This window comes from Aegilops tauschii, chromosome 5 (genome assembly GCF_002575655.3).
Source record: "Aegilops tauschii subsp. strangulata cultivar AL8/78 chromosome 5, Aet v6.0, whole genome shotgun sequence".
NCBI lineage: Eukaryota > Viridiplantae > Streptophyta > Magnoliopsida > Poales > Poaceae > Aegilops > Aegilops tauschii.
In genome coordinates, this window is record NC_053039.3 from 135,414,902 (window position 1) to 135,486,817 (window position 71,916).

Sequence of the window (71,916 nt, forward strand, 5' to 3'; positions counted from 1 at the left end):
TTGTGGTCTATGTATTCACACATGTATTACGATTTCCGGACAATACAATTATAGCATGAATAATAGACAATTACCATGAACAAAGAAATATAATAATAACCATTTATTATTGCCTCTAGGGCATATTTCCAACAGTATCCAGATCCCGCTGTTGGTTATTGACCGGAGAACGTCTCGGTCATGTCTGCATGGTTCCCGAACCCGTAGGGTCTACACACTTAAGGTTCGATGACGCTAGGGTTATAGGGAAAGTATGTACGTGGTTACCGAATGTTGTTCGGAGTCCCGTATGAGATCCTGGACGTCACGAGGAGTTCCGGAATGGTCCGGAGGTAAAGATTTATATATAGGAAGTATGGTTTTGGCCACCGGAAGTGTTCCGGGCATCACCGGTAGTGTACCGGGACCACCGGAGGGGTCCGGGGGTCCACCGGGAGGGGCCACGGGGCCCCGGAGGCATACATGGGCCAAGTGTGAGAAGGGACCAGCCCCTAGGTGGGCTGGGTCGCCTTCCCACCAAGGCCCATGCGCCTGGAGAGAAGAGGGGGCAAACCCTAGGGCAGATGGGCCCTAAAGGCCCATGCCTGGTGCGCCTCCCTCTCCCCCCCACTTGGCCGCCACCCTAGATGGGTTTTGGGGCTGCCGCACCCCTTGGGGTGGAAACCCTAGAGGGGGCGCAGCCCCCTCCCTCTCCCCTATATATAGTTGAGGTATTGGGGGCTGCAAACACATGAGTTTTCCTCTCCCTGGCGCAACCCTACCTCCTCCTCCTCCTCTCCCGCGGTGCTTGGCGAAGCCCTGCGGGATTGCCACGCTCCTCCACCACCACCACGCCGTCGTGCTGCTGCTGGATGGAGTCTTCCCCAACCTCTCCCTCTCTCCTTGTTGGATCAAGGCGTGGGAGACGTCACCGGGCTGCACGTGTGTTGAACGCGGAGGCACCGTTCTTCGGTGCTTAGATCGGAATCAACCGCGATCTGAATCGCTACGAGTACGACTCCCTCATCCGCGTTCTTGCAACGCTTCCGCATCGCGATCTACAATGGTATGCAGATGCACTCCCCTTCCCCTCGTTGCTAGATTACTCCATAGATTGATCTTGGTGATGCGTAGAAAATTTTGAATTTCTGCTACGTTCCCCAACAGTGGCATCATGAGCTAGGTCTATGCGTAGTTTCTATGCACGAGTAGAACACAAAGCAGTTGTGGGCGTAGATGTTGCCAATTCTTCTTGCCGCTACTAGTCTTATCTTGTTTCGGCGGCATTGTGGGATGAAGCGGCCCGGACCGACCTTACACGTACGCTTACGTGAGACAGGTTCCACCGACTGACATGCACTAGTTGCATAAGGTGGCTAGCGGGTGTCTGTCTCTCCCACTTTAGTCGGAACGGATTCGATGAAAAGGGTCCTTATGAAGGGTAAATAGAAATTGGCATATCACGTTGTGGTTTTACGTAGGTAAGAAACGTTCTTGCTAGAAACCTATACAAGCCACGTAAAAACTTGCAACAACAATTAGAGGACGTCTAACTTGTTTTTGCAGCATGTGCTATGTGATGTGATATGGCCAGAAGATGTGATGAATGATATATGTGATGTATGAGATTGATCATATTATTGTAATAGGAATCACGACTTGCATGTCGATGAGTATGACAACCGACAGGAGCCATAGGAGTTGTCTTTATTTTTTGTATGACCTGCGTGTCATTGAATAACGCCATGTAAATTACTTTACTTTATTGCTAAGCGCGTTAGCCATAGAAGTAGAAGTAATCGTTGGCGTGACAACTTCATGAAGACACAATGATGGAGATCATGATGATGGAGATCATGGTGTCATGCCGGTGACAAAGATGATCATGGTGCCCCGAAGATGGAGATCAAAGGAGCAAAATGATATTGGCCATATCATGTCACTATTTGATTGCATGTGATGTTTATCATGTTTTGCATCTTATTTGCTTAGAACGACGGTAGTAAGTAAGATGATCCCTCACTAAAATTTCAAGAGATGTGTTCCCCCTAACTGTGCACCGTTGCGAAGGTTCGTTGTTTCGAAGCACCACGTGATGATCGGGTGTGATAGATTCTAACGTTCGAATACAACGGGTGTTGACGAGCCTAGCATGTACAGACATGGCCTCGGAACACATGCGAAACACTTAGGTTGACTTGACGAGCCTAGCATGTACAGACATGGCCTCGGAACACAAGAGATCGAAAGATCGAACATGAGTCGTATAGTAGATACGATCAACATGGAGATGTTCACCGATGATGACTAGTCCGTCTCACGTGATGATCGGACACGGCCTAGTTTGACTCGGATCATGTATCACTTAGATGACTAGAGGGATGTCTATCTGAGTGGGATTTCAATAATCAGATGAACTTCATTATCATGAACATAGTCAAAAGGTCTTTACAAATTATGTCATTGCGCTTTAGTTCTACTGTTTAAGATACGTTCCTAGAGAAAATTTTAGTTGAAAGTTGGTAGAAGCAATTATGCGGACTGGGTCCGTAAACTGAGGATTGTCCTTATTGCTGCACAGAAGGCTTATGTCCTTAATGCACCGCTCGGTGTGCTGAACCTCAGCGTCGTCTGTAGATGTTGCGAAACATCTGACATACACGTTTTGATGACTACGTGATAGTTCAGTGAGTAATGCTAACGGTTTAGAATTGTGGCACGAGAGACGTTTTTGAAACGTCGCAGAACATATGAGATGTTCCGAAGACTGAAATTGGGATTTCATACTAGTGCCCACGTTAAGAGGTATGAGACCTTTGACAAGTTTCTTAAGCCTGCAAACTAAGGGAGAAAAGCTCAATCGTTGAGCATGTGCTCAGATTGTCTGAGTACCACAATCGCTTGAATCGAGTGGGAGTTAATCTCCCAGATGAGATAGTGATAGTTCTCCATAGTCACTGCCACCAAGCTAGTGGAGCTTCGTGATGAACTATAACATATCAGGGATAGTTATGATGATCCTTGAGCTATTCGCGATGTTTGACACCGCGAGAGTAGAAATCAAGAAGGAGCATCAATTGTTGATGGTTAGTAAAACCACTAGTTTAAGAAGGGCAAGGGCAAAAGGGATACTTCATGAAACAGCAAGTCGTTTGCTGCTCTAGTGAAGAATCCCAAGGTTGAACCCATACCCGAGACTAAGTGCTTCTGTAATGAGAGGAAAGGTCACTGAAGCAGTACTACCCTAGATATTTGGTAGATGAGAAGGCAGGCAAGGTCGACAGAAGTATATTGGATATACATTATATGAATGTGTACTTTACTAGTTCTCCTAGCAGCACCAGGGTATTAGATACCGGTTCGGTTGCTAAGTGTTAGTAACTCGAAATAAAAGCTGCGGAATAAACGGAGACTAGCTAAAGGTGAGATGACGATATGTGTTGGAAGTGTTTCCAAGGTTGATGTGATCAAGCATCGCATGCTCCCTCTACCATCGAGATTTGGTGTTTGCGTTGAGCATGATTGGATTATGTTTATCGCAATACGGTTATTCATTTAAGGAGAATAATGGTTACTCTGTTTATTTGAATAATACCTTCAATAGTCTTGCACCTAAAATGAATCTCGATCGTAGTGATACACATGTTCATGCCAAAAGATATAAGATAGTAATGATAGTACCACATACTTGTGGCACTGCCACTTGAGTCATATTGGTATAAAACACATGAAGAAAGCTCCATGTAGATGGATCTTTGGACTCACTCGTTTTTGAAAAGATTGAGACATGCGAACCATGCCTATTGGTATATATGCATGAAGAAAATCCATGCAGATGGATCGTTTGGACTCACTTGATTTTGAATCACTTGAGACATGCAAATCATACCACGTGGGCAAGATGACTGAAAGGCCTCGTTTTCAGTAAGATGGAACAAGAGAGCAACTTATTGGAAGTAATACATTTTGATGTATGCAGTCCAATGAGTGCTGAGGCATGCAGTGGATATCGTTATGTTCTTACTTCACAGATGATTTGAGTAGATGCTGAGTGTATTTACTTGATGAAACACAAGTCTGAATTATTGAAAGGTTCAAGTAATTTCAGAGTGAAGTTGAAGATCGTCGTGACAAGAGGATAAAATGTCTGTGATATGATCATAGAGATGAGTATCTGAGTTACGAGTTTGGCACACAATTGAGACATTGTGGAACGTGTTTCACAATTAATACCGCCTGGAACACCATAGTGTGATGGTGTGTCCGGACATCATAGCTGCACCCTATTGGATATGGTGCATACCATGATGTTTCTTATCGAATTACCACTATCGTTTATGGGTTAGGCATTAGAGACAACCGCATTCACTTTAAATAGGGCACCACGCAATTCCGTTGAGACGACACCGTTTAGAGAAACCTAAGTTGTCGTTTCTTAAAAGTTTGGGGCTGCGATGCTTATGTGAAAAAGTTTCAGGCTGATAAGCTCGAACCCAAAGCGGATAAATGCATCTTCATAGAATACCCAAAACAGTTGGGCATACCTCCTATTTCAGATCTGGAAGCAAAAGTAATTGCCTCTAGAGACAGGTCCTTTCTCGAGGAAAAGTTTCTCTCGAAAGAATTGAGTGGGAGGATGGTGGAGACTTGATAAGGTTATTGAACCGTCACTTCAACTAGTGTGTAGGAGGGCACAGGAAGTTGTTCCTATGGCACCTACACCAATTGAAGTGGAAGCTTATGATGGTGATCATGAAACTTCGGATCAAGTCACTACCAAACCTCGTAGGACGACGAGGATGCGTAATACTTCAGAGTAGTACGTGATCCTGTCTTGGAAGTCATGTTGCTAGACAACAATGAACCTACGAGCTATGGAGAAGCGATGGTGGGCCCATATTCCGACAAATGGTTAGAAGCCATGAAATCCGAGATAAATGGATCTTCAAGAAGAAGACGAACGTGGACGGTAAGGTTACCGTCTATGAAGCTCGACTTGTGGCAAAGAGTATTTTCACAAGTTCAAGGAGTTGACTACGATGAGATTTTCTCATCCGTAGCGATGCTTAAGTCCGTCGGAATCATGTTAGCATTAGCTGCATTTATGAAATCTGGCAGATGGATGTCAAAACAAGTTTCCTTACCAGTTTTCGTAAGGAAAGGTTGTATGTGATACAATCAAAAAGGTTTTGTCGATCCCAAGGATGCTAAAAGGTATGCTAGCTCCAGCGATCCTTCCATGGATTAGAGCAAGCATCTCGGAGTCAGAATATACACTTTGATGGAGTGATCAAAGTTTTTGGGTTTATACAAAGTTTGTTAGAAACTTGTATTTACAATAAAGTGAGTGGGAGCACTACAACATTTCTGATAAGTATATGTGAATGACATATTGTTGATCCGAAATGATGTAAAATTTCTGGAAAGCATAAAGGGTTGTTTGAAAGGAGTTTTTCAATGGAAGACCTGGATAAAGCTGCTTACATATCGGGCATCAAGATCCATAGAGATAGATCAAGACGCCCGATGATACTTTCAAAGAACGCACACCTTGACATGATTTTGAAAGAGTTCAAAATAGATCAGCAAAGAAGGAGTTCTTGGCTGTGTTACAAGGTGTGAGTATTGAGTAAGACTCAAGACCTGACCACGGCAGAAGAGAGAGAAAGGACGAAGGTCGTCCCCTATGCTTTAGACGTAGGCTCTACAGTATGCTATGCTGTGTACCGCACATGAAGTGTGCCTTGCCATGAGTTGGTCAAGGGGTACAATAGTGATCCGGGAATGGATCACATGACAGCGGTCGAACTTATCCTTAGTATCTAGTGGACTAAGGAATTTTCTCGATTATGGAGGTGAAAAGGAGTTCGTCGCAAAGGGTTACGTCGATGCGAACTTTGACACTAATCCGGATGACTCTGAGTAGTAAACCGGATTCGTATAGTAGAGCAATTATTTGAAATGGCTCCAAATAGCGCGCGGTAGCATCCACAAGATGACATAGATATTCGTAAAGCACACACGGATCTGAAAGGTTCAGACCCGTTGACTAATAACCTCTCTCACAAGCATAACATGATCAAACCAGAACTCATTGAGTGTTAATCACATAGTGATGTGAACTAGATTGTTGACTCTAGTAAACTCTTGGATGTTGGTCACATGGTGATGTGACCTGTCAGTGTTAATCACATGGTGATGTGAACTAGATTATTGACTCTAGTGCAAGTGGGAGACTGTTGGAAATATGCCCTAGAGGCAATAATAAATAGGTTATTATTATATTTCCTTGTTCATGATAATCGTTTATTATCCATGCTAGAATTGTATTGATAGGAAACTCAGATACATGTGTGGATACATAGACAACACCATGTCCCTAGTAAGCCTCTAGTTGACTAGCTCGTTGATCAATAGATGGTTACGGTTTCCTGACCATGGACATTGGATGTCGTCGATAACGGGATCACATCATTAGGAGAATGATGTGATGGACAAGACCCAATCCTAAGCCTAGCACAAGATCGTGTAGTTCGTTTGCTCAGAGCTTTTCTAATGTCAAGTATCATTTCCTTAGACCATGAGATTGTGCAACTCCCGGATACCGTAGGAATGCTTTGGGTGTACCAAACGTCACAACGTAACTGGGTGACTATAAAGGTGCACTACAGGTATCTCCGAAAGTATCTATTGGGTTGGCACGAATCGAGACTGGGATTTGTCACTCCGTGTAAACGGAGAGGTATCTCTGGGCCCACTCGGTAGGACATCATCATAATGTGCACAGTGTGACCAAGGAGTTGATCACGGGATGATGTGAGTTACGGAACGAGTAAAGAGACTTGCCGGTAACGAGATTGAACAAGGTATAGGGATACTGACGATCGAATCTCGGGCAAGTAACATACCGATAGACAAAGGGGATTGAATACGGGATTGATTGAATCCCCGACATCGTGGTTCATCCGATGAGATCATCGTGGAACATGTGGGAGCCAACATGGGTATCCAGATCCCGCTGTTGGTTATTGACCGGAGAACGTCTCGGTCATGTCTGCATGGTTCCCGAACCCGTAGGGTCTACACACTTAAGGTTCGATGACGCTAGGGTTATAGGGAAAGTATGTACGTGGTTACCGAATGTTGTTCGGAGTCCCGGATGAGATCCCGGACGTCGCGAGGAGTTCCGGAATGGTCCGGAGGTAAAGATTTATATATAGGAAGTATGGTTTTGGCCACCGGAAGTGTTCCGGGCATCACCGGTAGTGTACCGGGACCACCGGAGGGGTCCGGGGGTCCACCGGGAGGGGCCACGGGGCCCCGGAGGCATACATGGGCCAAGTGTGAGAAGGGACCAGCCCCTAGGTGGGCTGGGTCGCCTCCCCACCAAGGCCCATGCGCCTGGAGAGAAGAGGGGGCAAACCCTAGGGCAGATGGGCCCTAAAGGCCCATGCCTGGTGCGCCTCCCTCTCCCCCCCACTTGGCCGCCACCCTAGATGGGTTTTGGGGCTGCCGCACCCCTTGGGGTGGAAACCCTAGAGGGGGCGCAGCCCCCTCCCTCTCCCCTATATATAGTTGAGGTATTGGGGGCTGCAAACACATGAGTTTTCCTCTCCCTGGCGCAACCCTACCTCCTCCTCCTCCTCTCCCGCGGTGCTTGGCGAAGCCCTGCGGGATTGCCACGCTCCTCCACCACCACCACGCCGTCGTGCTGCTGCTGGATGGAGTCTTCCCCAACCTCTCCCTCTCTCCTTGTTGGATCAAGGCGTGGGAGACGTCACCGGGCTGCACGTGTGTTGAACGCGGAGGCACCGTTCTTCGGTGCTTAGATCGGAATCAACCGCGATCTGAATCGCTACGAGTACGACTCCCTCATCCGCGTTCTTGCAACGCTTCCGCATCGCGATCTACAATGGTATGAAGATGCACTCCCCTTCCCCTCGTTGCTAGATTACTCCATAGATTGATCTTGGTGATGCGTAGAAAATTTTGAATTTCTGCTACGTTCCCCAACAGTGGCATCATGAGCTAGGTCTATGCGTAGTTTCTATGCACGAGTAGAACACAAAGCAGTTGTGGGCGTAGATGTTGCCAATTCTTCTTGCCGCTACTAGTCTTATCTTGGTTCGGCGGCATTGTGGGATGAAGCGGCCCGGACCGACCTTACACGTACGCTTACGTGAGACAGGTTCCACCGACTGACATGCACTAGTTGCATAAGGTGGCTAGCGGGTGTCTGTCTCTCCCACTTTAGTCGGAACGGATTCGATGAAAAGGGTCCTTATGAAGGGTAAATAGAAATTGGCATATCACGTTGTGGTTTTACGTAGGTAAGAAACGTTCTTGCTAGAAACCTATACAAGCCACGTAAAAACTTGCAACAACAATTAGAGGACGTCTAACTTGTTTTTGCAGCATGTGCTATGTGATGTGATATGGCCAGAAGATGTGATGAATGATATATGTGATGTATGAGATTGATCATATTCTTGTAATAGGAATCACGACTTGCATGTCGATGAGTATGACAACCGGCAGGAGCCATAGGAGTTGTCTTTATTTTTTGTATGACCTGCGTGTCATTGAATAACGCCATGTAAATTACTTTACTTTATTGCTAAGCGCGTTAGCCATAGAAGTAGAAGTAATCGTTGGCATGACAACTTCATGAAGACACAATGATGGAGATCATGATGATGGAGATCATGGTGTCATGCCGGTGACAAAGATGATCATGGTGCCCCGAAGATGGAGATCAAAGGAGCAAAATGATATTGGCCATATCATGTCACTATTTGATTGCATGTGATGTTTATCATGTTTTGCATCTTATTTGCTTAGAACGACGGTAGTAAGTAAGATGATCCCTCACTAAAATTTCAAGAGATGTGTTCCCCCTAACTGTGCACCGTTGAGAAGGTTCGTTGTTTCGAAGCACCACGTGATGATCGGGTGTGATAGATTCTAACGTTCGAATACAACGGGTGTTGACGAGCCTAGCATGTACAGACATGGCCTCGGAACACATGCGAAACACTTAGGTTGACTTGACGAGCCTAGCATGTACAGACATGGCCTCGGAACACAAGAGATCGAAAGATCGAACATGAGTCGTATAGTAGATACGATCAACATGGAGATGTTCACCGATGATGACTAGTCCGTCTCACGTGATGATCGGACACGGCCTAGTTTGACTCGGATCATGTATCACTTAGATGACTAGAGGGATGTCTATCTGAGTGGGATTTCAATAATCAGATGAACTTCATTATCATGAACATAGTCAAAAGGTCTTTACAAATTATGTCATTGCGCTTTAGTTCTACTGTTTAAGATACGTTCCTAGAGAAAATTTTAGTTGAAAGTTGGTAGAAGCAATTATGCGGACTGGGTCCGTAAACTGAGGATTGTCCTTATTGCTGCACAGAAGGCTTATGTCCTTAATGCACCGCTCGGTGTGCTGAACCTCAGCGTCGTCTGTAGATGTTGCGAAACATCTGACATACACGTTTTGATGACTACGTGATAGTTCAGTGAGTAATGCTAACGGTTTAGAATTGTGGCACGAGAGACGTTTTTGAAACGTCGCAGAACATATGAGATGTTCCGAAGACTGAAATTGGGATTTCATACTAGTGCCCACGTTAAGAGGTATGAGACCTTTGACAAGTTTCTTAAGCCTGCAAACTAAGGGAGAAAAGCTCAATCGTTGAGCATGTGCTCAGATTGTCTGAGTACCACAATCGCTTGAATCGAGTGGGAGTTAATCTCCCAGATGAGATAGTGATAGTTCTCCATAGTCACTGCCACCAAGCTAGTAGAGCTTCGTGATGAACTATAACATATCAGGGATAGTTATGATGATCCTTGAGCTATTCGCGATGTTTGACACCGCGAGAGTAGAAATCAAGAAGGAGCATCAATTGTTGATGGTTAGTAAAACCACTAGTTTAAGAAGGGCAAGGGCAAAAGGGATACTTCATGAAACAGCAAGTCGTTTGCTGCTCTAGTGAAGAATCCCAAGGTTGAACCCATACCCGAGACTAAGTGCTTCTGTAATGAGAGGAACGGTCACTGAAGCAGTACTACCCTAGATATTTGGTAGATGAGAAGGCAGGCAAGGTCGACAGAAGTATATTGGATATACATTATATGAATGTGTACTTTACTAGTTCTCCTAGCAGCACCAGGGTATTAGATACCGGTTCGGTTGCTAAGTGTTAGTAACTCGAAATAAAAGCTGCGGAATAAACGGAGACTAGCTAAAGGTGAGATGACGATATGTGTTGGAAGTGTTTCCAAGGTTGATGTGATCAAGCATCGCATGCTCCCTCTACCATCGAGATTTGGTGTTTGCGTTGAGCATGATTGGATTATGTTTATCGCAATACGGTTATTCATTTAAGGAGAATAATGGTTACTCTGTTTATTTGAATAATACCTTCAATAGTCTTGCACCTAAAATGAATCTCGATCGTAGTGATACACATGTTCATGCCAAAAGATATAAGATAGTAATGATAGTACCACATACTTGTGGCACTGCCACTTGAGTCATATTGGTATAAAACACATGAAGAAAGCTCCATGTAGATGGATCTTTGGACTCACTCGTTTTTGAAAAGATTGAGACATGCGAACCATGCCTATTGGTATATATGCATGAAGAAAATCCATGCAGATGGATCGTTTGGACTCACTTGATTTTGAATCACTTGAGACATGCAAATCATACCACGTGGGCAAGATGACTGAAAGGCCTCGTTTTCAGTAAGATGGAACAAGAGAGCAACTTATTGGAAGTAATACATTTTGATGTATGCAGTCCAATGAGTGCTGAGGCATGCAGTGGATATCGTTATGTTCTTACTTCACAGATGATTTGAGTAGATGCTGAGTGTATTTACTTGATGAAACACAAGTCTGAATTATTGAAAGGTTCAAGTAATTTCAGAGTGAAGTTGAAGATCGTCGTGACAAGAGGATAAAATGTCTGTGATATGATCATAGAGATGAGTATCTGAGTTACGAGTTTGGCACACAATTGAGACATTGTGGAACGTGTTTCACAATTAATACCGCCTGGAACACCATAGTGTGATGGTGTGTCCGGACATCATAGCTGCACCCTATTGGATATGGTGCATACCATGATGTTTCTTATCGAATTACCACTATCGTTTATGGGTTAGGCATTAGAGACAACCGCATTCACTTTAAATAGGGCACCACGCAATTCCGTTGAGACGACACCGTTTAGAGAAACCTAAGTTGTCGTTTCTTAAAAGTTTGGGGCTGCGATGCTTATGTGAAAAAGTTTCAGGCTGATAAGCTCGAACCCAAAGCGGATAAATGCATCTTCATAGAATACCCAAAACAGTTGGGCATACCTCCTATTTCAGATCTGGAAGCAAAAGTAATTGCCTCTAGAGACAGGTCCTTTCTCGAGGAAAAGTTTCTCTCGAAAGAATTGAGTGGGAGGATGGTGGAGACTTGATAAGGTTATTGAACCGTCACTTCAACTAGTGTGTAGGAGGGCACAGGAATTTGTTCCTATGGCACCTACACCAATTGAAGTGGAAGCTTATGATGGTGATCATGAAACTTCGGATCAAGTCACTACCAAACCTCGTAGGACGACGAGGATGCGTAATACTTCAGAGTAGTACGTGATCCTGTCTTGGAAGTCATGTTGCTAGACAACAATGAACCTACGAGCTATGGAGAAGCGATGGTGGGCCCATATTCCGACAAATGGTTAGAAGCCATGAAATCCGAGATAAATGGATCTTCAAGAAGAAGACGAACGTGGACGGTAAGGTTACCGTCTATGAAGCTCGACTTGTGGCAAAGAGTATTTTCACAAGTTCAAGGAGTTGACTACGATGAGATTTTCTCATCCGTAGCGATGCTTAAGTCCGTCGGAATCATGTTAGCATTAGCTGCATTTATGAAATCTGGCAGATGGATGTCAAAACAAGTTTCCTTACCAGTTTTCGTAAGGAAAGGTTGTATGTGATACAATCAAAAAGGTTTTGTCGATCCCAAGGATGCTAAAAGGTATGCTAGCTCCAGCGATCCTTCCATGGATTAGAGCAAGCATCTCGGAGTCAGAATATACACTTTGATGGAGTGATCAAAGTTTTTGGGTTTATACAAAGTTTGTTAGAAACTTGTATTTACAATAAAGTGAGTGGGAGCACTACAACATTTCTGATAAGTATATGTGAATGACATATTGTTGATCCGAAATGATGTAAAATTTCTGGAAAGCATAAAGGGTTGTTTGAAAGGAGTTTTTCAATGGAAGACCTGGATAAAGCTGCTTACATATCGGGCATCAAGATCCATAGAGATAGATCAAGACGCCCGATGATACTTTCAAAGAACGCACACCTTGACATGATTTTGAAAGAGTTCAAAATAGATCAGCAAAGAAGGAGTTCTTGGCTGTGTTACAAGGTGTGAGTATTGAGTAAGACTCAAGACCTGACCACGGCAGAAGAGAGAGAAAGGACGAAGGTCGTCCCCTATGCTTTAGACGTAGGCTCTACAGTATGCTATGCTGTGTACCGCACATGAAGTGTGCCTTGCCATGAGTTGGTCAAGGGGTACAATAGTGATCCGGGAATGGATCACATGACAGCGGTCGAACTTATCCTTAGTATCTAGTGGACTAAGGAATTTTCTCGATTATGGAGGTGAAAAGGAGTTCGTCGCAAAGGGTTACGTCGATGCGAACTTTGACACTAATCCGGATGACTCTGAGTAGTAAACCGGATTCGTATAGTAGAGCAATTATTTGAAATGGCTCCAAATAGCGCGCGGTAGCATCCACAAGATGACATAGATATTCGTAAAGCACACACGGATCTGAAAGGTTCAGACCCGTTGACTAATAACCTCTCTCACAAGCATAACATGATCAAACCAGAACTCATTGAGTGTTAATCACATAGTGATGTGAACTAGATTGTTGACTCTAGTAAACTCTTGGATGTTGGTCACATGGTGATGTGACCTGTCAGTGTTAATCACATGGTGATGTGAACTAGATTATTGACTCTAGTGCAAGTGGGAGACTGTTGGAAATATGCCCTAGAGGCAATAATAAATAGGTTATTATTATATTTCCTTGTTCATGATAATCGTTTATTATCCATGCTAGAATTGTATTGATAGGAAACTCAGATACATGTGTGGATACATAGACAACACCATGTCCCTAGTAAGCGTCTAGTTGACTAGCTCGTTGATCAATAGATGGTTACGGTTTCCTGACCATGGACATTGGATGTCGTTGATAACGGGATCACATCATTAGGAGAATGATGTGATGGACAAGACCCAATCCTAAGCCTAGCACAAGATCGTGTAGTTCGTTTGCTCAGAGCTTTTCTAATGTCAAGTATCATTTCCTTAGACCATGAGATTGTGCAACTCCCGGATACCGTAGGAATGCTTTGGGTGTACCAAACGTCACAACGTAACTGGGTGACTATAAAGGTGCACTACAGGTATCTCCGAAAGTATCTGTTGGGTTGGCACGAATCGAGACTGGGATTTGTCACTCCGTGTAAACGGAGAGGTATCTCTGGGCCCACTCGGTAGGACATCATCATAATGTGCACAGTGTGACCAAGGAGTTGATCACGGAATGATGTGAGTTACGGAACGAGTAAAGAGACTTGCCGGTAACGAGATTGAACAAGGTATAGGGATACTGACGATCGAATCTCGGGCAAGTAACATACCGATAGACAAAGGGGATTGAATACGGGATTGATTGAATCCCCGACATCGTGGTTCATCCGATGAGATCATCGTGGAACATGTGGGAGCCAACATGGGTATCCAGATCCCGCTGTTGGTTATTGACCGGAGAACGTCTCGGTCATGTCTGCATGGTTCCCGAACCCGTAGGGTCTACACACTTAAGGTTCGATGACGCTAGGGTTATAGGGAAAGTATGTACGTGGTTACCGAATGTTGTTCGGAGTCCCGGATGAGATCCCGGACGTCGCGAGGAGTTCCGGAATGGTCCGGAGGTAAAGATTTATATATAGGAAGTATGGTTTTGGCCACCGGAAGTGTTCCGGGCATCACCGGTAGTGTACCGGGACCACCGGAGGGGTCCGGGGGTCCACCGGGAGGGGCCACGGGGCCCCGGAGGCATACATGGGCCAAGTGTGAGAAGGGACCAGCCCCTAGGTGGGCTGGGTCGCCTCCCCACCAAGGCCCATGCGCCTGGAGAGAAGAGGGGGCAAACCCTAGGGCAGATGGGCCCTAAAGGCCCATGCCTGGTGCGCCTCCCTCTCCCCCCCACTTGGCCGCCACCCTAGATGGGTTTTGGGGCTGCCGCACCCCTTGGGGTGGAAACCCTAGAGGGGGCGCAGCCCCCTCCCTCTCCCCTATATATAGTTGAGGTATTGGGGGCTGCAAACACATGAGTTTTCCTCTCCCTGGCGCAACCCTACCTCCTCCTCCTCCTCTCCCGCGGTGCTTGGCGAAGCCCTGCGGGATTGCCACGCTCCTCCACCACCACCACGCCGTCGTGCTGCTGCTGGATGGAGTCTTCCCCAACCTCTCCCTCTCTCCTTGTTGGATCAAGGCGTGGGAGACGTCACCGGGCTGCACGTGTGTTGAACGCGGAGGCACCGTTCTTCGGTGCTTAGATCGGAATCAACCGCGATCTGAATCGCTACGAGTACGACTCCCTCATCCGCGTTCTTGCAACGCTTCCGCATCGCGATCTACAATGGTATGAAGATGCACTCCCCTTCCCCTCGTTGCTAGATTACTCCATAGATTGATCTTGGTGATGCGTAGAAAATTTTGAATTTCTGCTACGTTCCCCAACATTACGGTGGGTGGACAAGAAGTCAGCCCCCGTTGTTGCGGAGGAGAAGGCCAGGAGGGTCTGGGGCGGAGAGCGGATGAGGCGGACGGGCCGGACCTCAAGCGGCGAGGTTCGTCGCGGAGGGCCCGGTCGGTTTGCGCCGGCGCATGGTCCGGGGCTGGAGGGGGGGGGGGACGACGGCGACTGGCCGGGGCTAGGGGGAGGTGACTGGTCGGGGTCGACGGCGGCGGCTCGACTAGGTTCGATGAAAAGGATATGGGGAATTTCCCCACGGTGAATCGACGAGGTTAAAACCTATCCATAGCTCGGCGCCAGTAAGTATGGCGCCGAATATGCCACGTCGCCGGTCCCCCCGTCCACTCGGTGTTACGGCGATGTTCTTGGGCCCACTAGTTCGACGCTATACAGGTTGGAGCCGAGATGTGCATATTCGGCGCCTTGTTCTTTGGCGCCGATCCTGGGGGCCAGATTTGCAATTAGTTTCGGCCAGGGGTCAGACGTGCTTGAAGTCGCTGAAAGAGGCCAGTCAAAAAATACTGAAGTGCCAGGCAGCCCAACTGTTTGGGCCGAATTTGTTAGGTCCGGTTGGGTAGCAATTTGTATGTCCAGACATTTACTAGACAAGACGCCTAGATGCTTGGGACGAATATGGGGCTCCGGTTGTAAATCCTCTAAGACTTTTAACCTTGTACCATGCAAAAAAAAAAGACGTATAACCTTGTAGTATTATTTTCTACTCACTCCATTTGAAAAAAAAATTGTTGAAGAAATTGATATACCTAGATGTATTTTAGTTTTAGATATATTTATTTTTGTGACAAGTAATTCCAGACAAAGGGAGTATTTGTGTACCATATATTATCATGTTATTCATTGAGATGCTAATTACCCACGATTTTGCACTTTTTTTATGCATTGATTTCATTGCTCCCTTAGATTTATGTTACTTATCGCTCAAATGAATATATATATATATATATATATATATATATATATATATATAAATGTATATCAGTGTTAGATACATCCGCTTGAGTGACAAGTACTAATATAATGGGTAAGAGTATTTATTATAAATATAATTATTTTATGACTTAAAAAACTTGACATCAAACAGGAACAGCGGAACCAGCAGTCCGACCGGTGAAAACTGAATCGAAAGCCTTACCGGTTCGATCACCGGACCCCTTCCACCGCCGGGCACAACTCGCACGGCTCCACCGCCTCCCACCGCTGGCCGCTCCTCCATCTGCCACCGCTGGCAACGTCTATGCCTGCTTCCGCTCGCCGACCTCACGTATCAAACCCGGCCGCCGTCAAGCACACATCGAGGCACCACACCTCCGGGCGAGCAACCCCCGCCGCTCCCTGCCTCCCCGTCCAGCACGCATCGAGCTGGAGAGCAAGCTCCGCCGCGGCCGCCGGAGATTCGGCCACACCGACGTGCTGCTCCTCTGTCGTGCTGCACAGGTCCTAATCAGTATTAGTACTAGTTTTCTTGACGTGTTCCCATCTGCACCGTCCATCGCGAAATAAAGGGCGCGCACATAATCTCGCCCACGCAAATCCAAGCACACCGGTTACTCACAGCTTCAGATCCGACCCGACGAGCACGACGCCTGCCGGAGTCCATGGCGGCGCCGGCGAGCCGCCATCGCGGGTCCTCCTGGGGCCGCTCGTGGCCGCTGCTCTTCGTCGCCATCCTCGCCCTCCACTCGCTGGCCATCTACCTCTTCACGCGCGGCTTCCTCCTCACCCGCACCGAGCTCGACCTCCACAGCCACCGGGACGACCGCACCGGCGTCTCCCCCGGGTGCTCCTCCTGGCCCCAGCCAGCCGTAGACCGCCTCGTCATCGTCGTCCTCGACGCCCTCAGGTAGCACCGCCTTGCCTATTCTGTCCTCGCTTCAGTTCCCATGTCTGATTCTGAGCAATCTCTGCTATCTTACAGGTTCGATTTCGTGGCACCGAGTACATTCTTTGAAGGTGGGTTTGCATTTGTGTAATTCTGCGCAATGAGAAAACTACTGTAGGACATTGCGAGCTGCTACCGAGTTAACCCTGACCATTTTGCTGCAGAGAAGCAGCCATGGATGGACAAGCTGCAGGTCCTGCAGAAGCTGGCTGCTGATGAGAAGAACTCTGCTAGGATCTTCAAAGCTCTGGCTGACCCACCGACCACCAGCCTTCAACGTCTTAAGGTGATGAGTACTGTTGTGTGTATAACTGTATATTGATCTCATGGCATACATTCAGCACTGATGTTATGCCAAAAAACTGTTATCTCGAGTACACCTCAATGCAATATCAAAGGGTCATAACTTAGTGTATATTCTTGCTGCAACTATATTCAGGCTCTCACGACGGGTGGTCTCCCTACCTTTATTGATGTCGGCAATAGCTTTGGAGCTCCAGCAATAGTGGAAGACAATATAATGCATCAGGTTCTTTGCACTTCACATTTAACTTTAGTAAAATACGTAGCTCATGGCGGATAGTTAATCATGCTTTTGTTTCTTTGCGCTCAATCAGCTGGTCAAAAGTGGAAAGAGGGTAGTCATGATGGGAGATGATACATGGATACAGTTATACCCAGAGCACTTCAACAAGTCATTTCCATACCCTTCTTTTAATGTTAAAGATCTCGACACGGTATGCCATCTGTTCAGTACCATTTTATCCTTTCTGCGCGATGAGCTATTTTTCGCTTTCCATTTAATTTCCATAGAATTACCCATCAAATTATGTATCAGGTAGACAATGGTGTTATTGATCACTTGCTTCCTTCACTGCACGAAAATGACTGGGACGTTCTTATTGCACATTTCCTTGGTGTGGTAAGTTGTTTGTGTTCACTTTGGAGCTGGCTTACACATTTGATCCTTTCCTTTGTGGAACTAGAAGCATATGAGATCAACTTTCTTTAGGACCATGCAGGGCATATATTCGGTGTTGACTCTACCCCAATGATCCAGAAGTTGGAGCAATACAATCAAATCCTAGAGGTCAGGTGCCCCATTCATAGTACATGATCTGGTTTTTTTTGTGTGCTAATTGTTTGCAGGAGACATTATCTTATGTGATCCTAAATTCTGATCGTTAAATTAGCCTCAATTTTGCTCCTGTAGGATGTAATTGACACATTGAAAAGCCTATCAACACCTGGTGGTCCCCATGAAAATACTTTACTCCTTGTAATGGGTGATCATGGCCAAACCCTAAATGGTGACCATGGAGGAGGAACTGCTGAAGAGGTGACATGTCTTGTTTTTTCGTTGCTAAGCACAAAACTATCTGAACTAATGCAGTTTCATTGTAGGTTGAAACATCTCTGTTTGCATGGAGTCCAAAGACACCACCCGATGCTGTCTTATCTGTTCTTGGTGAAAATTCATGCAATTTTGATCTGGTACATTTCATTTGTAATGATAAATTGACTGATCTTGTCATTCATGCTAACATCTTGGTTTTCTTGTTTGCATGTAATCATTCTCTTGCTAATTTTTATCAGGACTAGGACCCAAATAATCATAGCACATACTCCTTGGTCATTTTTTTCTTTTGAAAAGGGGATAAACCATTCGGATGCACACAGCCATCACTCCTTGGCCATATTGTCACCTGAATTATAATTTATATAGAATATGAAAGTCACACTTAGAGGGATACTTCTACTGACATATTTAGTTCTTTACTGTTTCGTTATGGGTCTGACATCTGACATTCCGTGAGAAATTAGGTATGTAGACAGTCCTTAACTAACTGGGTTATGCATGGGTATGAAGTAGTATCATACAAAGCATGCTCATAGCCTTTAGCATGGTGGGGTAGTTAGCATTTCTGTATAGAATTACCTTTCTCGTAGGCTTGTACAATTGATGGAATACAAGTTTGATAGAAGCAGTGTAGAGTTATTTAGTTCCTTGCCTTATTTTTTTAGTTATCAATTGCAATTTATTTCGTAATAGTCGGCTTCTATCTGTGCATTTAGCAATATGAATATGAACGTTGATTGATTTCCCTTTCTGCTGATGGTTTACTGTTCTAGCATGGGAAAGAAGTGTGCGTCAGCACTATGCAGCAGGTAAATTCTGATTGCGCTCTCCCATATGGATGCTCTATTTTATCAATATTGCTAAGTTTTTCTTGATTTCAGCTTGATTTTGCAGTAACTGTATCAGCACTACTCGGTATACCTTTTCCTTTTGGAAGGTACGTAAACTTAACATGGTGCTTATTTGATGGCTTCAGTTGTGTGTTACTGCTTTTTGTTGAGATGTGCCTGTTTTTCCATTTCTAGCATTGGACGTGTAAACCCAGAATTGTATGCTTTGAGTGCTGGGACATGGGATAATCAAAGGACGGGTATCAATGCATGCACGCCACAGGATGACCTAGTAGCGTGGAAAATGAGATATGCTGAAGTCCTTTGTGTAAATAGTTGGCAGGTAGTATGAACTGCATTTGCAGATATTCTGATTTAGTAGTACTTCTTTGATCTTCATCTGTCCCTTGTAGGTAAAGAGATACATTGATCAATATTCTGGTAGTTCTATCATTGGATTTTCAGCTGAATACCTGCACCATGTTGAGGAGCTGTATTCAAAAGCTCAGGCGAACTGGTCAGAGGTTTTGAAGCCTACATGCCCATCGGAAACAGCTAAGGGAGAAGAATTTAAGGAGAGCGCAAGTTCTGCTCTGCAGTTGCAAATCGATGCATACTCTAGTTTCTTGGAAAGCTTTGCAAAGCTTGCTCGCTCTGCTTGGACGGAGTTTGATTTATGGTTGATGGGCACTGGTCTTTTACTTATGATACTGTCAGTTATCACTCAGGCATACATACTTGTGAGGCTGAATGCTGTATGTCAACCATCAGATCAGGAATGTCCTAGTTCAAGGATCATCCCCAAATTATCCTTTGCTTTTACATTGGTCACGATTCGAGCAGCGAGTTTACTATCCAACAGTTATATATGTGAGTTCATCAGATATACCAATCTTGCTGTACATTTTGAATTTGCTATGGTGACTACTGATTCACGAAGTTGTTTTCTTGTCATGCAGTGGCAGAAGGTAGAGTTACAAACTTTCTTTTGGCCACGAGTTGCATTGCCGGTGTGTGGAGCTCGGCCACAAACGGGAACTTCACCATAGAAGTTAATATTCCTATTATATCAATGCTGTTCAAACTTTCCTTTGTTCACTAGAATTTTTGTTTTAATGTTGGTTATATAATTATCTTCTGATCCCACCTTACTTTTTTAATTGACAGGAGTTTATTTTCCTTCTTCTAAATATTTTTGCACGATTTGGAATTGAGCTTGGGATGTCAAAACAAATTGCTGGGCCAACTGCTACAAAGGACCACCCAGTGAGCATCATTTGTGACATTTTCGGTTCCAGTTTTTGCAATGTCTCCATGGATATATTCCCCATCATATCTCTTGCCATGGTGACCTGCATTGTATTAAAGCTCATCGCCTATGCGGTCCATCAGAGGTTCTTGAAGTACTTTATTATCTGTGGAACCATCTTGAGCTATGCATTTATAGCAAATTATTGGGCTTCTGAAAGTACTTTACTGTCTCATACTAAAGCTGTTCAAGAAATTGGAAGAAGTTTGGCTCCTCGCTTTGTTTATGCTATTGGAGGTTTGTCATTGGTAATATCTGTACTTTGGCGATTGTTTGCCCCAGTTGATTCTTTGAAGTTCAACAAAAGGATAACTAGTTTATCAGCTGCCATGCTGTGTTCATGGAGCCCAACTATCTTGATGTTGTTGGGAAGGCAAGGTGCTTTTGTAGCGTTAATTTGCATCACTGGAGGTACTTTGCAAGTCACTCAATTCTTAAGACAAGCGCTTCTAAAAATTTGGCATGTACTCTTGAGGCACAACTTGAGCCTTTTTTTTCTTTTTATATCATCATTAGGAAGCATAGCATCTGAAAATTTTAATTAACCATTTTGCAGCTTGGTGCATAATAATGTTACAGCAGAAATATCAGAAAGACTCGAAACTTGACATAACAGGGAGTTGTGTTGCTAACCCTGTATCAGTAACACAATGGAGCCTTCTTGCAGTTTGTCTATTTTATCTGACTGGTCACTGGTGAGATCCTTGAGGGTTTGATGCATTTTGACCTTTCTTTTACTCTGATTTATGTTTCTGTTTTTATCCTTTTTATGTACTATGTTTTTACTGGTCTGCGAGATAATGCATGTCCATTTGTCCTTACTGTTATGGGGTTTTGAGCTTATGGTTAATGTGATTTAATTTGCATTGTTAGATGGGATTGCTAAAACTGCATTTGTGCTAATACAGAATACATTTCAGGTGTACCTTTGATGGCCTCCGCTATGGTGCTGCATTCATTGGGTGAGTATAATTATGTTCCAAATAATACTGTTGTATCTGAGAAAAAACATATCACTTGCATGTTATGTAATGATATTTGTCACAATTCTAAATTTTGCAGGTTTGACAATTTTCATATCATTCGTCAAGGGTTTCTTCTTTCTATTGATACCTTTGGTGTTTCTCACATCCTGCCAGTTCTTAGTCTTCCATTTGTTGCCATCCACTGTTATAATACTGCATCGAAGAAAAGCAAGGTGAAGGATGTCACCATCAATATTCTAATACAGGTACTGAGGGAAATTCGTTCGTGCTCTCTGGCAGTAATTTAGTAACACAATTTCATTAGTTAAACATTCTCTTTTACAAAAAAGTTTCATATTCAGGAAAATAATATGGACAGTGAGTATGTACTGTTTAGGCACAGCCGTGTTAGACTACAAACAAACACCAATTTAGATTTCCCTAATTGTCGACCATATACTGAAATAGTGTTATTATGCATTGTGGAACTCCTTCTGTTGATCTGGATATCGGCTCTTTCTTTGCTTGCCGATCCACGTGATATCTAATGTTATGTGCCAAACTCAGGTCCATTTGATGTATGGTCTAATTACAGCTATCACTACGACAGTTACAATCGTATGTGTCACGATTCAAAGGCGTCACTTGATGGTAATATGTGCACTTAATTCCAGCAAACAATAGTCGCTGGTTTTTTGTATTGCTGCTTTGTGGTTGTTTACGCAGATTTGTTTTGACACTAGTTATCTTTCAACTTTGCAGGTGTGGGGTTTGTTTGCACCAAAATATGTATTTGACGCGATTGGGCTTCTCCTAACAGACTTGCTAATTTGTCTCGCTTCTTTCTACTACAGCTGATGTTTTTTTTCCTTGCTGCTTCTTGGGATATAGATGCTGTACAATTTTGCGAGTACACTGCAAATTGGCACAAAGATTATGTAGACTGAATTAGATTAATTCATAGCAAATCCTTGTTTTGTTGTTGCTGCGGTAGTGAACAAGCAAACTAAGTGATAGCAAAAGTTGCCCAAATGACTTTGTCCTTTGAATTAACAAAGATGCATATGTGACTCGGGTAACCTAATTATCAGTGTGCAGTTCATCTACTTCAATTTTGTTATAACAGATAACAGACACCAAAATTAACGGCGTGTGGTCCTCATAATGTTGAGCTGTAACATTGAACTTCGATCTTTGTCCTGTTATTCTGCTTATATCTTTGTTGAACCCATCGTAGAGAGAGCAGAGTGACCGGTTTCTTGTAGAACCCCACAAGTTCCGTTAGACGGTTCCCCGCAAAAAAAAAAAGTTACGTTAGACGGTTATGTAAAGAGCATGTAAGGTGGTGTTAGGTGCAGAGCTGCTAAGGCCCCTTCCAATGCTCCACCATGCACAGGCGCCAAGGCTGCCATGTTACTACTACATTCTTTAAGATGTACTGAAATCAAATAAAAGTTGAAGAATAGAAGTTGGCATTTGCTGCGCAGGCAGATAATCAGTTTTTGTTCCATCTTTCTCTACAAACTTTGCGGCTTTCAAAAGTTTGGAGCTTATGTGATAGTACTTGCCCGCCCTTCCCTGCTACAGTAAATCTCACACCCCGGTGTGGGCTTAGGCGAGGCCGAGAATGTGTGTAAAATAACGGTGAAAGGGTGACCAGGCATTATAAAAAGAAGAAGAAGAAGTCCGTAACGGGAATTCCTTCCCTTGGTGGCGGCCGCCAGTGGTTTTATCCTAGTTCCTTCCGTTGTTTCCTTATCGTCGTGGCCCGTGGATGACGTGCTGTGCTGTAAGACGGGGGTGGGTGCTTAAGCACATCCAGCTGTGCCCAAGTTCCAAGCTTGCATCGATGATCCCTCCCTCAACAACCCTTGTCACTTGGACTTGTAGTATAGTGTTCTACGTACTTTGACCACGGTTTTTTTCTTCTTCTTCTTTACCTTTCACCATGGCCAGCGCAAAGCTACCACGTTTAGAGTGTTTCTTGAACGGGAGGGAACGGCTGTTTCCAAACATTCAGACACAGTACATGTAGCGAGAATCTAAGCGCTCCAAATATTTATATGCATGGGAACCGGACTGGAAGACCACATTCTGAGAACAGGCCATAGCCTCACATGCACATATCCTGAACGGCATTGTTAAATGACGATTGGATGTCTTCACTGGTTTTGAAGGCCACCCCTCCCTAACCAGGGGCTGGATTGCCGGACTGCGCAAAGCCATCAGAGTTGAGTTGAGAGACAGGGGCGGGCGCCCACTGTATTCCATTCCACCACCTTCCATCATGCCATCAATCTCCCCCTGCTCTTGACTCTTGCCCTCAGCAAACCTTAAAAAACACTAGCAAACAGACACAAAAACCTTCAGAATGCTAGTACTACAACCGTGTCCTCACCAAATCTACTAGTACTGCTTAACCAATTCCACTACTGTTTGCATCTCTCTCTATATATGCCCCGCGCATTCTTGCTTTCCTGGCTGCCAAAACACTCGCCATCCATCGACCTCCGCTTCCATTCTCCAGACAAATCAGTGGACCTGTTTCTCGACGCCGCATTGCTCGCTAGTTTGCTTCACCACCGCGGGTGACGGGCATGGAGAGGAACGGCAATGCCATTGCCGGGCCACCGCCGGAAGAGAACAAGGGCGCGGACGGCAAGAGCGGGAGCCGGCGGAGCACGCGGTTCAAGGAGGAGAACGAGTACGTGGAGGTCACGCTCGACGTCGGGGCCGACGACGCGGTGGCCGTCCAGGGCGTCAGGGCCGCCGGCGAGACGCCCGACGCGGCGCTGCTGCCCCGGAGCGGCGGCCTGTCCTCGAGGCTCAAGGCCGAGCTGAGGCGCATCGCGTCGGCCAAGCGTGGGGGCAGCGACAACGCGCCGGCGAGCCAGCGCCGGCTGGACCGGAGCATGACCGGCGCCGCGCGCGCGCTCAGGGGCCTCCACTTCCTCAACCAGAGCGTGGTCACGCGGGGCAGCTGGCCTGAGGTGGAGAAGCGGTTCGACCGCCTCGCCGTCGACGGCCTGCTCCTCAGATCACGCTTCGGCCAGTGCATTGGTAAGCTCGCTCACTCATCCATTTCTCTGAAGCGTCAGGTTTATAAGTCTGAATTTTCGGTGAAATGATGATCTCAAATTTGTGTTGTAGGGATGGTTGGGTCGGAGGAGTTCGCGGCGCAGATGTACGACGCGCTTGCAAGGCGAAGGGGGATCGTTGCTCAGGTGCTGACCAAGGATGAGCTGAGGGAGTTCTGGGAGCAGCTCTCCGATCCAGGCTTTGATGCCAAGCTCCAGACTTTCTTTGACATGTACGTCTCCAATCAAATCCAATCCCCAAGTTCAACTTTGTCTGCAATCTGAAATATGGACCAAATTTGACATTCGAATTAAGTTTGATGTAAAAAATTGACAATTGTACTGAACTTGTTGCAGGGTTGACAAGAATGCAGACGGTCGGATCACCGAAGAGGAGCTCAAAGAGGTGAGAAATGAGCAAAATATCACGAGTGTTGTTTGTTCAGCACAAATCATTTGAATGCTTCTGAATTTCTGTTGGGTTGTCAGGTCCTCACTCTGACGGCCTCCGCGAACAAGCTCACCAAAATCCTGGAGCGCGTCGACGAGTACACTGCGTTGATCATGGAGGAGCTCGACCCCGACCAGCTCGGCTACATCGAGGTCCATCCTCTCTCACCCTTCGCCTCTTTTCTGTGGAATTGATTGTCAAAGTGTTCGTAAGTTCACCGACAGTGATACTGAGTACTGACAACTCCATTTTCGCCTTGATTTTTTTTTAAACACCACAGCTTGCGACACTGGAGTCCCTGCTGCTGCTGCCCCCTTCCCAGGCGCCGACGAGCCTGGTGGCGCACAGCTCCAACATCAGCCAGCTCATCAGCCAGAGGCTGGTGCCGGCGCGGGACGCGAACCCGCTCCGGCGGGGCGTCACGGCGACGCGCTACTTCCTGGAGGACAACTGGAAGCGCGTGTGGGTGATGGCGCTGTGGCTGTCCATCAACGCCGGCCTCTTCGCCTGGAAGTTCTACGCGTACCGCCGCCACCCGACGTTCGACGTGATGGGCTACTGCGTGTGCGTGGCCAAGGGCGGCGCCGAGACCACCAAGTTCAACATGGCCCTCATCCTCCTCCCCGTGTGCCGCAACACCATCACCTGGCTCCGCTCCCGGACCAGCCTCGGCGCCGCCGTGCCCTTCAACGACAACATCAACTTCCACAAGGTGGTGGCCGGGGGCGTGGCCGTCGGCGTGGCGCTGCACGGGGTGACCCACCTCACGTGCGACTTCCCGCGCCTGCTCCGCGCCACCGACGAGGCGTACGAGCCGATGAAGCGCTACTTCGGGCAGGCGAGGGTCCCGGACTACTGGTGGTTCGTGCGGGGCGTGGAGGGCGTCACCGGCGTCATCATGGTGCTGCTCATGGCCGTCGCCTACACGCTGGCGCACCCGCGGTTCCGCCGGAGCAAGCTCGGCGCGGGGAACCCGCTCAAGAGGCTCAGCGGCTTCAACATGTTCTGGTACTCCCACCACCTCTTCGTCGTCGTCTACGTCGCCTTGGTCGTCCACGGCGTCTGCCTCTACATCAACCGGACGTGGTACAAGCAGACGGTGAGCGATCGATCGAGATCTCCAAGCTCCGGTCTCTTCAGATACGGACTATGTTTAGTGGTAACTCTTTGGAAATTTCAGACATGGATGTACCTTGCCGTCCCCGTGTTGCTGTACGCCGGCGAGCGGCTTCTTCGGGCGCTGAGGTCGCACGGACTCACCACCGTGAGGATCGAGAAGGTGGCGGTGTATCCTGGGAATGTGATAGCCATCCACATGAGTAAGCCCCACGGCTTCAGGTACAGGAGCGGCCAGTACATCTACGTCAACTGCGGCGAGGTCTCGCCGTTCGAGTGGTGAGCGCCCTCGATCTCTCGTGGCTTCCATCGTCTCCGCGTCGCTGCGAATGTAGCAGCCGTGCACCTGAGCTGACAAGCTGCTGCTGCTGCTATTGCAATGCAGGCACCCATTCACCATCACCTCCGCTCCCGGCGACGACTACCTCAGCATGCACATCCGGTGCCGGGGCGACTGGACGAGCAGATTCAGAGCCATTTTCTCCCAGGTGAGTACAGCACTGGCAGAGCAATCGAGCCGACGCGTTTCTCTTGCAGGAAGGATTCGCTGTTAACAATGGTTGTTTGTTGTCGCAGATATGCAGGCCACCGTCGGCAGGGCAGAGCGGCCTCCTGAGAGCCGACTTCACGTCCATGGTGGAGCACAACGCCAACGCCAAGTAAGTACGAGTACGAGCAGGAAGGACCGTCGACGTCCATGGTGGTGGTTCTGAACTTGTCTGATTTTTCCTTGATGCTGGCGGTGCAGGTTCCCGAGGCTGCTGATCGACGGGCCCTACGGCGCGCCGGCGCAGGACTACCGCAAGTACGACGTGCTCCTCCTGATCGGCCTCGGCATCGGCGCCACGCCGCTCATCAGCATCGTCAAGGACGTGCTCAACAACGTCCACCGGCAGGACGGCGACGAGGGGTTCATGACGAAGCGGGTCTACTTCTACTGGTGCACGCGGGAGGAGGGCTCCTTCGAGTGGTTCCGCGGCGTGATGAACGAGGTGGCGGAGCGCGATGCCGCCGGCGAGGAGTCCGTGGTGGAGCTGCACAACCACTGCACCAGCGTGTACGAGGAAGGCGACGCGCGGTCGGCCATGGTGGTGATGCTGCAGGCGCTCCACCACGCCAAGAGCGGCGTGGACGTGGTGTCCGGGACGCGCGTCCGCACGCACTTCGCCAGGCCCTGCTGGCGCGACGTCTTCAAGCGCGTCGCCTGCGACCACCAGGGGCAGCGCGTCGGGGTCTTCTACTGCGGCGACCAGAAGCTCACGCCGGAGCTCAGGCGGCTGTCGCAGGACTTCTCGCACCGGACCACCACCAAGTTCGTCTTCCACAAGGAGAACTTCTGACCTGAATTTCGACATGCTAATTAGGCGAGCGATACAGGAACGTACATATACACTTTATTATTCACTTGCTGTTTGCTAGTAGTAGTATATCAGACACGTACGGTCTTGCATTGGGTATGTACATTTCTTCCTTTCTTCTTTGTACTATATATCTTAATTAATATAAGTAGGAGGGCATCTTTGTCTAAAAATCTGTGGTATGGATAATTAAACCTCTACCCATCTCTCAAACCATTAATTTCCTCAAAAACAACAATTTCATCCTTGTATATCTCGGACCTCTAGTTTGTTGCGATCAAACGAGCGAGAGAGAGTTTTGTGCTGCGTAAGACTGCAGCTTTTCTTCCTTGGCCTCTTGCCTTTTATTCAGAACGAAAGCAAACACAATACACGCGATCAGCCCACGATCGATCCAGACGTGCCATCCCACGTCCACGATGCATGAGAGTCAGTCGTGCTGCTCCTAGCTACTCGCCACGGTGCGCACGTATGGTGGCCCTGGCCTAATCTTTAGGGAAAGAGGGAAAACAGAATCCTAATAAACTAGCTAACTGAAGAAAACTGAAAGCTGGAAAAAAACTGGTGGCGCGAGACGGGTTCAACCCCAACAGTCTCCCCCTTGAACTTGTCACGCGCCCTTGGTGTCGAGGATGCCGATCTTGGCGCGCAGCTCCTGGAAGCGCACACGCCCAAGTGATTTCGTGAGGATGTCAGCCAGCTGCTCGCCGGTGTTGACATGATCGACCTTCACCTTCCCTGCTTCAACCTTGTCCCTGAGGAAGTGGTATCTGATCTCTATGTGCTTGCTTCTGTCATGGAACACCGGGTTTTTGCTGAGCCGAATCGCAGACTTGTTGTCAATCAGAATTTCAGGTGGCTTGATCTCGGTGTCTGTTGCTTCTGCCAGCAGTCGAGAGAGCCAGATCCCTGACAAGTGGTGGATGCGCCGACGACGTACTCTGCCTCACATGATGACAGCAAGACCACCTTCTGCTTGGTGGACTGCCAGCTGATGGGGCTCTTGTCGAGGAAGAAGAGCGAGCCGGTGGTGCTCTTGTGGTCGCCGACGTCGCCGCCAAGGTCGGAGTCGCTGTAGCCGATGAGCGAGGGGTCTTCGCTCCCCCTAAGGTACACACACCCGAGCGTCAGAGTGCCCGCGATGTACCTCAGCAAATGCTTGGCTGCCGTCAGGTGCTCGACGGTGGGTTTCTCCATGAAACGGCCGAGGTAGGAGTCTGAATACGTGATGTCGGGCCTGGTCTGCACCAGGTACCGCAGGCTGCCAATCAGGCTGCGGTAGTACGAGGCGTCGGTGGCCGGTGTCGTACTGTCCTTGCCGAGCTTCAACTTCGCTTCCATGGGCACTGCACTTGGCTTGCACTCCGCCATGGACGCCTTCTCGAGCAACTTCTGTGCATAGCCTGCCTGACACAGAGTGATGCCGCGCCCAGACGTACCTCTATGCCAAGGTAGTAGGTGAGCCGCCCGAGGTTGCTCATCTGGAAGAGCTTCTTCATCTCCTCCTTGAAGTTGCTCAGCTCCCGTGGCTGCGCACCGGCGATGATGAGATCATCAACGTACACGCCCACCGCCAGGAGCATGTCGCCGGTGCCGCGCATGTAGACGCCGTGCTCAGAGTCACTCCGCTGGAACCCGAGCGACAGCAGGCTGCTGTCCAGCTTCGCGTTCCAGGCGCGTGGTGCCTGACGTAGACCGTACAGCGCCTTGGCGAGCTTGAACACCTTGTGCTCCTGTCCGGCGAGCTCGAACCCCGGCGGCTGCGCGACGAAGACCTCCTCAGCCAAGTCCCCGTTGAGGAAGGCCGATTTCACGTCCATATGATGGACTTCCCACCCATGATGAGCGGCGAGTGCGGTCAGGAGCCGCACGGAGTCGAAACGGGCCACCGGCGCAAAGACTTCCTCAAAGTCGATGCCGGCGCGTTGCACGTAGCCCTTTGCCACAAGACGCGCTTTGTACTTGACGATGGCGCCGGATGGGTCCTTCTTCAGTTTGAAGACCCATTTGAGTCCAATCGGGCGCTGTCCCGGCGGCGGCTCCACGAGGGCCCAGGTGTCGTTGGCGTCGATCGCGGCGAGCTCCTCCCGCATTGCCCGCAGCCAGCACTGTTGTGCCGCAGCTTCTGGGAACGACGCTGGCTCCTCTCCAGCGACGAGGCAGACCGGGTCCGCGGCCTCATCGTCGTCCACGACGTCGATGAGATGCACGTAGTCGTCGTCGTACTTGGTGTTGCGCTGATGGATGTCGTCCTTGCCCCGGGTGAGCATCGGGTGCCCACCCTGGTCACCGCCCCGGTCGCTCCCTTCTGCATCAGCGTCAGTGTGCGCGTCGCTTTGCGGCACCGCGTCCTCCTTCGTGTCCTCGCACGCAGGGCCTGGCGTGACCGGCTCCCGCGCAGGTGAGCGAGCTGCGGGAGACGCCCCTGCTCCCCCATCCTCTAGGTGCTCTGGCCAAGTGACGAAGACGGTGTAGCTCACCGTGAACGGCTCTGGTGCAGCTGTGGCATCGTCCCACTTCCAGCACGCGCCTTCGTCAAAGACCACGTCACGGGACACGTGAACGCGCCCAGTCCCAGGGTTGAAGACACGGTAGCCCTTGGTTCCTTCCTCATAACCAATGAAGACCATGGGCGTGCTTCGATCATCTAGTTTCTTTAGCATGGGCCTGGCGTTCTTGACGTGTGCAACGCATCCAAACACACGAATATGCTGAACACTAGGCTTCTCGCCGTGCCATACCTCGTACGGAGTTTGTCCCTCGACGCTGCGCGTAGGAGATCGGTTCAGGAGGTAAACGGCAGTGGTGACCGCCTCCCCCCAGAACTTAGCCGGCATGCCCTTCGCCTTGAGCATGCTCCGCGCCATGGCGACCACAGTCTGGTTCCTCCTCTCCACCACCCCATTCTGCTGGGGTGTGTACGGCGTCGTGAGCTGCCGCTTGACGCCTTCTTCAGCGCAGTACTCCATGAACACCGCTGACGTGAACTCGCCGCCCCGGTCCGTCCGGAGCGCGCGCAAGGGCCGCCCCGCCTCGACCTCTACGGTGGCCTTGAAGCGCCTGATCGCGGCCTGGGCCTCGTCCTTGGAAGCAAGGAGGACCAGCCACATGTACCGGCTTCGATCATCCACGAGAAGCAGGAAGTATCTCTTCCCACCAGGTGTCGGCGGCGAGATCGCCCCGCACAGATCACCATGCACGAGATCGAGCAGGTTATCGGCGTGCCACTTCGCCTGCTGCGGGAACGGTGCCCGTCGCTGCTTGCCAGCGAGGCATGCGTCACAGAGTTCGTCGACATGGTCGATCCGCGGGAGACCCCGCACCATCTCCTCTCGAGCCAGCTTCTGCAGCGCCTGGAAGTTCAGGTGTCCCATGCGCGCGTGCCAGCGCCAGGACACGTCGTCGTAGCGCACCGCCATGCACTGGGGCTGCGCTGGCTTGACGTGGAGTACGTAGAGGCGGTTGCCGTTGCGCTGGACCTTGGCGAGGAGCTGGCGTCGAGTGTCGAGCACACACAGCTCCCCGTGCTCGATCGTGACCCGGCAGCCGACCTCGTCCAGCTGCCCGAGGCTCACTATGTTGGAGCGCAGGCGGGGTATGAAGTACACCCTGGTGAGCGCGCGCTGGCGCCCGTCTTGGCACGTGAACAACACCGTGCCGCGTCCGCAGATGTCCACAGCGGACCCGTCCCCAAAGCGCATGTTCCTGCCCACACCGGTGTCCAGCTCGGCGAAGAGTGACCGATCCCCGGTCATGTGATTGCTCGCGCCGGTGTCTAGGAACCAAGCCGAGTCGTGGCGCTCGCCATCACGCCCGGGCAGCATGCCGGCGCGCTCTTCGTTGAGCATGACGATTTCCGATGGAGGAGTGGGGGCCGCCAGCTCCTCTGTGGCCTCCGTCAGGGCACACACCGATGTCAGGAGGAGGGCGGGGTCGGCGTCGACGTCGCCGGTAGCCTGCACAAGGTGCGCCTGTTCGCGCTTCCTGGTGTTGCAGTCCCGGGCCCAATGACCCAGCTTCTTGCAGTACCTGCACTGGTCTATGGGGCGAGGGCCGTTGCGCGGACCGCCGCCTCGGCCGCGTCCTCTGTAACACCCCAGATGTACCTTTCCGTATTTGTAACTCCGACTCTTGCCATTTTCGGCTATGTGTTATGATATTCTCTCCGTGGTCGGGTTTTGTCTTTCATTTTGTATTTTGTTCATGTCATGCATTTCATATCATGTCATCATGTGCATTGCATTTGCATACGTGTTCGTCTCATGCATCCGAGCATTTTCCCCGTTGTCCGTTTTGCAATCCGGCGCTCCTATCTCCTCCGGTGCATCCCTCTTGTTTTCTTTCGTGTGCGGGTGTCAAACTTTCTCGGAATGGACCGAGGCTTGTCAAGTGGCCTTATTATACCACCCGGAGACCACCGGTCAAGTTTCGTTCCATTTGGAGGTCGTTTGGTACTCCAACGGTTAACCGGGCATCCGCAAAGTCCATTTGTGTGTGCAGCAAAACGCCCCTAAAAACCAGCCCAAAACCCACCAAACTCTCTTCCATGCTCTAGGTCGTTCGATCACGATCATGTGGGCGAAAACCGCACCTCATTTGTAGCCTCCTAACTCCCTCTACCTATTTATATGCATCTCCCCCGATAAACGAAACGCAGTCCAACCCTAACCCTCGTCCCTCTCCACCGCCGGACACGTCCGGGCGGAGCCGGACGCGTCCGCCGCCGCGCCCCGACAAATCGCAAGCCGACACGTCACCGCCGCCGTCACCGAGGCCGGCCCGCCCGCGCGCGACCGGGCCCCGAGCCGCCGCCCGACCTCCGCCTCGCCCCGCCGCCTCCGCGCCGGCGCCGCGCCGCCCCGCCATCGGCCGGCCCTGCCGCGCCCGCCGACGCCCCTCGCCGCCCGGCGCCGTGCTCCGCCGTCCTCCGGCCTCGCCTCCTCCTCTGCCACGGGTGGCCGCCGCCCCTTTCCCTCCTTCCTCCGGTGGCCGAGCCGGCGAGCCCGAGCTCGAGGAGCTCCTCAGATCTCGATCCACTATGTGAGCGTTGACTTCTCGAACCCCTAAAAATTCCGAAGTCCTTGATTTTTTTACGATAAGTGCTCATGTTCCTCAGTGCATAACTCCTTGCTTGTAGTTTCGATTCGTGCGTGTAATATGTAAAATTGTTCGCCTCGTGATGCTCTACATTTTGTTCAATTGCACCATGTTCATTAGATGTCATCTTGATACCCAAATCTCTGTTAGAAGAGGGCTAGTTGCTGTTATCTTCTGGTTCTTAGCAGAACTTGGAGATTTGTCATTTTTGTATCATTAAATATGTGCATCTTTTGGGAATGAGCTCTACATGTGTTTTGTTGTATGCCATGCCATATTTCCAAGGGTGTATGCCATGTATTTTTGTGATCTCTGTGGTGACTAGCACAAGCATGCAAAGTAGGCTCCGTAATGTTTCTGATTTCAGGGACTTGGTGATCTCTCTAAGTCTTTGTCTGCTGTTATTTTGTTGCCATGTAAACTTGATGCTACAGAGAGATCCATGCATATTTTCGAGCTGTTCGGTAATGATGTTTTGTAGCTATAGTTGTAATTGATCCATTACTGCCCTTGTTTGCAATTATGGTGTGCCATAGCATGACTCAATCTTGCTCTACTTTTGCTATAAAATATTTCTGGCAGATTCTTAACATGATATTCATTATTGCCAAGCTTATTGTAGTTGATCCATACATGCTATGCTTTTGCTCTTGCCATGGATAGCTTCATAAACATGCCATCTTGCTGTAGGTGTGCTTGGTTTGTCATGCATTGCTCTGTAGTGAGTGCATCAAGCTCAACAACATGCCCTCATATTATTATTTCTGCCATGCTCTGTTTTCTGCCAAGTCTGAAACCCGATAACGAAACTTGCTATGTTTACATGCTTGCCATCTTTTCTTCTGGCCCTTTTTGGCTTAGGGTCAGTAACGGACTTTTGTCATATGCATTCAGTAGAACACTGCCATGCTTTGTTTTGCTATGTTAAGTTCCTGTAGCATATTGATTTCGTGCTCTGAACATTGCTACCTGATGCTGTTTTCTGCCATGTCCAGTTTTTCACTAAGTCTGTGATCCTGTTATCTTTTGCACTTTTGCCATGCTTGTTTGAGCTTGATATGTTGTGAACTAGCCGTAGCTCAGTGTTCATCTTTTGTCAAGCATCTCCTGCAGATTACTTCCACGTGCTTTGTTGTTATGTTGGAGTGCTGTAGCATTGTTGTTTGTTGCATTTTAAGTGCTATCATGCTGTTAATCATAGATTCGTGTCATTCTTGTTTTGCTTGCCATTTGCAAACCGTGCATCCGTTTCCGGTGATCTTTATATCGATTTCGACCGAAATCATCTCATCTTTCCAGTGGCATGCTTGGTTTGCCAAGTTACTGCCTTGTTCATCATTTTTCCTTCCGGAGCACGCATTGCATTGCACATCATATCTTGCATATCGTACATGTTTTGCATCATGTTGCTTGTGCATTCCTCGTGATTGATTGTGGTTCCGTTGCTTGTGTTCTTGTCTTGGGTAGAGCCGGGAGACGAGTTCGTGAACGAGGAACCTGTCGAGTACTCTTACGAGGATCAAGCTTTCGACAACTCTGAGAACCTTGCAGGCAAGATGACCACCCCTCGAAATCACTTCTATCTTTGCTTTGCTAGTTGCTCGCTCTATTGCCATGCTACGCCACCTATCACTTGCTATATCATGTCTCCCATTTGCCATGTCAGCCCCTAACCATCCTTTCCTAGCAAACCGTTGTTCGGCTAAGTTACCGCTTTTGCTCAGCCCCTCTTATAGCGTTGCTAGTTGCAGGTGAAGTTGAAGTTGGTTCCATGTTGGAACATGGATATGTTGGGATATCACAATATCTCTTATTTAATTAATGCATCTATATATTTGGTAAAGGGTGGAAGGCTCGGCCTTATGCCTGGTGTTTTGTTCCACTCTTGCCGCCCTAGTTACTGTTATACCGGGATTATATTCCTTGAGTTTGCGTTCCTTACACGGTCGGGTGATTTATGGGACCCCCTTGACAGTTCGCCTTGAATAAAACTCCTCCAGCAAGGCCCAACTTTGGTTTTACCATTTGCCGCCTAAGCCTTTTCCCCCGGGTTTTCGCGAGTCCGAGGGTCATCTTTATTTTACACCCCCGGACCAGTGCTCCTTCGAGTGCTGGCCCAAACCGAGCGATGTCCGGCGCCCCCTGGGCAACCAGGGTCTATGCCAACCCGACGTCTGGATCATCCGTTGTGCCCTGAGAACGAGATATGTGCAGCTCCTATCGGGATTTGTCGGCACATTCGGGGGCTTTGCTGGTCTTGTTTTACCATTGTCGAAATGTCTTGTAAACCGGGATTCCGAGACTGATCGGGTCTTTCCGGGAGAAGGTTTATCCTTCGTTGACCGTGAGAGCTTATGATGGGCTAAGTTGGGACACCCCTGCAGGGTATTATCTTTCGAAAGCCGTGCCCGCGGTTATGAGGCAGATGGGAATTTGTTAATGTTTGGTTGTAGAGAACTTGTCACTTGACCCAATTAAAATACATCAACTGCGTGTGTAGCCGTGATGGTCCCTTCTCGGCGGAGTCCGGGAAGTGAACACGGTCTGAGTTATGTATGACGTAAGTAGGAGTTCAGGATCACTTCTTGGTCATTGCTAGATGACGACCGTTCCGTTGCTTCTCTTCTCGCTCTCTCTTGCGTATGTTAGCCACCATATATGCTTACTGCCGCTGCAGCTCCACCTCATTACACCATCCTTACCTATAAGCTTAAATAGTCTTGATCTCGCGGGTGTGAGATTGCTGAGTCCTCGTGACTCACAGATTCTACCAAAACAGTTGCAGGTGTCGACGATGCCAGTGCAGATGATGGGGTCGATCTCAAGTGGGAGCTCAACGAGGAACGTGGTCGTTACTATGTGTCTTTTCCTGATGATCAGTAGTGGAGCCCAGTTGGGACGATCGGGGATCTAGCATTTGGGGTTGTCTTATTTTCATCTGGATCTTGACCGTAGTCGGTCTATGATTGTATTTTGGATGATGTATGCATTATATTTATGTATTGTGTGAAGTGGCGATTGTAAGCCAACTCTTTATCCCATTCTTGTTCATTACATGGGATTGTGTGAAGATGACCCTTCTTGCGACAAAACCACTATGCGGTTATGCCTCTAAGTCGTGCCTCGACACGTGGGAGATATAGCCGCATCGTGGGCGTTACAAGTTGGTAATCAGAGCCATCCCCGATTTAGGAGCCCCCTGCTTGATCGAATCGCTGGCGTTGTTGAGTCTAGAACAAAAATATTTTGAGTCTTAGGATTATATATATCGGAGAGTAGGATTCTTTTTACTCCTCAGTCCCTTCGTCGCTCTGGTGAGGTCTCCTGACGTAGAAGTTTTGACTATTCTCTCCTCAAATTTCACTAATTTTTTTTTAGGATCACGCGGGTATCTTGGAATCGTTCCGATGGTTTTGTGACGAGAACATTGTTCTTGGTGCCTCCTGACATTTAGGGGTTGTGGCAGTGTCCCGGGGAGTTGAGCTCCGAGGTGTTGTCGTCGCAATTTTATCGTTGCAGTTCTGGAATACCTGAGTTTCGCCGACATCGAAATCTCTTTTATGCAGTTGTTGGTGAGATCACCTCGACGCCACCCAGTACTGGGGCGGGAGTTCGGGAGTATTGCCATAACTTGTATAACGGATGCTTTTCGAAGGTTGAGGTAAACGATTTCCGCAGTTTTCTTGGTTATGTGTTGACAGATGGATACAGCTGGATATAGGGATTGCTAGTTTGGGTGATATATTTTGTGTCCCCTGTATCCCCAACACCATATTGCATAACCAGAAAGTTTCGGGAGTTTATAAGTGGGAATTCAAGTAGCCTTAGGATATCTTTCCGACAGACGCATGATATGAGATTGGGGTTCGACGTCTAGTGGTCCGCCTGTACACGGTTGGTTTTACAGTGGTCTCGTAGTGTCTTAAAGAGTCCTTGGCTATGCCGACTCGGGGACGCTTCGTATGTCATGTGCACAGCCTTGTACATGATGGTGCTGTACGATTGAGCCCGTGTGGGCCCCACCACGAAAACTTCGGACGAAATATCTATCATATGTTTGTTCCGGCTTATTCTGCAAGCCAATACTTTGTTTTGTTTTGAATTGTGGTATTCGAGTTGCTTCGAATTCATATGTTGATTCATATCTTTTTCAAGTGGCTTCTCAACTTAATGGAAGTGTGATGATTTACTACGGAATTCATTCGTTCATCCTCGTTCGAATGTTTATTGTGAAGACTATATGTTGCAATTTCTATCCATTGACTCCACTTATCTATTTGTCTATCAAGATGTTAACGGATGTCACCCTCTTCAGGATGGCTCCGCCAACGCGTCAGAATCCGGATCGCAATGAAGGGAGTCAAGCGAACCCTCCGCCACCACCTCCGCCTCCGGAGGCATGGCAAGCTATCATGGCAGCCACCAACGCTAATGCTCAGATGATTCTGCAACTCTTGCAAGAACGTACTCAAGGGCAAGGCAATCAAGGCAATCAAGGTCAAGGTAACAATCAGCTTCACTTTGCCACTCTCAACCAGTTTCTTGCAAATCAGCCCAAGTCTTTCAGCTACTGTGCCGAGGCCACGGATGCCGATGATTGGCTCGTGGACATCAACAAGCATTTTGAATGTAGCAATGTCAGGCCTGAGGACTATGTCAAGTTCGCTTCTTTCCAGCTCAAGGACCAAGCTGCTGATTGGTTTCAACAATACAAAGATTCCAGAGGAGGTCGTGTGATCACTTGGACTGACTTCTGTCGGGACTTCAAAGCGCACCACATTCCACAAAGTGTTGTTGAGAGCAAGCGTGAGGAGTTCCGCAATCTCAAGCAAGGCAACATGTCCGTGTATCAATACAACATCCAGTTTCAGAAACTTGCTCGCTTCGCTAAACAAGACGTTCCTGATGAAAAGAGCATGATCTATCACTTCAGAGGTGGCCTTAAAGAGGATCTACAGTTAGCTCTCGTTCTTGTTGAGCCTACTCAGTTTGATCAATTCTACAATATGGCACTGAAGCAAGAGGCTGCTTAGCTCAAGTGTGAGGCTTCTAAGAAAAGAGTCAGGGACGCAGTTCAGTCTTCTTCTTCCTCACTTGTGACAGCTAAGCAACAGAAGTTCTGGTTGCCTCCTCCTCCGTTTCGTCAGCCTTACCAGCAGAAGAACAAAGGTGGCCATGGTTCTTCCAACTCTTCCAACTCTGGCTATCAGAACAAGTCTCAGAATCAAGCTCCAAAGTCCAATGCTCCTTATCACCGTCCACTCTCTGAGGTGACTTGCAACAAGTGTCAGCAGAAAGGTCACTATGCTAACAAGTGCTTCAACCAAAGGCGCCTGCCTCCTCCTCCTCCTGTCAGATCTTCCAGCAATGCAGTGGTCAAGCATAATCCAAAGTCTGCTAAGGTGAACATGATGAATGCAACTCAAGCGGAGGAATCTACTGATGTGATAATGGGTAATCTTCCTGTTAATGATATTCCTGCAAAAGTTCTTTTTGATACTGGTGCATCGCTTTCTTTCATATCAAGACCATTTGCATTTAAGCATGAGTTGGTTTATCAAGATTTGCCTAGACCGTTATCAGTTGTCTCTCCGGGTAAATTCATGAATGCAAGCTCCATGGTTCCGGATGTTTCCATCAAGATGGGCAACTATAAATTTCAGTTTTCTCCAATTGTTCTTGGTGACTCGGATATTGATCTAATTCTCGGGATGGACTGGCTTTCTAAGCACAAAGCTCAACTTGATTGTGCTGCCAGGGAAATTCAATTGACACACTCTTCTGAGGATGTGATTATTTATGCCGCTCGTGATGAAACCATTCGATTTTTCTCTCTCAATGAGAAGGGCGAATTGAATGCCATCTCGCAAATTCCAGTCGTTTGTGAGTATCAAGATGTATTTCCAGAAGAGCTTCTGGGTATGCCTCCTCATCGGCCAGTTGAGTTCGTTATCGAACTAGAGCCAGGCACTGAACCCGTTTGCAAGCGTCCATACAAGCTTGGACCTAACGAGCTAAAGGAATTGAAGAAACAGCTCGATGAACAAGAGCGTCTGGGTTTGATCAGACCGAGTTCTTCTCCATGGGGTTGTGGTGTTCTTTTTTTCAAGAAGAAGGATGGCACAGACCGACTTTGTGTCGACTACCGTCCATTGAACAAGAAGACAATCAAGAACAAGTATCCACTTCCCAACATCAATGAGCTATTCGAGCAACTCAAAGGCGCTAAAGTATTCTCGAAGCTTGACCTTCGTATGGGTTATCATCAGATTCGCATTCGTGAAGAAGATATTCCCAAGACAGCATTCAGAACAAGCTTTGGTTCTTATGAATATACTGTCGTGTCTTTCGGTCTTGTCAATGCTCCTCCAGTATTCTCTCGGATGATGAATTTCATCTTCAACCCCTATATCTTGGTCTTCTCCAAGAATAAGAAGGATCATGCCAAACATTTGCGATTGGTGCTCGACAAGCTCAGAGAGTATCAATTCTATGCGAAGTTCTCCAAATATGAGTTTTGGCTCGATGAAGTTCTTTTCCTTGGTCACATCATCTCTGCCAAGGGCATCGCTGTTAACCCCGAGAAGGTGTCCGCAGTTGTGAATTGGGAACCTCCTCAGAATGTCAAGCAGCTTCGCAGTTTTCTTGGTCTTGCAAGCTATTGCCGAAGATTCGTTGAGAATTTTTCCAAGATTGCAAAGCCTCTTTCCAACCTCCTCCAGAAGCATGTGAAGTATGTCCGGTCTCCTGAGTGTGACGTTGCTTTCAACACTCTCAAAGAGAAACTAGTCACAGCTCCTGTCTTGACTCCTCCTGATGAATCCAAGCCATATGAAGTTTTCTGTGATGCTTCTCTCCAAGGTCTCGGTGCTGTGTTAATGCAAGAGAAGAAAGTTGTGGCCTATACCTCTCGTCAGTTGAAGCCCAACGAGAAGAACTAACCCACTCACGATCTTGAGTTGGCGGCAGTTGTCCATGCATTAATAACGTGGAGACATCTCTTGTTGGGAAGGCAAGTGGACATTTTCACCGATCACAAGAGTCTCAAGTATATCTTCACCCAACCCAACCTCAACCTCAGGCAGACTCGATGGGTCGAAATGATTCAAGAGTACAATCCGAGTATTGAATATACTCCAGGCAAGGCCAATGTCATTGCAGATGCTTTAAGCAGGAAGGCTTATTGCAACAGCTTAATTCTCAAACCTTTCCAACCGGATCTTTGTGAAGCTTTCCGCAAGCTGAATCTCCAAGTTGTTCCTCAAGGCTTTCTTGCCAACCTCATAGTCTCTCCTACTTTGGAAGATCAAATTCGTGAGGCACAACTCCTTGATGCCATGGTGAAGAAGGTGAAACGTGGTACCGACAAGGGTCTTTCCAAATACAAGTGCTATCGCATTGATGACAGAGACACTTTATTCTTCGAGGACCGGATTGTGGTTCCTAAAGGTGATCTAAGGAAAGTCATTATGAACGAGGCGCACAATTCTCTCCTATCAATTCATCCTGGAAGTACGAAGATGTACCATGACCTCAAGCAGTCGTATTGGTGGACTCGAATGAAGCGAGAAATTGCTCAATTCATGAATGAATGTGATGTCTGTCGAAGGGTGAAAGCAGAACACCAACGACCAGCTGGTCTCCTCCAACCTCTTGCTATCCCAGAATGGAAGTTTGATCATATCGAAATGGACTTCGTGACTGGTTTTCCAAAGTCCAAGCGTGGAAATGATGCTATCTTCGTTGTCATTGACAAGCTTTCTAAAGTGGCTCATTTCCTTCCAATCAAAGAATCCATCACAGCAGCTCAGCTGGCAGAGCTTTACACCTCCAGAATTGTCTCTTTGCACGGCATTCCACAATTGATTTCTTCAGATCGTGGAAGCATCTTCACCTCTAAGTTCTGGGACTCCTTCCAGAAGGCCATGGGCACTAACATTCGTTTCAGCACAGCTTTCCATCCTCAAACTAGTGGCCAAGTCGAGCGATTCAATCAAATTCTTGAAGATATGCTCAGGGCTTGTGTCATTTCTTTTGGCATGAAATGGGAAGATTGTCTTCCATATGCTGAATTCTCCTACAACAACAGCTTCCAAGCGAGTTCGGGCAAGGCCCCATTTGAGATTCTCTATGGAAGAAAGTGTCGTACTCCTCTCAATTGGTCAGAGACTGGTGAACGCCAACTTCTTGGCAATGACTTAATCACAAAAGCTGAAGAAATGTGTAAAGTCATCCGTGATAATCTCAAAGCCGCGCAATCGCGCCAGAAGAGTTACTATGATAGTAAGCACCGTGATTTGGCTTTCGAGATCGGAGACCATGTCTACCTCCGCGTCTCTCCAATGAAAGGCACTCGTTGATTCGGTATCAAAGGGAAGCTTGCCCCTAGATACGTGGGTCCTTTCAAGATCATTGGCAAAAGAGGCGACCTCACCTATCAACTTGAGCTTCCTTCCAACTTCGCGAACGTGCACGATGTGTTCCACGTGTCACAGCTCCGCAAGTGCTTCAAGACGCCTGAGCGTACTATCAACTTCGAAGAGAATGACCTTCAAGAAGATTTGTCATATCATGAGCACCCCGTTGCTATTCTTGAAGAAACTGAGCGCAAGACTCGCAACAAGTCAATCAAATTCCTGAAAGTGAAGTGGTCGCACCATTCCGACAGGGAAGCCACCTGGGAACGCGAGGACCATCTCCGTTCCGAATATCCGGAGTTCTTTCAGTCCTAGATCTCAGGACGAGATCCTCTCGTAGTGGTGGAGTGTTGTCACACCCCGGATGTACCTTTCCGTATTTGTAACTCCGACTCTTGCCATTTTCGGCTATGTGTTATGATATTCTCTCCGTGGTCGGGTTTTGTCTTTCATTTTGTATATTTTTCATGTCATGCATTTCATATCATGTCATCATGTGCATTGCATTTGCATACGTGTTCGTCTCATGCATCCGAGCATTTTCCCCGTTGTCCGTTTTGCAATCCGGCGCTCCTATCTCCTCCGGTGCACCCCTCTTGTTTTCTTTCATGTGCGGGTGTCAAACTTTCTCGGAATGGACCGAGGCTTGTCAAGTGGCCTTATTATACCACCCGGAGACCACCGGTCAAGTTTCGTTCCATTTGGAGGTCGTTCGGTACTCCAACGGTTAACCGGGCATCCGCAAAGTCCATTTGTGTGTGCAGCAAAACCCCCTTAAAAACCAGCCCAAAACCCACCAAACTCTCATCCATGCTCTAGGTCGTTCGATCACGATCGTGTGGGCGAAAACCGCACCTCATTTGGAGCCTCCTAGCTCCTTCTACCTATTTATATGCATCTCCCCCGATAAACGAAACGCAGTCCAACCCTAACCCTCGTCCCTCTCCGCCGCCGGACACGTCCGGGCGGAGCCGGACGCGTCCGCCGCCGCGCCCCGACGAATCGCAAGCTGACACGTCACCGCCGCCGTCCCCGCGCCGCCGCGGCCCGCCGGGCCCGAGGCCGGCCCGCCCGCGCGTGACCGGGCCCCGAGCCGCCGCCCGACCTCCGCCTCGCCCCGCCGCCTCCGCGCCGGCGCCGCGCCGCCCCGCCGTCGGCCGGCCCCGCCGCGCCCGCCGACGCCCCTCGCCGCCCGGTGCCGTGCTCCGCCGTCCTCCGGCCTCGCCTCCTCCTCTGCCACGGGTGGCCGCCGCCCCTTTCCCTTCTTCCTCCGGTGGCCGAGCCGGCGAGCCCGAGCTCGAGGAGCTCCTCAGATCTCGATCCACTATGTGAGCGTTGACTTCTCGAACCCCTAAAAATTCCGAAGTCCTTGATTTTTTTACGATAAGTGCTCATGTTCCTCAGTGCATAACTCCTTGCTTGTAGTTTCGATTCGTGCGTGTAATATGTAAAATTGTTCGCCTCGTGATGCTCTACATTTTGTTCAATTGCACCATGTTCATTAGATGTCATCTTGATACCCAAATCTCTGTTAGAAGAGGGCTAGTTGCTGTTATCTTCTGGTTCTTAGCAGAACTTGGAGATTTGTCATTTTTGTATCATTAAATATGTGCATCTTTTGGGAATGAGCTCTACATGTGTTTTGTTGTATGCCATGCCATATTTCCAAGGGTGTATGCCATGTATTTTTGTGATCTCTGTGGTGACTAGCACAAGCATGCAAAGTAGGCTCCGTAATGTTTCTGATTTCAGGGACTTGGTGATCTCTCTAAGTCTTTGTCTGCTGTTATTTTGTTGCCATGTAAACTTGATGCTACAGAGAGATCCATGCATATTTTCGAGCTGTTCGGTAATGATGTTTTGTAGCTATAGTTGTAATTGATCCATTACTGCCCTTGTTTGCAATTATGGTGTGCCATAGCATGACTCAATCTTGCTCTACTTTTGCTATAAAATATTTCTGGCAGATTCTTAACATGATATTCATTATTGCCAAGCTTATTGTAGTTGATCCATACATGCTATGCTTTTGCTCTTGCCATGGATAGCTTCATAAACATGCCATCTTGCTGTAGGTGTGCTTGGTTTGTCATGCATTGCTCTGTAATGAGTGCATCAAGCTCAACAACATGCCCTCATATTATTATTTCTGCCATGCTCTGTTTTCTGCCAAGTCTGAAACCCGATAACGAAACTTGCTATGTTTACATGCTTGCCATCTTTTCTTCTGGCCCTTTTTGGCTTAGGGTCAGTAACGGACTTTTGTCATATGCATTCAGTAGAACACTGCCATGCTTTGTTTTGCTATGTTAAGTTCCTGTAGCATATTGATTTCGTGCTCTGAACATTGCTACCTGATGCTGTTTTCTGCCATGTCCAGTTTTTCACTAAGTCTGTGATCCTGTTATCTTTTGCACTTTTGCCATGCTTGTTTGAGCTTGATATGTTGTGAACTAGCCGTAGCTCAGTGTTCATCTTTTGTCAAGCATCTCCTGCAGATTACTTCCACGTGCTTTGTTGTTATGTTGGAGTGCTGTAGCATTGTTGTTTGTTGCATTTTAAGTGCTATCATGCTGTTAATCATAGATTCGTGTCATTCTTGTTTTGCTTGCCATTTGCAAACCGTGCATCCGTTTCCGGTGATCTTTATATCGATTTCGACCGAAATCATCTCATCTTTCCAGTGGCATGCTTGGTTTGCCAAGTTACTGCCTTGTTCATCATTTTTCCTTCCGGAGCACGCATTGCATTGCACATCATATCTTGCATATCGTACATGTTTTGCATCATGTTGCTTGTGCATTCCTCGTGATTGATTGTGGTTCCGTTGCTTGTGTTCTTGTCTTGGGTAGAGCCGGGAGACGAGTTCGTGAACGAGGAACCTGTCGAGTACTCTTACGAGGATCAAGCTTTCGACAACTCTGAGAACCTTGCAGGCAAGATGACCACCCCTCGAAATCACTTCTATCTTTGCTTTGCTAGTTGCTCGCTCTATTGCCATGCTACGCCACCTATCACTTGCTATATCATGTCTCCCATTTGCCATGTCAGCCCCTAACCATCCTTTCCTAGCAAACCGTTGTTCGGCTAAGTTACCGCTTTTGCTCAGCCCCTCTTATAGCGTTGCTAGTTGCAGGTGAAGTTGAAGTTGGTTCCATGTTGGAACATGGATATGTTGGGATATCACAATATCTCTTATTTAATTAATGCATCTATATATTTGGTAAAGGGTGGAAGGCTCGGCCTTATGCCTGGTGTTTTGTTCCACTCTTGCCGCCCTAGTTACTGTTATACCGGGATTATATTCCTTGAGTTTGCGTTCCTTACACGGTCGGGTGATTTATGGGACCCCCTTGACAGTTCGCCTTGAATAAAACTCCTCCAGCAAGGCCCAACTTTGGTTTTACCATTTGCCGCCTAAGCCTTTTCCCCCGGGTTTTCGCGAGTCCGAGGGTCATCTTTATTTTACACCCCCGGACCAGTGCTCCTTCGAGTGCTGGCCCAAACCGAGCGATGTCCGGCGCCCCCTGGGCAACCAGGGTCTATGCCAACCCGACGTCTGGATCATCCGTTGTGCCCTGAGAACGAGATATGTGCAGCTCCTATCGGGATTTGTCGGCACATTCGGGGGCTTTGCTGGTCTTGTTTTACCATTGTCGAAATGTCTTGTAAACCGGGATTCCGAGACTGATCGGGTCTTTCCGGGAGAAGGTTTATCCTTCGTTGACCGTGAGAGCTTATGATGGGCTAAGTTGGGACACCCCTGCAGGGTATTATCTTTTGAAAGCCGTGCCCGCGGTTATGAGGCAGATGGGAATTTGTTAATGTTTGGTTGTAGAGAACTTGTCACTTGACCCAATTAAAATACATCAACTGCGTGTGTAGCCGTGATGGTCCCTTCTCGGCGGAGTCCGGGAAGTGAACACGGTCTGAGTTATGTATGACGTAAGTAGGAGTTCAGGATCACTTCTTGGTCATTGCTAGATGACGACCGTTCCGTTGCTTCTCTTCTCGCTCTCTCTTGCGTATGTTAGCCACCATATATGCTTACTGCCGCTGCAGCTCCACCTCATTACACCATCCTTACCTATAAGCTTAAATAGTCTTGATCTCGCGGGTGTGAGATTGCTGAGTCCTCGTGACTCACAGATTCTACCAAAACAGTTGCAGGTGTCGACGATGCCAGTGCAGATGATGGGGTCGATCTCAAGTGGGAGCTCAACGAGGAACGTGGTCGTTACTATGTGTCTTTTCCTGATGATCAGTAGTGGAGCCCAGTTGGGACGATCGGGGATCTAGCATTTGGGGTTGTCTTATTTTCATCTGGATCTTGACCGTAGTCGGTCTATGATTGTATTTTGGATGATGTATGCATTATATTTATGTATTGTGTGAAGTGGCGATTGTAAGCCAACTCTTTATCCCATTCTTGTTCATTACATGGGATTGTGTGAAGATGACCCTTCTTGCGACAAAACCACTATGCGGTTATGCCTCTAAGTCGTGCCTCGACACGTGGGAGATATAGCCGCATCGTGGGCGTTACATCCTCGCCCACCGCGCCCCCTGGAGTTGGACCCAGAGGCGCCGTGGCTGCCACCGTTGTAGTTGCCGCTGGCGCCGCTGCCGTTGTCGCCGTTGCCACGCTCACGGTTCTTCCGACACGCGTCCCACTCCGCCTCCGTCATCAGGAGGGTGCCAGAGCTGGAGCCGCCGGAGTCGTCGAGGCCGTAGTGCTCCTCCATAGAGCGGAGCCGCCCCGTCAACTCCTCGATCGTGAGGGTGCTCACGTTGAGAAGTGTCTCGATGGCAATCGCCACCTGCGAATAGCGCCGTGGAACAACACGAAGGAACTTGGTGACTACCTTTGCATCTTCAATGTTGTCTCCGACGGTGCGCATGTTGTTGATGAGGGACGTGATCCGCATCCCGAACGCATCGATGGACTCCCTGTCCTTGAAGGAGATGGACTCGAACTCAGCGCGGAGGCGTTGCGCCGTCGCCTGGCGCGCCCGCTCGACGCCCATCCTCAGCACCTTCACCGCCTCCCACGCCTCCTTTGCGGACGGCTTGACGGCAAGGATGCCGTGCATGTCCGCGGGCACGGCGCGCAAGATCGCCGCCATGGCCGCACTGTCCTCACGCTCGATGTCGCACCCCAGCTCGATTGCGTCCCAAAGGCCCTGGGCCTTCAGGTTGACCTTTATGACGAGTGCCCACTCGATATAGTTGGTCGAGGTGAGCTCGGGGTAGACGAACGAGCCGCCACCGTGCTCCCGCACGACGCGCTCCTGAACCACCACAGCACGGTTGTCGCGCCTGGTCCTACTCCTTCCCCATCGCTGCGACGGAGGAGTCAGGGACCTGGCCGGCGAGCGAGCTCCGCCGCGCCCATCGGCGGACATGGTCGCAGGATCGGGAAAACGGCTCTGATGCCACTTGTTGCGATCAAACGAGCGAGAGAGAGAGTTTTGTGCTACGTAAGACTGCAACTTTTCTTCCTTGACCTCTTGCCTTTTATTCAGAACGAAAGCAAACGCAATACACGCGATCAGCCCACGATCGATCCAGACGTGCCATCCCACGTCCACGATGCATGAGAGTCGGTCGTGCTGCTCCTAGCTACTCGCCACGGTGCGCACGTATGGTGGCCCTGGCCTAATCTTTAGGGAAAGAGAAAAAACAGAATTCTAACAAACTAGCTAACTGAAGAAAACTGAAAGCTGAAAAAAAACTGGTGGCGCGAGACGGGTTCAACCCCAACATAGTTTATACTCCCTCTGTAACTTACTACCAGTATAAGACTACTCATAGTGGGGAATAACATATATGTGGTGTCATGCAACACTTTATTTATTAGTTTGTAGACTCATCTTATTTTGATATGTTTTTTAGATAAAAGAGCGCTTTTATTAACTCAAAATGTAACATCGAGCGGATACAAAGATAAAGAAAGACACCCGGCCTCTGCATAGCTAAGATGTACACAGTCATCACACAAACAATCTGGCAAAGAGTAAAAATGACAAAGTGGCAACAATAAAGCCATATGAGACCGAAACTAGGCCTATGTCGACAGAGAAGGTGGCCCGATTCGGAGATTATGCTGCCACCCATGTTGAGTAAAAACCTCACTGGCCACCCGCTCCAACCGCATATACAGCACCTTGAACAACGATTGGTACTCCGTTCGGTGCATAATAGACTATGTACAAAGCCAATGCATACAACGGTAAATTACCTGCATAGAAGAATATCTTTTGCCATTAAAAACACAATCATTTCTACATAACCAAAGCGACCATAGTAAGGCAGACGCTCCCACCCGTAGTGTGAGTAACTAACTATGTTACTCAAATCATCTCTCTCCTTATTAAATTATCATTGCCACATAAGCAAATGTGCTGAGTTGAACCTTATGTTACTCCCGAAGTTACTCCCACTATGGATAGTCTAAAATATTTTTTTTAACAGTGTGACAAGACCGTGTCAAAATAGTAATTTCATCCCCATATCTCGGCCCTCTAGTTTATACTCTCTTTGTACCTCACGCCAATCTACCGTGGTGTGACCAAAATTCAGATAGGCAGCGGCTCCTCGGCTCTCTTTTGAAAAGATAACTAGAACCAAAATATATATACCGAGAAGTTCCCACGTGCATACTCGTACACCACCGTTGAAGATGCATCAGTCAACGACTTCCTCACAACCACCACGCTGCATGCGGTCTTTCATCTCTCCCTATCAATTCAGGCACACGAAGAAGTGAAACAGATTCAAAGAGAGGTGCTCAACACTGAACTCTCTGGAACGCATGACGTATGGACATGTATCTGGGGTGCAACAAATTTTAAAACAACAGCGTACTACAATTTCTATTTTAGTGAGACTAGAAAAACGCCCGTGCGTTGCAACGGGGCCCATTAACTTTAAGAATTTAATATTAATCATGTTAATATTACATTTAATATTCTCATACATATCAAGTGACATTGACGACCTTTTTTACCATCAAATCCTCACACACACATTCTCCCTCCCTCTTCCTCAACCCCCCCCCCCCCCCTCTCTTCCTCTCTAACACACACAGACATATCCATCTTATTGGGTATGGGACCATAATCCATCTATTTCATACACACACGCTAGTGCATAACAATATGGATTATGTGTATTGTATTGGCCACCACAACTAAGGGAATTAATTTCATGTAAATCGGCCAGCCACAGCTCCATGACAAACAATACATCTAAATTCTCAGCGTTATTTTTATGTAATATGCATTATCTTTATACTATTTCTTGAATGCGTTTAAACTATTACTTGAACTTGCTACCACCAAATGATATCTAAACTCTCTCTCTCTCTCTCTGACACACACACACACACACTCTGATATTATAGGACCAAAAACTTTTACCAATTACCATACTGTTACTTTTGTTGTCCACAAAATGCAGTGAGGTAATTCTTAGGAAATAAAATGCAGAGTTGACCAAAACAATTAACCACTATACTTGATGTAGAAGATGATGAAAGTATAAGCCTGCTGACAGCAGCACCAAATGAAACTTCAAGAACACCACCCGCACAAGGATTAAAATCTATAACCATACAAACTCAACTCCAAAATGGGATCCGGATCCTTTAACATAGAGAAGGAAAGTCACGCTGCTACAGTGCTAGCCTAGTGTAAAATGAAGAAGGAAAGTTAGGGATTTTTCTTAGCTAGTGATTGTTGGTATAAATAATTTTAAAATTAATTTTATTTCACCATCAATTTTTTTATGTAATTACTATAAATGTACACAGTAGCATCAATTTGCAAATTAATTTAACACATTTTAGGCTTAATCATTTGGATAGAAAGAAGGGAGGTTAGGGTAGCGTGGCTTCTCAATGTTAGAGGATCCAGTTTCTAGAAAATGACATTCCACGTGCCCGCGCCCAAAACATCACAATCTTCATGATTTGGTTAACTGGGAGTAGGATTAAAAAATTAAAAGATCTGGCAAATCATAACAGACGAAGTTGTAAATTAACTTCTTTTTATTGATAAAATCATGTGTTGTCCATATAAATGTTCAGACAGAATAATATGGTGTCACATATACGCACACATCATCACATCAGATCTAGCCTTCCTTAAATCCACGTGACCCATTTGAAGCACCCAAGAACAGTTTGGAATTTACATCTCACCTAAGTGCATGTATGTACTAAGTAGTGAGTTACAGACCGCCAGAGCCAAATCGAAAGTGCAAACACGCACCTGATGCTTGCTTGCTAGTGCAGCGGTTATCTCCCTTGACTGTGGCTGCTTCAGGTGTCATGAGCGTGGTTGAAGGATGAAGCATCGCTGATGCCTGCATTAAGATAGACTGTGGCTGCCCTACTCGCCATGGACGAATGGACCCTGCTTGCTTTGGACCTGGGAGCTGAAGACCAGCGGACTGAGACAAAGAATGGAGACGGGCACGACGTGGAGTGGCGCGACGTGGAGGTGGTCCAATGGAGACGGGCACGGCAGCATGGCGAGTTAAGAAGTGGAGATGGAGTAACGACGAGCCACGGCTGTGTGGATGTTGATTGGGCTGCAAATATTGATTTCGACCAGCCACACCGCGTTCTCAGTTCCTGCGCCCCTCAAGTCTGCGTCCCCCTGCTCCTCGACCAGCCGTGCGACGTTCTAACATCGCGGCCGCCGCGCACAGTTCCAGGAGAGAGGAACAAGGAGAGAAATGATACAGGCTTAGAACAGAGAAGAAACTGGTACCTCGGTTCCGCCCCTCGCCGATGCTCCATGATCGCCACTTGATATCTCACGCCGCTACGGAAGAAGAAACGAGATGGCAGACGAAATAAGGTTTCTTCAGTGTACTCATCTGCTCCAGCTCCCCCATCAAAGGAGAAATTACCACTGGCGTCCAAGGGCGCAGGGTGCAGGAGAGGTTGCCGTCCATAATTGACGTGAATTGAGATTAATTACCAAAGAAAGGGATTAATTACCATACGGAAATTGATTGTTTTTACCAAACATCGATCGAAAGAAAAACTAATCGAGGGGTGAGGGACAGCGAACGGAAAGGGATGGACGAAGAGTGGGACGTAAGATGGGATACGGAACCTTACAGTTATTTGGTATAGGTAATTGACCGTGCGTTGCACGGGAAAAATAGGTATAACTCAAACGACGTGTGCAAGCTTAACTCCGAGTTACCACACATGAAAATGCATGTTGTCTCTTCTCCATCTACACCCTCGTTCTATTTTTGGCTCGCCATGAATGAAATCTCGGTCATCAATCCTTCTCTGCGATTGTACTCCCACAAATATTGTCCCTAATACTATTCTTCCTAACTCACGTATATGGCCAGAATGAATGTTATTGGTGATGCACATGGCTTCATCATGTTGTTTTCTTAATCACCAAACCACCCCGTTTCATTTATCAACAAACTAACCCTTATACTGGACACAATCATTCAAATACATAAAACATTGATAGACTAAGTGATAAACTTTTAAGAAGAAAGCAATGGACAGTGGCATTGGACGACAAGTTGACAGTAAGAAACCCGTGAAAAGAAATAACCAACTCTCATTCATATGGTAGAGAAAATGTCCATCGCCACATGATGCTTGTTTGTATACATGCTGGATTCAACAATGGTCATTTTCTCTTCTTTACCATTACAATATCCCTCTTTTCCTCCATCTGCCATAATTTTTATGTTACAATTACATGCGACTCATACCAATATTCTTCAGGCTACACTGATCAAAGGGCGTTTCTTCTTTTCGATACACAAAGATAATGTGTAATAATAAGAAAAATAACATTCAATCAATATTCTGTGGACCATTGAGAAGTTTGTGTGAACTGGATCCATATAATGATAGTTTGTTCTCTTTATGGTTGCATGATATCTGTATATTTTCTTTCTCGGTCCTCTTAATTTTCATCACATGCAAAAAATTCCCGTCGATGAACAGATATGAAAACATTTCCCGTTCAAATAGAAGAATAATCAGACTTCACGATAAAGTTGAGTTTTGTAAAAATAGGTAAGTTCTCTTGCAGCTGAATAGTAGGCCATTACCAAAGTTGGTATATGTAACCAGGTACGGTAATATAATCTAGCGAAATCAGCGGATGATATACAATCCAACAATAATTTACAACCAGGCTATGTTAATGTGGAGTGAAGGTCAAGATCACAAAATCAATATGGCGCATGACATTTATGGTATAGAAAAAACTACTACTAACTGAAGTGATTAGAAATAAGCCATAGTATTGTGCAAGGAATATGAATAAATAGCGAGAAGTGCGATGTGCTATGGAATATTTGAATGACCCAACTGTACTACTCCATATATATAGTAGTATTGTTAAAAGTATGGGAATACAAACATACATATTCCTCGTCTTCCAAGGATATATGCAACAAAAATCCATCCTAACTAAAGAGTACAACCGGACTTGACCAGGATTTATGTTTTCTGCAACATGAATAAAATATAGCTAATATAAGATTAATCAAGTGTGTATTGAGCGCCTGATTTTCCCGAGAAATATGAAAAATACATTGGTGGGATGACACTGACAGAGAGGAAGAGGAACATCGCAGCATTGAAGAAAAAGCAATATAGAATTACATAACTACATCATGCACGCTAGCTCCCCATCGGGGCATTTCCTGTAGAAGATCCCCGTAACTGTACCATGGAAAAAGTAAATCAAATATGGCAATCAAGCAGACAAGAAAATTAACAGAAAATTATAAAAAGAAAAACATTTATAAATCTTGAAAGGATTTAACAGACCAAGCCTCGCGGCAACATTGATTACCACTGTCGCGCCGCTCGCTGCCGCATCCTTCTAGCTAGGAGTTGGCGCTCGCCCGGTCGTTTGCCTGGGAGTCTGCTGTCTAGTCAACCTCGGTCCTTCCAGAAAACTGCGCGACGTCTTCTTTCTGCTTCCCATCTCCCAGTGACTCGGTGATGAAAAGGGCTTGGTTGTGGTTCTATGCCGGGAGGGAGTAGGGCACGAGCCTGAGTCCGGCCGTCCAATCATGAACTGGTGGAAGACGCACATGGGAGGGTTCAACGGTGATGCTCAGGGCGACTACATCAGGAAGAGGGCTCGACGGCGGCAGTCAACATAGGTGCGCGGAGGCGACATAGGTCTGGGCCTCAAGTGTCCTCCATTGTTGGTGCAGACTTGAGGCGGGTACTCGACAGTGCCACGATCTTCCTTGGTCACGGTGCTCAAGCCTCTTCTCCTCGAGGAGGATGGTGGCCTCGAGGCACGGCGCGAGTGCAATCCCACTAGCGGTGCATGTAGGGTCTTGCGTTCCCATGTAGGGCCTTCTCATCATCATGGGATAAATTAGAGGAAATCAAGAAAGGAAGGAAGAGATTTTATGGGCAAAACAATAAATAGACAGAAAAGGCAGGAAATTGATTACCATATCATACGATTTATTTGTGTTACCAAAGAATGACCTGAATTGATTGTGTTCCGCGTTACTAAAGAGAAGAGAAGAGAAGGAAGAGAAGAATGCGGTATGTGATTGATGTGAATTGATTGTGTTACCAAATTGATTACCATACCATACGAGAATTGATTGGTCTTACCAAAGATTGATCCTGGTATGTCCGGCCAGATGAAAACCGATTCTAGATAGAAAACCAGAAAGGAGAGGGAAAATCGGTGTGGGATATCATACGGGGAGGGAGGACGAAGGGTGGGACGACGTAAGAGGGGAGAGGGAATAAAAAACGACAAAACTGGGAGGTGGGATCGTTACTGCGGGGGAATTGGGAGGTGGAAGGGAGGACGAAAAAAAACCGACGTTGGTGGGACGAAAATAAACCCGGAACGGAGACTACCAACTGAGACATTAGGAGTAGATTGTCGCCCATGATGCATTCAAATGGCTGTGGAAATCCAAAAGTGTTCCTAAGATTAAGGTCTTTGGCTGGTTTTTATTGGCTGACCGCCTCAACACCAGAAGCATGCTCAAAATGAGACACTATAGCATCGGGAGTAATCTAGACTGCCTGCTTTGTGGTGATCATATTGAAGAAACATTTGAACACTTGTTCTTCCACTGCCGATTCAGCCAGGAATGTTGCAGAATCCTTGGTATCTAGTGGACCCCCCATGATCACAGGCTTGAACTCATCAAACAATAGAAATTGTTGCACAACCATAAAATGCTAATGGATATCTTTATAATATCTGCTTGGTGCCTATTGCTTAACAGTATAACTCAGCTAGCTAGGAGCCACCGCAACGTTTTGACGTCCTCAACCGTTAGACTTGAAGCAGGAACGGACCAGATCATTTGGTCGTAACAACCAGCACTGATAGCGTTTTCACCACGTCATGACCTAGCGCACGTACTCGGGCTGCTGCTCCGCATACCGAGCTAGCGATCTCCTCGGTTGTTGGGCTGATCGGTGGCCGAAAAAGCCCATATAGGCGCAACGAGCACGGCCTCCATCCATCACAGGTATGGGCAAATCCTATTATATGTCCAAGGCTCAGTGGGCCAGTGTCCGCCCAGGTTTGGAGGAAAAAAACATATATATTATATTTTGCTGTACATGATCAGTTTTTCTCTTTAGGTTTTTGAGATGAGATCGTTGACCACCATTGCCGGGTGGTTCAGGATCAGTTATTGTTCATGCTTGCATTTTCTCAACGTTTCTGTTTATACAGGAATACTAGCATAACCATCTTGATTTCGATGCTATGTAGACATGTATATTTAGACACATATTTTGTGCTCCTATTTATGAGAGGGAGCATCAGCTTCTTTGGTGCTTGATTTAGGTGGAGACTTGACCTGTTCTAACTACTAGATCCAAGTCAATACAGCCAATCCTGATATGCTAACGGGTCAATTCTAACTTCAAATATGCTAACTATTTCAAATATGTGAAATACCATCATCAAAATAAATATGCAAATGGGTCCGCTATAACTTCAAATAAATATGCCCTCTACCATGGCATTCTAGCTTAAGCCATTCAAATTTCATCAAATATTTTTATTGTTCACCCGTTTCAAATATATCGTAGTTTACTGTTTAAGATGAACGGGCGCAGCAACGCGCGTCTTCATGGTCTAGTGGAAAGAACGAAACAACAACTACTTCAGGAATGTGGCGCCCACCATTTCATCTTGGAAGCTCAGATTCAAGACCGATTTTTCCAATTTGAGGCATAGGGCCCCCCATACAAAGTGCAGTTTATTACTGCATTGCTGGATACCATTAGTTGAATAGCCCCTGTTTGTATACCACATCCTCACCCCTGTACAGATGTAACATGTAACTCACCCCTCATATTAATATAAAATGAGCCTTTCCTACTATTTTCATTGTAAAAAAACAAACTTAATATAAGAGAGCACTTCTTAGTAAATTTGGGCGAGCGCCCTACCTCCCTTTCGGTTCCGACCCACCTCGTCATGCCTCTTGCCATCGTCGACCCCCTCAGCATCAGAACCGGTTAGCACCACCGCCCTTTCCCGCACCTTCTCCTCACTCGCTCGCACCGCCGCGCGTAGCTCCGCCCCATCTGTCGGTGTCAAAACCGGCGGATCTCGGGTAGGTGGTCCCGAACTGTGCGTCTAAGGCGGATGGTAACAGGAGGCGGGGGACACAATATTTACCCAGGTTCGGGCCCTCTCGATGGAGGTAATACCCTACTTCCTGCTTGATTGATCTTGATGATATGAGTATTACAAGAGTTGATCTACCACGAGATTGTAGAGGCTAAACCCTAGAAGCTAGCCTATGGTATGATTGTTGTTGTCCTACGGACTAAACCCTCCGGTTTATATAGACACCGGAGGGGGCTAGGGTTACACAGAGTCGGTTACAAGGGAGGAGGTCTACATATCCGTATCGCCAAGCTAGCCTTCCACGCCAAGGAGAGTCCTATCCGGACACGGGACGAAGTCTTCAATCTTGTATCTTCATAGTCCAACAGTCTGGCCGAAGGATATAGTCCGGCTGTCCGAGGACCCCCTAATCCAGGACTCCCTCAGTAGCCCCTGAACCAGGCTTCAATGACGATGAGTCCGGCGCGCAGATTGTCTTCGGCATTGCAAGGCGGGTTCCTCCTCCGAATACTCCATAGAAGATTTTGAACACAAGGATAGTGTCCGGCTCTGCAAAACAAATTCCACATACCACCGTAGAGAGAATAATATTCCCACAAATCTAATCCGCTGACGCATTTTGCAGCATGACATCACACCATGGCCCGGTCATTATTCGAACCGTTTTTCACAACCAGCCACTGCACATATCGTGAGGCGGTTTCCTTGGCACGTCTTGTCGAAGCAGAGATCGTGTCCCCTTATCACGGGATTCTCATCAATACGGGTGTGGGTAACCCAACCGCGCCATCAATTACGACGCTTGGGGAATAAGTGGTTTTACCAGGCAAGTGGGGAGGCGCAGAATCCCTGCTGCCTTTATAAGGGGATAATGACTCCCTTTCGCACCCACGCTTTCTACTTCCTGATTCATTCCCCTCCGCCCAAGCTCCAGCGCCCAAGCGTTCATCTTCTCTACCCACAAAAGGCCTTCCGAAAATGTCCTGATCCGGAGCAGGAGGCAAGTGGATGGCCTCTACCGTCCGGGAGAAGGATATCAAAAAGCTTCGGGAGGCCGGGTATCTGGCCAAGAAAATCAGCCATCGTCTCCCGACGGCGGGACAAATCGTCCCTACTCCGGAACCCCACGAGAGGGTTGTATTCCTCCCTCACTTTGTCCGCGGGCTAGGGTTTCCCCTCCACCCATTCGTTCGCGGCATCATGTATTATTATGGGATCGATCTCCACGATATGTCCCCTAATTCCTTCCTCAACATCTCGACATTCATTGTCGTGTGCGAGGCTTTTCTCCGCATCTCGCCACACTTCGGCTTATGGCTGAAGATTTTTAATGTGAAGCCCAAGGTAGTGGGCGGCGAGCACGCTGAGTGCGGGGGCGCTATGGTGAGCAAGATGCCCAACGTCACATGGCCAACAGGCACCTTTAACGATTCCGTCAAGGAGTGGCAACAACAGTGGTTTTACATCACCGAGCCGCGCGGCACAGAATGGACCGCTACTCCCGAGTTTCGATCCGGTGCCCCTCTGCGGCTTACATCCTGGGTCAAGAAGGACCTGAGCTGGTCTTCGTCCGACGAATTGTCGGCGCTCTAGACGCGCGTTAAAGACATGGGAGACAAGAACATTGAACTTGTCAATGTAGTCCAGGTGATGTTAGTTCGCCGGATCCTGCCTTGTCAACACCGGACTTGCAATCTATGGGAATTCGATCCGGCCAAGCACCAGGCCCTGCGAGAGCTTTTTGGCTCCTCGCACAAGGACATCTGGAAGGTGCTCTTCAAGTCCAGCAAATCATGGCCGGACTCCGCCGAAGACCGCGGGTACCAACTGTCCCGCCCTGCAAGTTCGGTAAGTCATCATACTTTTTATCCGCATAACCCAAGGGAAGCGCTTAATGTGTTTTCTACAACTCTCCTAGGGCTGGACGAAGAAGGCGGAGCGGATACATTGTCCGGCCCCGCTGCCCGAAGAACCGGCCGTCCTACTTCTGACGAAGATGCTGGTCCCGGCGCCTTACAAGGTGCCAAAGAAGACGGTCGAGAAGGAGGCAAAAAAAGACCCGGGGCGGCCTTCGTCGCCGCGGCACTTCGGACACAATATCCGAAGGCTCTAATGCCCGTTCCGCCTCCGAAGAGGACGAGGAGGAGGAGGAAGATGACTCCCCAGCAGGGGGAAGAAAGAAGAGGGCGGCCTCCGCACACTTGGAGGCCGAGTCGCCTAAAAGGGGAAAATCTCCTCTTCTGGAGGAGTCCACCGCCGCCGCCGACACCAGCCCGGCGTGGGATCCCAGGGCCCAGCCCCTGGTGAATTCGTGAGTATATTGAATCCGAGTACGTTTATGCGTCCAGACTCATCATGGCATAATATTTTAACCTGAGCCATATTTTTGTAGTCCGGCGAGGCCCCGTACCAAGCAATCCTCATCAGAGGATTCGCTGAGTTCGGATGCTATGGAGAGCGGGACGCCCCCGAAGGCCCCTTCCTCCAAACAGGTGAATAACACCGAGGCTTCGTCCCAGAGGGACCCAGCCAAGGAGGAGAGGAAAAGACCGTGAAGGCAGCGCCTGGAGGTCAAACTTCAGGGGCCGGACACATGGGGGAGAGAATTCCCATGGGAGCTGACGGCGGGGGCCATATTGAATTCGGCACCGAGCCGGATGCAATTCCGGAGACCAATACGGCTCCAGAATCAAGCAGGCAACCTTTCTCAGCTCGAGGGGGCATGCCTGTTCCACCGGCAACCTCTGTCCAACCAGAGGTGTCGGATGCTTTGTTTGGTGGCGCTGAAGAGCGCCTCCATCGTCGATGAACACCGTGCCCTTATGGGTGCGGTGATTGAGAAGATTCAGTCTGCTGAGAGTGGACTGAATGAAGCCTGTATAAGCCTTATAAAAGGTTTTGAGGTATGTTTTATGAGGTTTCGAAGAGTGTCATGGTATGGATAGTAGCCCCTGATACACTGTTCGGTGAAAGAAAGAACCGGACAGAGGATCAAATTTATGTTCGCAGGAAGACTCACTGGATGACATCTATTTCTCTTCTGTTATAAGCAGGCGTCTGTAGCGGCTGCTGCCTCTCATACTGCGGAGGTCTCCGGACTGAATAAAATTCTGGAGCGTGCCAAAGAAGAACTTGGCCAATTGAAACTGCAGTTGGGAGATAAACAAGGTATGCGCAAGTCTTGTTCGCATTTATTGCGAATGAATTTTCCGTATGATGAAATACGTTTCATGATTTGCGCAGGCTCTTAAGAAGGCTGTGGCCGAGGCCGAGAAAAAGGCAACCATTGAGCAGGCTCTTCGTGAGAAGCACGAGGCCAGGGTTATTAAAGCTGAGCAGGAGCTGCAAGAGGCCGTGAAGAAATGCGAGACCTTGGAGCAAAGTTTAACGGAGAAAGAATCCGAACTCACCAAGGCGCATCAGGCCACGAGCGATGCCCGGGGGGAAACCCAAAGCGCCCTGCAGGGGATCCAAGAGGCGAGGAAGATCGCAGCGGGTAAGGGTTTTTCCATGTAAAGCAAGTATTTGAGGAGAAAATTATGTTTCTAATTTTGAATTCGGATTTCTCCAGGGGTATTTGCCGAGCTGCCTGCAGCATATCCGATGCCGCCCAATTCTACCGAGCCGAAGAAAGGAACACCGTAGATAAGCTCTTCTGGTCACAGTATTTGGCGCCGAATTATCTGGTGCCTTTTGCCGATCAACTGAAACAGCTGATCAAACTGCATAAGGCGGCGAAACTAGCCATGAAAGATCTGGTTATCCGGCTATGGCCTGCCGAGCCGATTCCAAGCAGCTACTTCGGGCCCGTGAAGCGGCTTGTAAGCGCTTGCCCTCGACTTGATGTCATCAAGCGATCAGTCTGTATAGAAGGTGCGCGAATGGCCTTCGCCCGCGCAAAGGTGCACTGGGGGAAGATGGATGCCGAAAAGCTGATGACCGAAGGACCGCCAGAGGGGAAGGAGCACCGCAAGCCCGAATTATATTATGAGAGTATCCTGAAAGGATCCTACCTTGCAGCGGAGCTATGCACCAAGGACATTATATTTCCATGAATGCCAATCATGTTGTCCTTTGTAATGTTTGAACAAGGTCATTTATTTGTCGCCTGTTATATAAAAGTTTACCCACCTGTGCGGCCGTTTTATATGTTAAACCTGAGAGTTGGCCAGTCATCGGCTTCTGCCCCCACGTAAGAAGTACGGGGGTGTTCGGGATAAACCTGAGCACTCTTTATCCCAGTTTTGGGTCCTTCGAAGGAGGTGCTCAGCACAACGAACCAGGCAATCGGACTATAGGGCTTTATCACTCTCACTTAGCCATAGGAGCTTTAGTATGGTAGGCGCAGCCCCTGGTGTTCGGAAGACCGTACTAGGGGCTCTATAAGCACCTGATCGGAGAAAAAACCGATCCATCGCACGCTGCATTGGTTATGGCATTATGCGGGAGAAATCCTTAAAGATTTTGTGACCTCTCGAACAGCTGACCAGCTCTCGTCGTATCATGACAGTCAGTTTTCAGGTTTCTCTACTAAGGTGCTCGTCCGGAAGAACCGGGACACAATCGCAGTAGTTCTCCCAGTGCTACCTTAGCCGATATAGCGGAACGTAAGGTACCAAAACATGGGGGCTGGGCAAACCCAACTATTGACCCAAGACATGATTCGGAGCTGATGCATATAATGCTATAGGTTCGGGGTGCCGAACTTCCGTGAAGGTGTTCGGACTTTATTGCCGTGTTATGGGTAAAACGAAGCCCCTGGCATATTTTAAGGCATATCGCTATGTACGGATGCCACTTGACAAAATGATTTCATAAGAAATAACAGCAGGTAAACGTCGTATAAATCCACATGTTGTATTTGAATAGTACATCTATGCATATGGGTACAAGTAATGTGATAAAAAAGGAATATGACTACGGAACCTGCTGAGACCAGGGGGAAGAGGCTGAATGCGGATCCGTAATATAGCCGGATGGTCACTGCGGGGAATGTCCAAGGATTCCCTTACGCGTTCAAGCTGCCTCCGTGTAGCCTGTCCTGGTCGGCGCAAAGGTGAACCTGTGAAGGAAATGTAAGAAATATTTACGTGCCGGAGGGCGGTGGAGCCGCTGAGTTCGGCCTGTCCTGGCCTTCGCCGGAGTGTTTAGTTGAGCTCTGGACGAGCCGAGCTATCCTTCCGCGAAGTAGTTCGGAGTCCCTTGACGGTGTCCGGGAGCCTGGTCGTCGACTCGAGGTTCAGCTGCGAGGTGCTGCTCGTTGTTTCTGCTGCTAAGGCAGTGGTGTATTTATTGGTGCCGAGGGAAGGTTCGGCCTTGCCATTAACCGTGATGATGCCACGTGGACCGGGTATCTTGAGCTTACGGTAGGCATAATGTGGCACCGCATTGAATCGAGCGAACGCGGTTCGTCCGAGCAGTGCTTGATAATCACTGCGAAAAGGGACGATTTCGAAGATTAACTCTTCGATTCGGTAATTTTCTGGTGATCCGAAGACTACCTCAAGGGCAATGGAGCCTGTACAGCTAACCTCCACACCTGGTATAATGCCTCTGAAAGTGGCTTTAGTGGGTTTGATCGCCGAATGATCGATGCCCATCTTGCGCACTGTGTCCTGGTAAAGCAGATTTAGACTGCTACCTCCGTCCATAAGGACTTTAGTGAGGTGGAACCCATCTATTATTGGGTCGAGGACTAGTGCGGCTGGATTGCCCTGATTGGCGTTAACCGGACGATCCGTGCGGTTGAAGGTGACCAGCCCTAGTTTATATTGTGGGACGACTAGTTTCGTTGAGTCGCCATCCCTAAGGGTGCATATCTGGTCCGAGTTGGTAAGTTGGGTGGTATTTACCACGTTCACCGATTGAATATGCGGGGGAATTTCTTTTGCCCTCCTGTGTTCGGTGATCTGGGCTCTTCGTCGCTATGGTCGCTTTGAGACCCCCCTTCATCTTTGGCACCTGCCCTGCCGGCTTGTTTGAAGACCCAGCATTCTCTGTTGGTATGGGTGGCTAGCGTTTCTGGGGTGCCATGAATTTGGCATTGGCGATCGAGTATGCGGTCCAGACTGGATGGACCCGGATTTTTATTTTTGGGTGGCCCTTTCCGCTGACTGGACTTTGAGCTCCTGAGCCCGGCATTAACTGCCGTATTTTCGGCGTTTTCACCATATTTGCAGTGCTTGTGTTTGTTGCGTCGTGGTTTGCCGTTGCTATCCCTGGCTTCTGATATGCCAGGCTTGCTTGCTATATTGGTACTACGAGCCAACCAGCTATCTTCGCCCACGCAAAAGCGGGTCATAAGTGTCATGAGGGCTGCCATGGATTTTGGCTTCTCTTGGCCGAGGTGCCGGGCGAGCCATTCGTCACGGATATTATGCTTAAATGCCGCTAAGGCCTCTGCATCCGGACAGTCGACTATTTGGTTCTTCTTGGTTAGGAACCGGGTCCAGAATTTCCTCGCCGATTCCCCTGGCTGCTGAGTTATATGACTTAAATCGTCAGCATCCGGCGGTCGCACATAAGTGCCCTGGAAATTGTCCAGGAATGCCTCTGCTAGGCTCTCCCAACTTCCGATGGAGTTTGCCGGCAAGCTATTGAGCCAATGCCGAGACGGCCCTTTGAGTTTTAGCGGGAGATACTTGATGGCATATAGGTCATCCCCGCGGGCCATGTGAATGTGGAGGAAGAAGTCTTCTATCCATACCACGGGGTCTGTAGTACCATCATATGATTCAATGTTTACGGGTTTAAACCCTTCTGGGAATTCGTGATCCATTACTTCATCAGTGAAGCATAGGGGGTGTGCGGCGCCTCTGTGCCGGGCTATATCACGACGCAGTTCATACGAGTCTTGTTGCCGTGTTCGGCTCGGCCAGATTTGCTTTTAGTGTATCCGGCGTGACGATCATCGTCACGTGTTGGTGCGCGCCCCGTGATCCGTAGATCGATCTTGCATGTTTTGCCTTGTTTTCCAATACGTCTTGCAGGTCCTGCGTGTTTCCCCGGGCCTTGGTATTTTTGTTTGAGTGGCGGCGGGGTGCGAGTTGGACTTCGGGTTGATATGCCTCTCTGTCTCGGCCACGAGGTGGCCGATCTGCCGCATCATACGCTGGTGGTGTATGTTTTAATGCTTCCTCCTCGAGTCGAGGTAGCAACCCGCGCTTTGGGTAACTCTTGGTTGGGTGCTCGAGTTCGTATTCCTCGGCTGCCAGGACTTCAGTCCATCTATCCGCTAGCAGGTCTTGATCAGCTCGAAGCTGTTGTTGCTTTTTCTTCAGGCTGTTTGCTGTGGCTATAAGCCGGTGCTTGAAGCGTTCCTGCTCGACGGGATCCTCAGGCACGACAAATTCTTCGTCGCCGAGGCTCACTTCGTCTTTGGAGAGAGGCATGTAATTATCATCCTCTGATTCTCCGTTTGCTGCCTGTTCCGGAGGGCTAGCTTGTTCATCCTCCCGCTCGAGGTCTGGCTGGAGGGGATTATCGTCGTCTTCGGCACTATCTGGAGCGTTATTGTCTCTTGTGCCGGTATCACTGCTTTTGCTATGGCGAGACTTAGAGCGGCGCCGCTGACGTCGGTGCTTGGGTTGCTTCTTGGAGGGATTATCCTCCGTTGTCTTGTCGCCATCCCCTTCTTTGGGGTGTCCACCATGTATATGTCATACGATGAGGTGGCCTTCCAGCGCACTGTGGGCGGTGGTTCTTGTTCGTCTCCTGCATCGTCGTCCATACCGTTGATGTCTTCGGAGCCGAAGTCGAGCATGTCGGTTAAATCGTCGACAGTGGCTACTAAGTGGGTGGTGGGTGGGTCGCGAATTTCTTCGTCGTCCTCATCCCATTCTAACCGGACATAATTCTGCCAAGGGTCTCCTGATAGGGAGAGAGACCTTAATGAATTTAGCACATCGCCAAAAGGCGAGTGCTGAAAGATATCCGTGCAGGTAAACTCCATGATCGACGCCCAATCAGGTTCGATGGGCACGGACACAAGCGGCTCGGAGTCCGTGGCCGGGGACGAATCCAACGGTTTGGCAACACGGGTCTCGTAGGAGGTGAAGTCAGTATCCGGCGCTATCGCCACTGAGTGTGCGGCCTCCGTGGCGGGGTCCATCCACCCGTCTACAGATGGCACAATTTGTTCCGGATTGAGGGCCGGAGTAGTTGCAGGTGTGATCTCCCGAACACAGTCCGATGGCAGAGCTAAATCATGCTCGTCGTGATTGTGCGGCGCACCTGACATGGGCTCGAATCCGTCGAAGATCAAGTCTCCGCGGATGTCGGCAATATAGTTCAAGTTTCCAAACCTGACCTGATGGCCAGGGGCGTAGCTATCGATCTTCTCCAGATGGCCAAGCGAGTTAGCCCGCAGTACGAAGCCGCTGAACACGAAGATCTGTCCGGGGAGGAAAACCTCACCCTGGATCGCATCATTGCCATCGAGTTGTTCGATGATCGAAGGAGCCATCAAGCCTTGCGGTGATGGCACAGTGGAACTCTCAATGAAAGCACCAATGTTGGTGTCAAAACCGGCGGATCTCGGGCAGGGGGTCCCGAACTGTGCGTCTAAGGCGGATGGTAACAGGAGGCGGGGGACACAATGTTTACCCAGGTTCGGGCCCTCTCGATGGAGGTAATACCCTACTTCCTGCTTGATTGATCTTGATGATATGAGTATTACAAGAGTTGATCTACCACGAGATCGTAGAGGCTAAACCCTAGAAGCTAGCCTATGGTATGATTGTTGTTGTCCTACGGACTAAACCCTCCGGTTTATATAGACACCGGAGGGGGCTAGGGTTACACAGAGTCAGTTACAAGGGAGGAGATCTACATATCCGTATCGCCAAGCTTGCCTTCCACGCCAAGGAGAGTCCCATCCGGACACGGGACGAAGTCTTCAATCTTGTATCTTCATAGTCCAACAGTCCGGCCGAAGGATATAGTCCGGCTGTCCGAGGACCCCCTAATCCAGGACTCCCTCACCATCCTCGGCGAGGTCCACTCTGGTCGGGAACTGAGCTGCCCAACCTCGGAGTTGCGTAGGAGGCCCACGCCCAAGCCCACGCTGGTTAACAGCATTGGAACTGGCCAAGTTGACCGCCGTTGTCGCCCCCATCTCCGCTCCTACATCTCGGGCGTGCGTTGCCTCGTCACATGGGAATCGGCTCTATGAACTACTAGGCACCATGTCGGGGCCCTTCGCAGGCTGCAACGACTACGAGGTCGTACTGTCCATGTCAATCGTCGGCCTCACCTCCACCGGCGACCCCACGGCCAAGCCACAGACTCCGATGAGGAGTAGGATGTGGGAGACGGATGTGACCACGTCCGGCAAAGAGTAGATCGTGGAACACGAACATGTCCACAACTAATGAAGAGTAGACTAGGGTCAATTAACTTTTGCTATGTAAAAAAGATGCTAAATATTAATAAAAATGTTGTGTCCACTTTTATTTGGTGCACCGGGTTGGCTGAAAAATGCCAGACCTACAGAGGTTTTACATGCATTTTACAGATGTTTTCTAACTATAACCACTCCCCCCTTGGAATCTCAGGGGTAGGCCCCTTCCTCCCCCTAATTCCAATCATAAACCTCCACATTTGCATGTTCCCATCCCGTAACCCCCCTTAGAGCAACTCTAACCGATCCCCTATAACCGGTTAGAGGAGTAAAATTTCCCGGTTTGCTCCTCTAACAGCACCTAGCCGAACTCGTATAACCCTTAGCGAAGAACAAATTATACTCTTCGGCACCATGGACTCCTAAAATTACTCGGCCTCCACCCAGTCGAGTAAAACTGCATACTATTTTGCACGCCCGCGCCATCCTCAGCGTGCGTTGCGTCGTTGGCGGCGGCTACCCACCACCTCCCTTCACCCTCGCCGCCCTTATGCCCTAGTCCGAGGCTAAAAGTGCAACTAATCCCCGGGTGGTTTTGGTAATTATAACAATATATACTTCATTGAACTAATGCCTATTCAAAGATTATTTCAGGAAAGTTCAATGTAGGTATAGCAAGGACATGTGAATGTGGACCCCTCAAAATGCAAAGGACATATATTGGCAAAAGCTCCAAGACTCTACATTTTTGGTTAAGTGATCCAAGATCACATTGAGTCCATACGAAAGCCAATACTATTAAAAAGGGATGAGGTTTTGATAATGGGTCATTTCCGCAAGTGCTTAAAGATATTGCTCCAAAACCCTCAACCACACCCTCACAATCCAATCTGCCAAAAACCCTAAAGTTATTCTCGGTCCCACCAAAACACATACATCCGGACCCACCGAGATACATCAGACAAAGCCACTGCCTGAACCCTAGAAACTCGGTCTCATAGAGATGGGATTCGGTCCCACCAAAGTGCACCGGAAAACTTTCTGCAGTCCATCGACATCATTTTGAAATTACTGAGTGAAACCGATCGAAACTACCGAAGCGCTGATAGTGCTTAGGTCATCTCAAATAGGTCACACCGAGTAGATTCATCCGATCTCACCAAAGCATTTGAAGTTCAAACCTTTTACACTAATCAATTCCTCCGAGTTTTTGACCCGGTTCCACCAAGTTGTGCATAAAGGTGTGTAACGGCTAGATCTTTGGTGATGGCTATATATACCCCACCAACACCACCTACTCTCATAGAGAGCAACGAGTACGAAGCCACCACTTCCCATGTCCATTTTCTGGGAGAGAACCATCTACACTTGTGTTGAGATCAAGGGATTCCACTCCAACCATTTGATCCTTGATTTCTATACCCCTCAAGTTTCTTTCCACTCCAATCGTTCTCCCACCACTATGCCAAATCTATGAGAGAGTGATTGAGTGTTGAGGAGACTATCTTTTGAAGCACAAGAGCAAGGAGTTCATCCTCAACTAGAACAACTATTATCTTTTTGAGAGTGGTGTCTCCTAGATTGGTTAGATATCACTTGCGAGCCTCCAAAGCTTCTGGAGTTGAGCCAAGGAGTTTGTAAGGGCAAGGAGATCACCTACTTCGCGAAGTTCTACCCCGATTGAGGCTAGTTCTTCGTGGGCGTAAACCATGATGGAATAGATAAGGTAGCTTCTTCATGGACTCTTTGTGGGTGGAGCCCTACATGGACTCGTGCAGCCATTACCCTTCGTGGGTTGAAATCTCCATCAACGTGGATGTACGGTAGCACCACCTATCGGAGCCACACCAAAAATCTCGGTATCTTCATTGCGTTTGATATCTTTGATCCCCTCCTTTATGTTCATATGCAAAGTCTTTACTTTTCGCTGCCTACTATCTAGACTTGCATGTGTAGGGTGTTGCTTGACTTGTGAGAATCGCTAAAACTTGCCAAGAACTAAAATAGGGAAAAGGCCTGGTTTTTATTTGGTCAAGTAGTCCAATCACCCCCTCTAGACCTACTTATGCTCCTACAAGTTGTATGAGAGCTCTGGCCTCCATTGCATTGGTTTAGCCCTTGGGCCTGGTTGGCATTGAAGTCGGTCTATCGTCTGGCTTCCCAGGAGATGAGCCACACACAGTACATTGTACCATCAATAACTTCTTATAAGAATTATATGGGTATGTTACCATTTCAAATGGTTTATGCAACATCGTGTCATCTACCTTGAAGATAAAACATAAAGCATATTGTCTTGTTAAACAACTAAATTATGATTTCGGATTGGCTGGAGAGAAAATGTTACTTGACATGAGTGCTTTAGATGAATGTCGGAATTAATCTTATGAAAATACTAAGATGTTTGACAAGTGTTGGCCACTGACCACAATACTTTTTTTTGCTCACGCAAGCATAAACACTGAAGATGTTCACTAACACCACCTCATAGACTCCAGTACAATTACAACCAATTAAAACATAAAGAGTGCAGCTAAAAGGTTGACATGACGAATACTAAGCATTCATTCAACAACACCTAGATGCTCCTCTACTGAAATGCCCACTGGTTCTCCCTGCGGATCTTCTCCTCCTCCTCTGGCAAGTAGTCGTTCTGGATCTTGAAGAAATTACGAATCTCCTCCGGAGGTTTTCCGCTAATCATGTCTGCAGTAGTCTGGCAAGTCAGGTCCAACAACCCCTTGATGTTGAGGTAACTTGCTGCCTGAGAGGCGGCAGAAAGAACCATAGGGTGTCAGAGAGAAGCAATAATCTATAATGACAATAGAACATGGATAATTAGTTTGATTGTCTTGCATTAAGATGTGTTACAAGCTAATAAAACACAAAGCAACACGTGAAGTGACCTATCGTGTGAGAGAGAAGCATTAATATATGTAGCATAATCATAAAACACAAAACAACACATGAAGTGACCTATCATCTGATGTTTCCGCATGTTAATCACATACAATTTGCTGGCACAATGATAGTGCATCTGGTAAGTTCACACTGATCATAATAAAGCTTCCTAGGTTACGCATAACAATGACATACACATATTAGTGAAACATATCAGATCACAAGATGATACCCTAACCTATTTACTAGGATTTTGTATGGCCTACCAATGTATACATCGCTAATAAATCATAATCATGTATAATCTAAACCTAATCTAGTCCAATCGAATCGAACCAAATCTACCTTGATGGTTGTACGAGGAGTCGATCCAATCTAATATAAATCGTAGCAAGACGGGCACGCCCAATCTAGATTTGAGTGCCAGAAGGGGAACATCAAGAAAAAGTAGATCTAGAAAAACTAAATGGTCGAACCAAAGGATATCATACCTTGATGAGGTCAAAGTGGGTGTCAGGGTCGACGTTGATGAATTCTGCGTCCCAGATCTTGAGGTCCCCGGCTAGGGCGGCGGGAGCCATGGTGTCGGATGCAGCAACACCTGTGGATCCACTAGAGACATCGACTGTCTTGGCCATGACATGTTTGTTGCAGTACTCGATGACCTTGGAGAGGGCCTTGGAGTTGATGTTGGGGATCGGGATGCCTTTGTTGGCGCAGTCATCCTCGATCATGTGGCGGATGGTCTGCGACTCCATGGCGGATGGTCTGCGACTCCATGGCGACTGCCTCCTCCACCTCGAACTCCTCGCCGTCGGCCGACTTGAGCATGATCATCTTCTTTCACCTGCCTCTGCGGTCACCATCACTGCTGGATCCGGGCTAAGGTGGGGGCAGATGAATTGGGGATCGGGGAAACCCTAGAAACGCGGCGGCGGCAATGGCGGCAGAGGAGAGGAAAAGATGGGAGATTTGGTTGCTGCGGGGTGGGCTGGGCTAGGGTCCGTGGGAATTTATTTATTGAGTCGGGGCAACATGTGAATGGACACCTATCTATCGTACATCACAAGGAAATGAAGTCAAGTATTACCAAAACCAAATCGAACCAAATTTGGACGGGATTTGTTTTATGAGATCCGTAGGAGCAGGGGTCCGAGTACATATTCGACCGTCCGATCTATATGTAGTGCATGCAAGGCCAGTGGTGGCACTTTTACAAAAGGACTTCCGCCACTCCGCTCTTTGCTTTTGCACAAAACCCCTTTGTCTCCCCCGTGCAACCCCATCCCTCACCCAACCTCCTCCAGCCAGCCATGGATCCCGATTTAGCATGGTGGGCACCACACCACCGTGCGCCCCCAACGCCACACATGCCTCCTCTTTGTCGCGGCCGCCCACCACCACCACAACCCCCTTCTTCTGCCATCTTCTCTATGCCCCTCCCCGTCTCCTCCAACGCCGACCTTCGCAAGTATGTGACCAACGTTGTAGTTCCTCGATGCATCACGAATGTCCTCCTCTGTTCCAGCAGCCCCACCACCCACCATCACCACCACCTCCCCTTCCTCCTCCTCGGCAGTGGTAGCGGCTAGGCGGAACCCTAGAAGGGTGAGGAAGGGGAAACATGGTGGTGGTGGAAGATAGGAAAGATGGATGCTTTTAGTGTTGTAAGGTGGGTTCGGCTTCTAGGGTCCGAGTTGGGATATTTAATAGGGGAGGGTCGAGCAATGCCTGGTAGGATAGAGTGTCGTACCTCACAAGGAAGCGACCCAAATTTGGACCATATAGATGGATTAAACATTGGTCAATGTTAAATCATGGGACATCATTGTATTGTGGTTTCCTAATTTGGCTTCTGCCTGAGCACTAAAGTTTGTCATAGACACTTAAATTTAAGTTTCTATATAGGAGAAGATTATACTTATGATAAGAAGTGCTCATTGCAGATAACCTAGACAGGTTAACTATCTGATTCAAAGAAGAAATGCGGAGGTAGTTGGTCTCCATCTACCATCAAATATTATGCAATAGTATTCAATGCTTTGGTGGATTGGGGGTCAGGGAAAACCCTAGTGCGATAGCGGTGGCGGTGGAAGAGAGGAAAGATGGGCGCTTTGGTACAAGGTGGTCTGGGTTGGGGGTTCTGGGGCATTTATTCATTGAGGTAGGGCAATGTGTGGATTGATAACTACCATATTTCTGTCTCCCAATGAGAAGGAAACCGAACCAAATTTAGACGGAATTTGTTACAACCGGAGAGGGAGCATCGGTGTGGACAAACCTCCAATTCTTGGGGTGACGACATCACAGGGTGAGCACCTACCACAGTCGCGCAGTAGTCGTCTCGACCCGTCCTTGGGGGGCTCATCGTCGTTCGCGGCTGCCACTGTGACCTCATGGAGGTCGAACATGAGCCTCTGAAAGCACAAGTGCTCCCTGGGTGATTTTGGTAATTAATGTCAACATATCTCTTGTTGGACCAATACTTTCACCTAGTATATTTTAGATGAGTTCAACAGTGGAGTGGCCTGGACAAGAGGATGTGGAACCCCTTCAAGATGCTAAGGACAGAAGATTGGCAAAAGCTCAGAAGCTCAAGACTCTTCATTTTCATTTTAGTGATCCAAGATCACATTGAGTCCATAGGAAAGCCAATACTATTAAAAGGGGACGAGGTGTTGCTTAATGTCTTGCTTGCTCAAAGTGCTTAGTGATATGCTCCAAAGCCCTCAACCACTTTCTCATATCCACATATGTCCCAAACCTAAAGTCAAACTCGGCCCCACCGATTTGATCTATCCGGCGCCACCGAGTTCATTTGACATAGCCACTGCCAGAAACCCTAATCATTTCGGTCTCACCGATGGGATCTCGGTCTCACCAAGATGGGCTTGCAAACTCTCTGTTGCCTGTTGCAACTATTTCGGTCCCATCGAGATACGCAATCGGTCCCACCGAGTTTGCTTGACCAACTCTCTGTTTTGCTTATTACCAAAATCGGTCTCACCGAGTTTGTGTAATCGGTCAAACCGAGTTAAGGTTTTACCCTAACCCTAGCACATCGGTCCCACCGAGTTGATCATATCGGTCCCACCAAAAATCCTAACGTTCACATTTTGAACTGAATCGGTCTGACCGAGTTTCATGATTCGGTCCCACCGAGTTTGGTGAATTGTGTGTAACGGCTAGATTTTGTGTGGAGGCTATATATACCCCTCCACCCACTCTTCATTCATGGAGAAACCCATCAGAACGTGCCTACACTTCTAGCATACATTTTCTGAAAGAGAACCACCTACTCATGTGCTGAGACCAAGATATTCCAATCCAACCACAAGAATCTTGATCTCTAGCCTTCCCCAAGTTGCTTTCCACTCAAATCATCTTTCCACCAAATCCAAATCTGTGAGAGAGAGTTGAGTGTTGGGGAGACTATCATTTGAAGCACAAGAGCAAGGAGTTCATCATCAACACACCATCTATTACCTTTTGGATAGTGGTGTCTCCTAGATTGGTTAGGTGTCACTTGGGAGCCTCCGTCAAGATTGTGGAGTTGAACCAAGGAGTTTGTACAGGCAAGGAGATCGCCTACTTCGTGAAGATCTACCCTAGTGAGGCAAGTCCTTAGTGGGCGATGGCCATGGTGGGATAGACAAGGTTGCTTTTTCGTGGACCCTTCGTGGGTGAAGCCCTCCGTGGAATCGCGCAACCGTTACCCTTCGTGGGTTGAAGTCTCCATCAACGTGGATGTACGATAGCACCACCTATCAAAACCATGCCAAAAATCTGCGTGTCTCCAATTGCGTTTGCACACTCCAATCCCATCCCTTTAATTTCTTGCAATTTGCATGCTTTACTTTCCGCCTGCTCATATACTCTTGCCATGCTTGCTTGAAATGTATTGTGAATGTTTAAAATTGTGCTAAACCTCCACCTTAACTTGAAGAATTTAAAAACTGCTACTTTTCTTTGTTGAGGGTTTAATCACCCCCCTCTAGACACCTCTTCTCGATCCTTTCAATTGGTATCAGAGCATTGGTCTCCATTGCTTTGGTTTAATCACCATTGGAGCAAGATGGATGAGTATATGTTGGGGAGTCTTAGACGTACAGTGCCTATACTCACTACTAGGGAAAACCCTAGCAGTAGCGCGGGGAACCATGCTACTAGTAAGGCGCTACAGCTCAAGGTTAGCAGTAGCGTGGGTTAGCCCACACTACTTCTATATCGACTTAATAGTAGCACTTTCTACAATGAGCGCTACTGGTAATTAGTAGTAGCGCTTTGATGACCCACAAGTATAGGGGATCTATCTTAGTCCTTTCGATAAGTAAGAGTGTCGAACCCAACGAGGAGCAGAAGGAAATGATAAGCGGTTTTCAGCAAGGTATTCTCTGCAAGTAGTGAAATAAGTGGTAACAGATAGTTTTGTGATAAGAAAATTTGTAACGAGCAACAAGTAACAAAAGTAAATAAAGTGCAGCAAGGTGGCCCAATCCTTTTTGTAGCAAAGGACAAGCCGGGACAAACTCTTATATAGAGAAAAGCGCTCCCGAGGACACATGGGAATTATCGTCAAGCTAGTTTTCATCACGTTCATATGATTCGCGTTTGGTACTTTGATAATTTGATATGTGGGTGGACCGGTGCTTGGGTGTTGTTCTTACTTGAACAAGCATCCCACTTATGATTAACCTCTATTGCAAGCATCCGCAACTACAACAAAAGTATTAAGGTAAACCTAACCATAGCATGAAACATATGGATCCAAATCAGCCCCTTACGAAGCAACGCATAAACTAGGGTTTAAGCTTCTGTCACTCTAGCAACCCATCATCTACTTATTACTTCCCAATGCCTTCCTCTAGGCCCAAATAATGGTGAAGTGTTATGTAGTCGACGTTCACATAACACCACTAGAGGATAGACAACATACATCTCATCAAAATATCGAACGAATACCAAATTCACATGACTACTAATAGCAAGACTTCTCCCATGTCCTCAGGAACACAAAGCATATTCATGTTCATAATCAGAGGGGTATTAATATGCATATAGGATCTGAACATATGATCTTCCACCAAATAAACCAACTAGCATCAACTACAAGGAGTAATCAACACTACTAGCAACCTACTAGTACCAATCCCGGACTTAGAGACAAGATTTGGATACAAGAGATGAACTAGGGTTTTGAGAGGAGACGGTGCTGGTGAAGATGTTGATGGAGATTGCCCTCTCCCGATGAGAGGAGTGTTGGTGATGATGATGGCGATGATTTCCCCCTCCCGG

At 48.0% G+C, this 71,916-nt stretch overlaps 2 protein-coding genes and 1 pseudogene across 2 annotated transcripts; 2 read left to right on the forward strand and 1 right to left on the reverse strand.

The window, feature by feature from the left end:
- Positions 1 to 15,947: 15,947 nt before the first annotated feature.
- On the forward strand, positions 15,948 to 22,305 carry LOC109757621 (uncharacterized). The gene is made up of 20 exons (XM_020316444.4): positions 15,948 to 16,718; positions 16,794 to 16,828; positions 16,922 to 17,043; positions 17,197 to 17,286; positions 17,375 to 17,494; positions 17,596 to 17,679; positions 17,770 to 17,847; positions 17,971 to 18,096; positions 18,162 to 18,251; positions 18,891 to 18,926; positions 18,999 to 19,054; positions 19,143 to 19,290; positions 19,361 to 19,817; positions 19,907 to 19,998; positions 20,115 to 20,667; positions 20,813 to 20,951; positions 21,177 to 21,218; positions 21,319 to 21,487; positions 21,789 to 21,872; positions 21,984 to 22,305. The coding sequence occupies exons 1-20, from the start codon at positions 16,474 to 16,476 to the stop codon at positions 22,077 to 22,079; spliced, it is 2,862 nt and encodes a 953-aa protein (XP_020172033.1). The 5' UTR covers positions 15,948 to 16,473; the 3' UTR covers positions 22,080 to 22,305.
- A 750-nt stretch (positions 22,306 to 23,055) lies between these two features.
- LOC109757622 (respiratory burst oxidase homolog protein B) lies at positions 23,056 to 27,396 on the forward strand. The gene is made up of 9 exons (XM_020316445.4): positions 23,056 to 24,281; positions 24,372 to 24,531; positions 24,656 to 24,704; positions 24,788 to 24,901; positions 25,030 to 25,848; positions 25,930 to 26,144; positions 26,251 to 26,353; positions 26,442 to 26,524; positions 26,614 to 27,396. The coding sequence occupies exons 1-9, from the start codon at positions 23,819 to 23,821 to the stop codon at positions 27,203 to 27,205; spliced, it is 2,598 nt and encodes an 865-aa protein (XP_020172034.1). The 5' UTR covers positions 23,056 to 23,818; the 3' UTR covers positions 27,206 to 27,396.
- A 38,696-nt stretch (positions 27,397 to 66,092) lies between these two features.
- Positions 66,093 to 67,625, reverse strand: LOC109757637 (SKP1-like protein 1; annotated as a pseudogene).
- Between the last annotated feature and the right edge of the window lie 4,291 nt (positions 67,626 to 71,916).

Bases quoted from the DNA above. Each gene is read 5' to 3' on its own strand.
- LOC109757621 (XM_020316444.4), top strand. From the start codon at position 16,474: ATGGCGGCGCCGGCGAGCCGCCATCGCGGGTCCTCCTGGGGCCGCTCG. The intron at 17,495-17,595 runs GTATGCCATCTG...ATTATGTATCAG, and splicing joins ATGTTAAAGATCTCGACACG to GTAGACAATGGTGTTATTGA. The intron at 19,818-19,906 runs GTGAGTTCATCA...CTTGTCATGCAG, and splicing joins ACTATCCAACAGTTATATAT to TGGCAGAAGGTAGAGTTACA.
- LOC109757622 (XM_020316445.4), top strand. From the start codon at position 23,819: ATGGAGAGGAACGGCAATGCCATTGCCGGGCCACCGCCGGAAGAGAAC. The intron at 24,705-24,787 runs GTGAGAAATGAG...TTGGGTTGTCAG, and splicing joins CCGAAGAGGAGCTCAAAGAG to GTCCTCACTCTGACGGCCTC. The intron at 26,145-26,250 runs GTGAGCGCCCTC...ATTGCAATGCAG, and splicing joins GAGGTCTCGCCGTTCGAGTG to GCACCCATTCACCATCACCT.